At 43.7% G+C, this 64,411-nt stretch overlaps 2 protein-coding genes across 4 annotated transcripts in view; both read right to left on the bottom strand.

The window, feature by feature from the left end:
* LOC114665670 (protein Smaug homolog 2) overlaps positions 1-10,544 on the bottom strand; it is a 173,141-nt gene extending 162,597 nt beyond the window's left edge. Inside the window, exon 1 of the mRNA XM_051934022.1 lies at positions 10,051-10,544. The gene's annotated coding sequence lies outside the window, so the exon portion shown is untranslated. The remainder of the gene's footprint in view (positions 1-10,050) is intronic.
* A 20,002-nt stretch (positions 10,545-30,546) lies between these two features.
* On the bottom strand, positions 30,547-63,570 carry socs9 (suppressor of cytokine signaling 9). 3 transcript variants are annotated; one of them, XM_051934175.1, is made up of 3 exons: positions 63,350-63,570; positions 43,860-43,959; positions 30,547-34,663 (listed from the first exon to the last, which is right to left on the bottom strand). In XM_051934175.1, the coding sequence occupies exon 3, from the start codon at positions 34,488-34,490 to the stop codon at positions 32,931-32,933; it is 1,560 nt and encodes a 519-aa protein (XP_051790135.1). In that variant the 5' UTR covers positions 34,491-34,663; positions 43,860-43,959; positions 63,350-63,570; the 3' UTR covers positions 30,547-32,930. The 3 variants fall into 3 exon arrangements, with proteins under 3 accessions (XP_051790135.1, XP_028651282.1, XP_051790138.1); XM_028795449.2 differs by having other exon boundaries at positions 63,428-63,570; XM_051934178.1 differs by having other exon boundaries at positions 43,865-43,959; positions 63,428-63,570.
* Between the last annotated feature and the right edge of the window lie 841 nt (positions 63,571-64,411).

The following is a 64,411-nucleotide window of genomic DNA, read 5'->3' as shown; positions in this document are numbered from 1 at the left end:
GTTGGTGCAGCTGACAATAACTAGCTTTATTAAAAAAAAGGTTTGTTTAGTGTTTTAACTTGTGCTACTTACATTCTCACTCTGCATTTCTTTGCTCACGTAGCCTGGGAGACATTAGGCTGTGTAGCTACCGTGTGTGTATAGCCTGTGGAGTACGACCTCTCCCAGCAGTGTTTGTTTATTTATTTACACAGTACTCTTTTTATTAATCCTTATTTTTTAAAAAAGTATAGAAAAAAATACTTAAACTGAATGATATGCCATATTAGCAGTTAGTATGAGAAAATTAAGCTTTATAAAATATGGTATTTAAATAGTGAGAGTGAGATTCGGTTTGAGCACATGTGATTATTAACACAGCCAGCACCCTTGGTAGTATGGCACTCAGACTATGATGACCAGTCAATCACTGTGACTGAATAAAAGCTTGAAGATATTTTTGATTGCTTTGCCTAAACTATTTTCATTTAATAATACGGAGTACCATAGATTTACTTTGCTTTACTGCAAATATTGATGAGTGACATACAATGATACTGCCAAGGTTAGCAATCTGTACTCAGACAAACAGGAGCCCAAACAAATGTTACTTGCAGTTTCTTAATAATGCATCAAAATACAGAGGATTTTAATTTGCACTTGTGAAGAAAAACCTTGGGCACCAAGTCCTCCAAACTCTAAATCCTTGATTGCCTGCTTTTCTGATGGAGATGACTACTAACGCACTAACTGGGTCAGTTATTCACCATCACAATTGGATGGAATACTTTGAGAAGAGAACATTAGAACATCCAAACAATTTGACAAAAACAGGCCAGTCATACCAACACTTTCAATGGTTTGGGAGGAAATTGTTACTTTTTATTGCAACAATGTATGTGTTTATACTAACTGGAATACAAAACCAATACACATTGGTCAGACAATTGGATTTAAAAATAATTTTCTTTGGTTGCTTAACTTTTTGTAAAGTACTGCACATACATTTATGTAATAAACACATTCCATGGAAAAATAATTTGATTTGTATCACATCATGCCACAAGCACAACAGTGTCACTGTAAGACTAGAGTCATGTACAAAACATGATATGTGCATTTAAACTTATCCATCAACAAAAGTGAAAAGTCAAAATAAATTGATATTAAGGAGCATTTATGCTGCTATTGTGCATCTTCTGCGGGTGGGGAGATAGACATAAGCTCTGCATGGAAAGCCAACACTCCTACTTAACACTATGCTGCTATCAACTTGGATTTTCAGTGAGAGGTTTGGTAACTCAAATACTCCATAGTTAACTACCCTGAACAGAAAGACTGTATGCAAACGCCACACCATGTGGAATCAAACGAACGTCGGAGCCGAGTCTGCATGCTGCCAAGTGAAGGGCACTCTGTAGTTCACAGCGATTTGAATCAGCTGGCTCTCTTTCAGGTCACTGTCTCACCGATTCATCCATTTATTTTACCACAACCCTTACCCTCAACCACTCTCAAGATCAGTGAGGCCACAAAAAGCCACAGAATAAAAGGAGTTTCTTATTTAAAAAAGAATATGTGAATGTGATAAACATTTAACTGTGCAGAAACAAATCCAAATATGACAACTTACTGCCTTTTCTGTGATATGCATGCACATGTTGGAACAACAAAATACAAGGATTTGATGAACGCAACAAACCGAGGCAGCTGTTCATAAAAATTAGTGTATATTTAGTGAGCCGTTCTGCAGTCAGTTCACAAATACTGACGCTTCTTGCATTTTGTGTGCGCATGACCCTTTAAACATGTCATATAACACACTTCTCATATGTTGCCTTCTACATTCATAGTGTGAGCACACAAAGCCACTTCAGTGCTTGCAAAGTTTAAAATAAAATGGAAATACAGCTCAAGAAAGAATTAGACAATTTAAAGCTGGCGACTACCGTTCTGGAGAAAATACTTGTTTATGAAACGCAGTCAGAACCATAAGGGAACATTTGCTTCCAAAGGTATCCTGTCTCAAACACCCCAAAGAGAAATATGAAGACATATCATTATATCCCTCCTTACAAGCCTAAAAATATACACAGAAAATTGACACTGCACGCAGCAATTAATAATTATGTGTTGTAATATGGCTAGAAGAAATACCTGTGGACTGAGTATATAGGGGGGGGGGGGGGGGGGGGGGGGGGGGGGGATCACACTAGAGACTGAGCCGATTCAGAACAGGCAAATGATTCTGTGTGCCTTCTACCAACAAATACATTTTTACTTGTCTGTGAAAACTCCACATGATGTCCAACAGCAATGTGTATATTTTTTTTAACTTACTTAATTACTTATTTATTTATGCATTTACTTATTTAGAAAAAAGCTTCTGTAAAAAAGCCCAAATTTCCTCCGGAGACAAATAAAGTTCAGTCTCTCTCTGTCTACTCTGGCACGAGACTACTCATCGAAACTGCTCTTGGGGTTTTAAGCAAACTTTGACCATACGAACAAATGCAAATCTAGCAGCCTTAGTTGTTCTGTTGTCATTTTTTTTTTTTATTTTCAGCCTTACATTTTTATGAAAAAGATTTTCATAAAAGTTTAAAGTGAATTTTCCATCATGTAGGGTATTATGTTTTTAAATCAGAGCATACTGAAGTAAAGTACCTTTTTAGATAAGTATCTAAACAGAACAAAAAGAAACAACATTAATTTGAAAAAGTGGTAGGACAAAACATTTAGAAATTTTACTTTGGTTAAAAACCCTAAATGGTGTCAAGTCTTTGTAGTGTATTGAACAACAAGTATAACACAGTGGCTAAGTAAACATCTCATCATCACAGCCTCTTTTCATTAAGCTACAAAATCACATACAACTTTGGTATTTGTATATGCTGTTAAGTATTCTACCTGACACTACAAACTACTGAATATGTAAACCGTTAACTACAGTTATACTGTATTTATTAATTTTTTAATGTATTTCATTAGCCAACTCTTTCATTTAATACAAGTAACAAAACTCAAAAATAGCTGTTTACCAATTTCTACATTGTGAAGAAAGGCAGCAGGAAAATACCTATGGTCATTCAATGGTGTCCGTGACCGAGACCGACTCTGTAGCCTCACTGATCACCCTAAGTCATAAAACTTTGTTTGTATAACTGACTAACACAATACAAATCTCTGAGTATAGTACACTTTCTGTTATTGAAGGCCTGAAAGTGCAAAATCAAAGATTTGAAACTGGACAGAAAGAGAACACTGAGGAAATCACAAAAACAAGGAGTGAAGAGACCAAATACTTGGAAAAATGAAGTGTAATGAAGATATGTGCAAAACATGCCATGTAGATAAAAGCAACACTATTAACAAAGGAAAGTCAACTCTGAAAACATTTATGGTTTTATCAACATTGCTCCTCTCATTAAATAAGCAAAATACAGATGCCATTAGGAGAGCCAAAAATCAAATGATCATGTTGTACAGTAAGAATTATTGAATACAAATAATGCAATGTTAAGTTCAGACTTTATCAAATATGCACCAGTAAGGCTGCTTTTGGAATACTGCGTGCAATTCTGGTTATCATACCACAAACACAAAGTAGTTCAAGATAGCTTATATGATAAACATTTTTTAATAGCAGAATTTGATTTCTCATTTTAATACAATGGAAATTTCAGCAGAACATACAGCATAAAGTCAGATTATTACAAAATACAAGGTGTTAATTCTGTCTACCCAATTTTTAATTAACCTAGCTGTCAGGAATAGTGGTTTATAGTTAAAAGCTGATCCAAATAAAAGACTTACCACAGTTAAGGATTTAGCTGAGGACCATTCCTTGTAAGTAATTAAACAAATTATGATCAAATGTGTCTGATTCAAGTTCCTACTAATAATCTAAAATTGGCCTACAAGTAGAATTTTGAAAAAAGGTTTTTTTAGAATGCACTAAACAAGTAATATCTTTTGAAAGGCACTGGGCTATGCATTTGCCACTTGCCTTGTCCATTTTGCCATAAACCAAACCAAACAGTGAAGGCTTGGGTTGGTTTTAAAGATTGTGCGAGTCTACAAAGAAACACACAACACATCTAAACCTTGCATCTCTCAACCTCAACCCCTCAGTGAATTTAAAATGTGTCATACATATTTTCTAGAAGTTTTCGATCAACCTACAAATCCCTAATAAGGATATTCAGATATAACATTAACCTGAGGTGCACATCTTAACGATATAGTTATGTTGGAGGTGAGCTGTTCACTTGTTTAGTGATGTGCACTGCTCTACTTTAATGCTGTTTAGATAATCCCTGGCTTTGGTTCTGAAACTTCAGTAGTGTCCAATGGCATTGGAGGTTGAGTACAGCAGGTGCTCCAGCATCCCCTACAGAATCTTTCGTAAATATAACATTAGCTTCCACTGTTATGCTGATGACACCCAACTCTATCTCAAACCTACTGCTTCCTTTCCACCCTCCTCACTTATTGATTGCGTAGCAGAAATCAAATCCTGGTTTTCTTCAAATTTTCTTAAATTAAATAGTGACAAAACTGAGGTTCTCCTCATTGGTACAAAATCAACATTATCCAAAACTGATCATTTTTCATGTGTTATTGATAATTCCTCTATCTCCCCTTCACCACAGGTTAAGAGTCTGGGTGTCATCCTTGACAGTACTTTATCCTTTCAGTCCCACATCAATAACATCTCCCGGTCTGCGTATTTCCACTTGCGTAACATTAATCGTATTCTCCGCTCCCTCACTCCCACACCACCGTTATCCTTGTTCATAGCCTTGTCACTTCTCGTCCGGATTATTCCAATTCCCTTTTCTTTTGTCTTTCTCACAAATAAACTTCAATTGGTCCAGAATTCAGCTGCCCGCATCATTACTAGAACCTTCTCTATTCACCATATCACTCCCATTTTGCAGCAGCTTCATTGGCTTCCAGTTCAGTTCTGAATTCAATTCAAAATTCTCCTACTAACTTTTAAGGCTCTCCGTAACCTTGCCCCTCCGTATCTGTCTGACCTCCTCTATGTTGCCATTCCCTCCCGTACCCTTAGATCCTCTTCCTCCATCCACTTGACTGTCCCCTTCGTCCATCTTACCACTATGGGAAGCAGAGCATTCAGTTGCTCTGTTCCCCAGCTCTGGAACTCACTACCATCTGAGCTTAGAAATATTGAATCATTTCCACTTTTCAAATTTAAACTTAAAACTCATTTGTTTAAGACTGCTTTTTCTCTTTACTTACAATTGCTCTGTCTGATTTTAACTTTTGCATTTTACTTTTGTTTATAATCTGTGTTTTTGTCTATTGTTTGGTGTCCTTGAGTGTTTAGAAAGATGCCTTCAAATAAATAAAATGTATTATTAGAATGGCACGGGGATTGATGCTTATATTCCGTGTCGTTAGAAGGGTGATTTAAAATCATTCAAACAGGGATATAAAATTACTAATTGAACTGATAAAAAAATGGAACAGTGTTAACTTTTTAAATCATTTTTTTTAAAGAACAAATATGTTTAAACAGCAAATCGCATCCTTACATTGGCAGCAGACAGCAAGAGCTGAATTGCCTACACCTGCAAAATAACATTTTTTTTTTTTTTTTTAAATAATCTTATCCATTCATTCTCCTCTCCATTATCAAACCAGCTTAATGCACATCAAGACCGCAGGGAGTCTGAGCCTATCCAGAACCCATGGGATGGAAGACAAGAACAAACTGCATACAAATAGAGTAAAAAAAAGACAATAAACTAATCCAGAAAAGCAAACATTCAGTCCCACAAATCAAAGATTCAGGAAACTCTGCAGATGCCACTGACACACCAAGCACCGGCACAATGCTAGTAATACACTAAATGTTTCCATACTACTGCTCGATCCATAGACCCTTCTCACATAATGTAGTAATCAAACTGACAGGCAGTCATGAACAAACCATTACTTTGAAAAGTTTTCGATCAGGAAAGAATTTTTTTTTTCTTTCAATTGAAGACCACCTCTCCAGTGGTCAAGAGACCTTTCTTCAATTCAAAAGCTCAATTTCGTTTTTCTCAGCCATCACTAAAAGCAACATTTTGGTAAGTAACAGATTTAAAAAAAAAATGGGTGGGTGGAGCATTCCTTTAAATAAAGACAGCGTAATGGCATCTGGTGGCAACTGTCTTGAGACAGATGCTGACAAAATGATGTTGCTGTCATAACAATAAGATAAACAAAGCACAAACTAATTTTTTTTTTTTTTTTTTTTTTTAAAAAGAGTGTGTAAAACAAACCTAAAACACAAAAAATACCATTTGTGACAAGGAAAACAACGCTGATTTATTTTCTTCATACATATCAGTTTTTTTATATTGATGCCAGGGAATATTACAAACTCTGTTTATAATCCTGCCAAAATCGATGTGTATGTAAAACGTGACACTGTATACCCATTACATGGACATGATTTGTGGATGTGCTATGTAGCAGAAAATTAACGTAGGTGATGCATAAGTGTAACAACTTGTAATGACATTAGACATTTACTCTATCAGCAGCGTCCTCCCTTAAATCATGTTCCTGTGTCTCTGGTTGTTTCTTACTAATGAATGCAATTTCAAGTTGTCTTAACTAATTCTCTTAAGTACACACAGAAAGACCAGCTGATAAAGAAGTACTTTACAATAAAAAGCTAAAAACTCTCAGCATGAACTGCTTTTATTCTCTATATTGCTTCTAAGCGATTTCACAGACCAAAGAGTTTGACTTCCTCGGATAAGCTAAAAACACACAAAAAAATGAACCACTTTAGCCTAGAACACTACACAGGGACCTAATCCACATTTTCACCCCTTTCCGGGGTGCAAGTAAAGTTAATTCAGTGGAATTCTTTAAGTTAAAATATGAGTAACTTTCTTAATTCAATAGGTGGAAATTAGGATAAATTGATTAAAGAAACCAGGGAACACTTTTCCCCCCACTTACAGAGTTAAAAGAATCACATGCAGTCTACCAAGTTACATAGGATGAGAAGTAGACACTCAGGAAAAATCTTTCAAAGAAGATAATGGGAAAACTGAGTTATTAGTTATCAAAATAAAACTTGACAAACTGAATGGTCTTATTTAAGATTTCTTTAACTTTGTGACATTGATCATTTTGAGTTCCATATAAGATTATTAAAATATATATATATATATATATATATATATATATATATAAAAAAAACATGCGTGCACACACCAACACAGATAAATAGATACATACACGCACTCATTCACACACACAAGCCATTAATTCTAGGGCAACATTGTTTCAGTATTTAGGTTTTAAAGTCAGTACTGAATATAATCTTAAATTAAACAAGTTTAGTGTTACAAAAGTTTAAATCATATTTTCAATGTTATAACAAGAACAGCATTTCCTTGTGTGTTACTCTTCGGAACTATATTCTTAAGTCTAGTCAATTGAATGGCCGACTAAATTATAAGCAGCAGGATTATTCAAAAACCGCATTTATTTGAAGCTACACATACCAAGCACCTAAATAAATATGGCGTATATTTATTTTACTATAAAGTAAACACTGATTTCTTACTTCCATAACATTTCAACACCCAGGCATGTATTATTTAACATACTTATTCTCAAACTGAAATCCTCCAAAAAATCAGAAACACAAAAGCACACTAGCTTGAATATCTTGGAAATAACAACACAGGAAAATACACAAATAAGAGAAGGGCTTTCAGTCCATGAAAGCTGCCTTACAAGATAATAGCCACATTGGCCTACTAAGATGTTAACCAATATGGGTTTCATGACTCGGTAGTTTGTTTTTATATTTCCATGACCCTTTTTTTGGAGAAATGTTCCTGGTTATTGTCTCAATTGTGATTATTCTTAAATTTCAATCACTATCCTCAACTATGTGATTCACTATTACTCTGAGAAAAATTCTGGTGGAAAAGCTTTATCAGTGTCATTCAGAACTTTAAAAAGTCCTGAATGCATCACACACACACACACACAGACCCACCCATCCATTCCCTAAATTCTTTTCAGAACTTAAGAGGTTTACTTTTCCGGCTATCTTTTTTTTTTTTAAAATTAGCAACTGGAACCAGAATGAGTGTAATGGTTTAGTCTGAAAGCAAAAACTCTAAATTTGGCTTACTTGTAAACTGAATACTTTAAAAACACTCAGTAGATTAGTAGACTTTCCCCAGACAGCAGATATTTAGAAAATGACTACAGTGTCACCTTTCTTTTTGCTTTGTTTTATACTCTTGCTGCAGGTTTGTGTTTTTATTTTTCACCCACAGGACTATTGTCTGTTACTCACCTACATACTTTACTTTTTTATTAATCAAAAAGTTTCCAAGGTGCACTGAACACTGTCAGTAACAGTCAGTGATAAAGTAAATATGTTACCTTATATTACAAACAAATCCAAAATAATTAAAGCAAGTCTTTAAAAGTGTTTACAAATAAATGAAACACTGAGTTATCGGAACAACACAGGCTATAATCAGAAAGTGACCATGTCGTTAAGATTTTACCATATGTACCACACATAAAGTAGGTGTCAACCATCTTTAGAAAGAAAAAAAAAAACACACACTGTTGGGTCCAGAAATAAAATTTAAAAAGTAAACACTGAGCTTAACATTTTTATGTCCAATAAAGAAAAAAATGGCACAGATTGCTCACTTGCAAGAGTGGTGGCTCTGAGGTTAAGGATCTGTGCTGGTATCCAGAAGGTTGCCGGTTCAAATCCCTGTCACTGCCAAAAGAGATCCTACTCTGCTGGGCCCTTGAGCAAGACCCTTAACCTGTAATTGCTCCAGGGGCACTGTACAATGGCTGACCCTGCACTCTGACCCCCAAATTCCTAATACAAGAAATTGTATAAGGTGAAATAAAGAACAACAACAAAAAAAAAATCTAGTGTTGTTATGTCTCTTTAGAAGCAGAGTGACCAAAACTCCACACAGTACAAGGGTGGTCTCACAAGTGTGTCACACAGTCTGAACATACTGCTGTATCATATATTTTCAAATACATGTAGTAACCTAAAATTGAATTCAATGACAATCACAAAATCTTTTCAAAGTTTGCTTTTGGGCAGTATGACAGCCACACTTTCTGCAGTTGAACAGACTAGTATAGTACTGCATACAAAACTGCATATTAGAACATTAGAACACTCTAGACGAGAACAGGCTATTCAGCCCAACAAAGCTCGCCAGTCCTATCCACTTATTTCTTCCAAGAAAACATCAAGTCGAGTTTTGAAAGACCCTAACGTCTTACTGTCTACCACACTACTTGGTAGCTTATTCACACCAATGGACGTGAAATTCAATTATTAAATGCATTCTTTAATCACAAACCAGTGTTTCATTAATAAAGTGCATCTATAAACAATCAGAACACTTCACTTTGTGAATTTCCCCTTGGGATTAATAAAGTATCTATCTATCTTCACCATCTACCGTATATACCTGCTGGGCTTTCTTTTGACATTGTAACTGAACGTTAATGCTAAAAGCACAGTGCTCCTGATCATTCTGATTTTTCAGTACAGTACTCTCTTACTTTTAACAGTTCTCAGCTACAGAAATCTTCGCGTTACACACCACCCACCCACCAACTGGGCATCGAAGGGGTACACAGCCCCTAAAGGTTATTGGCTTCTGAGGGGACACACACACATACACACACACTTTAGAACTGAACTTAACTGTAAATCCTGCGCTCCAATAGCACGAAGACAACCTATTAAGTACACAGATGAGGCTCCAAAACGAAAAGTAGCAGAAATGATGAAGTACACGCCATAGATGACACAGGCTCCTGTGTAATTTTTTTTTTTTTTTTTGCCTTTCCCCAGCCCACACTGACGACCCCATCGCATTCCTCCTGCTCCGCTACCACCCCGCCCTTTAATCGACTCGTACTCTGCATGTTCCAATCGGTCAGTAAATGGAAGTAACAATATCTTGAGATGTGTGGGGGGGGGGAAGAAAACTACAAATGATAAATACAGAAATGCAGCGTTACCTCGTGCGTGCGCCGCCCAGCCAGCCGGGCAGGCAGCCGTGCCTGTGTGAAGAAATACTGGGCTCCGGAGTCTGGCTACCGCCGGAGTTGTAGGCCTCGCGGGGAGGGACAAGAGGGGCAGGGCTCTCCGTATGCGACTGGGGTCCCTCGACGCTCTTCACCTTTTCTTCTCCGTGTCAGTCTGTCTGTCTGTTTATATTTTTTTGATGTTTAGTCCGATAATAACATGAACTACTGGAGGGAATCCCGAGGGTTTTTCCATTGGCCGCGGATAGGAGGGTCGGACATTCTCAAATAAAAAAAAACACACACACGTGCACACAAGCAGTAACGGTGTAAAATTTAAAAGAAAAATCAAGTGCAGAAAAAAAAACAATGTGGCTTCGGAATTAAAACAAAAAAAAAAATTAACTCCACTCAAGACCTGACGCAGAAGACGCACAGCAAGTGCGACAGCGCGTAACGGCGTCGGCACTGTGAGGGGCGTGGCTTAAGGCGGGATAAAGCCCGCTCAGCTCTAAGCTTCACTTGCAGAGCGCCAAAACCCGCCTCCGCAGGCAAACACTTTAATTGACAAGGAAGGCAGTCAATGAATTGTCAAGAAGTACACGTGAGTGGATTAGGATTGGCTAGGACGTCGAGGAGGTGGGACTCGTTAGTGCAATTGGTTTACAGGCGAAAATGAAGCGCGCGATCGGTTCATCCCTGAGAAAATCTGGTAGCGATTTGGAAAGGCTGCTAGTTTTGTCAATCCGAAACGGTAAGAAATCGACTCAAAAAGTTCTCATGGCCTTTAATGTTAAGTGTCTAACTTAAATAAAACTTCAAAAGCCTAACATCGTTTCTCTCAAAAATTCATGAACTCTTTAAGATATTCGTTTGTAGTAGTTAGTACGGGCAAATTACGCCTTGCAGAAAATCTTCCCGACTAAACGAATGAGGAGTACATACAGTACAAACTAAGGTATTTTTTAAGTACAATAGCAGGGAACAGGTTTGCTAAAGTAACTTCCATACCTCATTCACCAAAACCTTTGTTAATTATAAGTAAATCCTTATGCGGAACCTTGCATAGCACGTCCTTACAAGATTCTTTAAAATTTCAAGTGGCCAGCCCCAGACTTTTTTACAGACTACATTTACAACATGACTACAATATACAGTGTGAATTTACCAAAATAGATATAAGATGCAATATCAGGCACATTTATTAAAGACGGATAGATAGACACTTTATTAATTCCAAAAGAATTTGCAGGGTCACAGCACCAAACCTAAAAAGGCATATATATATATATATATATATATATATATATATATAATGATAAGTACGTCCCCCTACTCGCACGTGTGTGACGCTTGCTGAGTTTTTGAGGCAGCAACTTCATTTTATCATATTTTATACCGTATGGAAACAGCAACATTTCAGTAGTGAAATATGTATTATTGGACAAACAGAACCAGTTTAATGTGCATTTAAACAAAAACAGGCAGGTGTATAAATTTGGGCGCCCCAAAGGAATAATCCCATCAGTATTTAGTAGAGGCTCCTTGTGCTGAAATCACAGCCTGTAGACGCCTCCCTCCTACAGCCACTGACAAGTCCCTGAATTCTGGCTGGTGGTATTTTGGACCTTCTTCCATACTAAATGCCTCCAGTTCAGTCAGGTTTGATGGCTTCTGACCATGGACAGCCTGCTTCAAATCAATCCATACATTTTTAATGCTGTTCAGGTCTGGGGACTGGGATGGCCATTCTAGAACATTGTACTTGTGCCTCTGCATGAATTCCCTGGCATAGCTTCAACTTTGTGACTGACTCTTGAACATTCTTATCAATAAGCTGCTGATACCGGAAGGAATTCATGCAGCCCTCAACTTTAGCAAGATTTCCAGCAGCTGTGCTAGCCACACAACCTCAAACATGATGGACCCTCCACCAAATTTTACAGTAGGCAGCAAGTTCTTCTCCTGGAATGCTCTGTTTTTTTCACCATGCCTAATGCCTCTGGTTGTGACCAAATAACTCTATGTTAGTCTAATCCAGCGTTTCTCAACCTTTAAGTGTTTGTGACCCGAGTTTTCATAACAGTTTTAATCGCGCCCCCCTAACGTTTTTTTTGAAACCCTAATAAAATTGATTCCTATATTTTTTGCTGCTGATACACCGCTACAAGTTTAAAATTTCCCTACGAATAGCGAAATTACGCCACATATGGCAACATTCGCGCCCCCTTTTTTGTTACTCCCCCACAGTTTGAGAACCGCTGGTCTAATCTGGCCACAGTATTTTTTCCAAAATGTTTTTGGCTTGTCCAGAAGAGCTTTTGCATACCTCATGCGACTCTTCTTGTGGTGAGTAGATACAGTAAGGCTTTTTTGTGCGTCACCCTTCTACAGAGTTGTTCCCGGTGCAAAGTGTGTTGAACTGTGGAACGACATACTATGACACCATCAGCGGCCAGATGTTCTTGTAGCTCTCTGGAGGTGGATTGTGGTTTGTCTGTGACCATTCTAACCAGCCTTCAGCTGTGCCTTTCAGATATTTTTCTTGGCCTAACACATCTTTCCTTCACAAGGACTGTTTCCTGTGGCCTTCCATTTCCTAACTACATTTCTGACTATGAAGACAAACAGTCCAAACCTTTGTGATAATTTCTTGTACCCTTCTCCTAACTCATAACAATAAATTATCTTAGTTTTTAGGTCAGTAGAGAGGTTCCCATGTTGCCAATCTCTAAGAGAGAACCAAGGACAAGCACAACTAGCAATTACCTATTTTGAATAACCTTTTTTTATGATTGGTTGCATCTGTCTTTGTAATTTAAGGTCTAATAATCTGATCAAAGCAATTGTGTGCTGCAGCCTGTCAGCATTAAATGACTACATGTCTTCAAATGAATGCTCATTCCATTTTTTTATTTTATGTCATACAACTCAATGAAGCTACACTAAGAATTTTGCTCTGACAAACATCCTCTTGTCCACATTTCTCTAGTAAAAAAAAATGGCATATTGCTGTGATCTTCTCTTATGAAGACAGAGCAAATTATCATGCAACCTCAGAGGAGTGCCCAAACTTTTGCATAGCAGTGTATCTATTGTGGCGGGCGGCTGGGGGCTGTGCCCAGGTGGGACGCCTGGAAGGATAGGGAGAGAGGGCAGCCCCCCTGGTTTGTATGGGGGCCACGGGAATTGAGCATGGAAGCTCAACGCTATAGAGGCCCGTGGTCACCGCCGGGGGCTCCCGGATGATTGTGGAGTCCTGGACGTCAGCACTTCCACCACACCCAGAGGTGCTGGCGGAAGGAATACCAGGGACATCTGGAGTGCTTCTGGGTGCTCATGCGGCACTTCTGCCACACCAGGAAGTGCTGCAGTAAGTTCATCAGAGGGCACCAGGAGCTGGGATAAAAGAGACCACCTCCCTCCAGTCAGGAGCCGGAGTCAGGAGGAAGAGGATGAACTTCGGAAGACAGGCAGTGAAGAAAGGACTATTGGAAGGCCCAAACATAGGGGTGTTTGGTGTAAGGACACTGGGTTGTGTGCGGGACTGTGTTCATTGTATATAGTGTAAATAAATACATGTGTGTTCTGGAACTGTTGGTGTCTGCCTATTGGTATTCGGGCTGATCTGTCACACTATGTATCATCTATTATGTTTCCACCAAGAGATGGAGCCACCTGCCCATCACCATCAAGGAACTGCCCTCCAACCTACACAAGCTGAGGAAAACCCACAGTCCCTTGCAGTGCATTAAATGTGCTAGATGGTGGGGGAGTACTCCTGTGGTTTTTGAGTATTTATGACTTTCTGGATTTTTGTAACCTTTTGCTCTGTCTTTCCACCAATCCCTTGGATTTCATATTGAGACTGTGAGTGAAGATTGGTTAAGGTATACCTGACCTGTCAGCCATTTGTTTGAGAAGTGACAACAGGTAGCCGAAAAACTGGCGAAAAACAAAGAAAAAAAGTTCTTCAGTGCAAATATGCAGCATTGGTCCTCTGAAAAGGGAAGTAAAACAGAGTCTGTACGTCACATTCACACACATTATAATAATGGCTCAGTGATATGAATTATTTGTCATTTCGTTGGTTTGGCTGAATTTCTCTACTTGGTCCAAGGTGTTGTCATTTCTTAGTTTCTCAAAGATGTTGTGTATGTACTGTATATATGTTGGGTGTGAGTTTGCTGTTCATATATGCAGGTTGTCCTCTCGAGTTTTCGTTTATAAATCTCCATTTTTGTGTGGGAAGTTGAGTACACACATTTTGGGCTTCTTTTTGTGCAGGCCCAAGTTTTATAAATCTCACCTCTGGTGACTTCAGCCTTCTTTTTTTGTTTGTTTTTGCTTTTCCTAGTGTACAATACAGTACAATACACTTTATTTTTGTATATCCCAAAATCACACAAGGAGTAGCACAATGAGCTTTAACAGCCCTCCAGCCTTGACTCTCTAAAGACGAGAAAAAACTCCCAAAAAAGACCTGTATAGGGGAAAAAATGGAAGAAATCTTGGGAAAAATAATTCGGAGACAGACCCTTTTCCAGGTAGGTTGGAGCGTCTAGTGGGTGTCAAAAAAAGGGGATAAATACAACATAATGCAAAGAACAGAACACAAGTAATCCTCAATACAATACAATAGTACAATAATAATATTACAAGCACAGAGCAAAATGCAAGAGTAGATGATATCACATAATAGGGTTCATTTTTGTTCAGAGTCCTAAGTGCTAGACAGTGCTAGAAGCTGCACCGCGATATTTCTCCCCGCTCTTGACACAATCTGCCATAGAGCTTTCCAATCAGCTGCTGTAGAGCTGCGATTCCACACTCTGATACAGTGGGTTAAAATGCTCCGAGTGGTGCGCTGAGAGTAACAACGCTAAAGTGGCCATGATATTTGGAATAGTTTGATGCTAGCATCTTCTCAAGTTTACCGTTTTGAGTAGAGAGCTGCTGTTATTGTTAATATTATATAATAAAAACATACATTTGATTTACATCTGTAACAACCGCTATAAATTTATAGTGCTTGTCAAAGTTAGCATTCACGCTCGCCCCGATCTGACACTGCTGTTTTCAAATAAAGACACACTATAACAGAGGTGAACTCAGATCGGAGAAAACAGAAGCCATCCCCGCAAGAAATGTCGACTCACATAAAAGAACAATGCAGTTGCACCAGGCGTAAAGGCGAAAGTCCGGCGTCATCCTGCCAATCACCTGTCCTTCAAAGAAACAGCACGGCTTACAGAGCTCGCCAATGCTACACCGTCCAGATCTAAACACTAGCGTGGTGTATGTGCCCAAAAAAAGTCTAACTGCATTCTCGTACCATTGCTCGCATACTAATGTGTCAGCATGTAATGGATGTCACATATTTTTATTTTTGTGTGTGCTTTTAACTGTTTCTGCCGCTTGCTTCCTTAGAGATTATGCCCAAAGGAATAATTGACTGTGGGATATTTCTTTAAGGGGAGTAGGGGTCCAAACAGCGCCTGTGGGTCCTTGCAAAAATAACTTTGGTGTGACGTAAGAGGAAGAATCTTCTTTAAAAGGCAAGGAGGCGCATATTTTAAAGGAGAGAGACAAAAGGAAAGAAGAGAGGAGGGAGGAGGAAGAAGAACGTTTGTTTAAAGAAGTATCTGGGAAGAAGTGATTGGTAAAAAACGTAAGGCTCCGTAAATACGGTTGGATGCAACGAAAAGGAGTGTGGGCTAATCGGAAAGGATCTTCAGAGTGCACGACTTTAAGTGGCATTTGTGATGCGGGCAGCGGCCATGGAAGGACGCTAATGCTTAGACTCCCGGGTGAGACGGATTTCAGCTTTTAACAAAGAATCATCGCCAAGCCGGTGAGATTACTCCTCTTACCTATAAATACAGTTTACTAGTCAGCGGAGCGTAGTTGACTGGATTGCTGGATTATTCACGGACTTCCCAGGCCGTGTGGCTAGAGACTTTAAATCAGATTAATATAAAAGGGACTGGAGGAACGTGTGGGGATTGTGTCTAATTTAGATTTGTATTTTTGTGTATATATGTGTATTCATACGGGTATTTACTGTGAATATATTGGGGTTGTTGATAAACAGGATATATCTCCATTTCTTTTCCTGGCTTTCTTTCTTGCTTTCTTTCTGTATATTATAGAAGGGTAAAAGGGGGTGGCCTATTACTTAGTTTTTATTTTGGATAAGGATTGATTTAAAGAGTGCTGTATGATTGGTTTGATTTATAATATATATTCTTTTGGTTTGGTTAAACAACTGTTGGATGATTATTTCTTTTTTGGTATAAATCCATAAACAACTCCATCTGGGGACATCAAAATTGGGTCTAAGGTTCTGTCGGTTTTTGGACATAATAGTATTATTTTTCCTAAGAGTAGGAGTTTTTTTGTGTGTTCCGGGCCCCTCATCCAACAATTAGGGGAGTTCGCTACAAGCAGGTATTTTTCGTGGCATTACACGTGTAATTTGTGAGCATGCCCTTGACGATCAAACAGAGGAAGCTCAACAGTTCACTTTTGACTTTATGCTGTAGGAAGATAAGTAAATAAATCAGCTCGCATGTTATTTATTTGGATCAAATAAAGACGCGCTATAGCTATTATTCTATTCCCTTAGCTGTTTTTATATACTGTATATTATATAATGACACTTGTTCATGTTAATTGCAGTCTCAATTGTTAAAAATAATATTTTAAAAGGAGCATCCCACATGAAAATACAACAATCTGACAGTGCATACCAGTTTATATGGTTAAAAAGAAAAAAAAAGTAACACTTTCTTTCCAGCGGGGAATCGAACTCGGGTCTCTAAGGTGCAACAGGCCTGCTGCGCACTGATTGGCTGAACAGTCTGTGTCAGCTATCCGCGACTTAGTATGTATTGTGATTGTGATTTAGAGAGAATAAAAGTGAAAAAAAACAGAAACTTTTACAAGTCCTATAAATGTGCACCGTGTGTTACAGACGCAAACCAAGTGTATGTGTGTACTGTATAATACTAACAATAAGAGGAGCTCACTACTGAAAACAGCAAATATAGGAGTGAGTCGGGAGCGAACCGGGGACTCTTGATTACAACTCAGCAAATCTTACCACTACTCTACGGAAACTGTTGTGTCTTCTTTAACCTTTTGTGAAAGTGTTTACTTGATCTTTGGACTTCAGGCTTCATATATTATATAGTTTATGCCTACATTTTGTCATTTACTACTAAAATATGAAAAATGTTTCTGTTTTAAAAATGTGTTTACACAGATTACTGTAGAAACGGAACACACATGAAATGCATGTGTTCCAAATAGCGATCTATTATTTCCACTCTACAACTCTAGCACTTCAGTCAGTCCCAGATAATCAAACAAGGCATGAGCTGGGAGAACTTAGTGAACGTTCTGCGACGGTGGGGGATGGAATAGCCGGCTGCTTGCTGGCTCGTCTTAATCTGCACATTTAGAAGACAAAAGAGAGGTGAGAACGGTTTTAAGGTGGGCCGGATCTACGAGTTTTTTCGTAGACTCTGGTAATTCTAGTGTTAAACGTGCCCGAGCACAGAAAACAGACATGACGTCAATGATGCGACAATTCAGATCAAATCTCATTTCATTTAATACAATTTGAGTTAAAAACAGGTTTTTATTCTCACATGTACATGAATTCTAGTTGGCAAGAAAGATGCAAATTCCTCCCTTAACGTCATTCGTCTCCATAAAATTATTCTCGTACATGCAGCACAATTAACAGGAAAATGCTGTGCTGCATACTTAATAAACCTGTAAGAGAGCAGAGTGTTATCCTGCCCTACACAACTCCAAAAAACCACAAAATAAGTAAAATCACTTTGTCATGCATGCTGTCACTCCGTGTTCCGATCTTGTTCTGGCTTTATACGAAGTTGCATGGTCATGACGAAACTGTACCCGGGCCCAGAATGTTAAAGTGCAGTGTGAGTGCAGGCCAGCAGGGGGAGTAGCGAGGTGGGACAATCGTGCTTGGGCACAAGACAGAACAAACAGGCCTAGTGAGAGTACCCCCTTAGGACACCATCACACTGCACGACTGTTTCAGCAAATTTTTGGTGGAAGCTGCCATTTACGTCATCTTAGCATGACTGTCATTTATGTAGCGTGTATGACAGCCCCAGGGCCTCAGTCCCCTTCCGCCATACTATGTTTTCATTTGAAAATATTGACATTTGTCTCCATTTTCACCTTTCATCCATGCTACACCAGCGTTTTCAACCCACAAAAACGAACCCCAGAGCCGTACACTTCTGAAAATGCCAGCACAGCGTTTCAATGTGGATGGGCGCAAATGAAGATTTCTGAAAACGCTGACTCAAATTGTGCTTGTGTTTATTACAGGACTTGTCCCTCTGCTCATTCCAACATCTCATTTCCAGGCTGGTCACCATTCATGGAAGAAAAACCAGACTGCAGACTATGCCTAGCGGGCATTGAAAAATGGCTTTCCATAGTGCTTGTTGTGTTGCTTACCTTAGTGCATTTGCATTGTGTGTTGCACAATTTGAATACGGCATACATACGCCAAAAAGCAAATGACTTACTGATTGCTACAGTTTCACGATAAATCAAGTAGTAGGTGGCATTTACATCTTTGCAAGGATTGCTGGCTTTGGGTAATGCTGTCATGTGCTGTGAACAGTTAAGCGACTATCCACACTGCGCACAAAGTCTCCAGACAAACAGTGCGTGTGTGTGTGTATGTATACTGTACATTGGGGTCCCAAACTCCGGTCCTGAGTAGTTTTCATTCTAACCCTTTTCACAATTAGTGACCTGTATTTGTTGCTAATTGACATCAATCATTCAATATCTGAAAATAAAAAGGAAGGAGGTCCCGGGAATGTTGATCTGCTCAGGTCCACAAAGCATTTGAACAGAAAAGAGAAAATCAACAATTTTGGAAATGCCTGCCATTGCACAAAGAGAGCAGCAACAACAGAACGGGTTTAATTAACGACGAGACTCGGCGCCTAATTGAGCAACTGGTTGGAGTGAAATTGGCTGGAGTTTCAGGCCCTGACTTAGTTGGTCTTCTGTTGTCTCACTCTCTTCACATTTCATTTGTGTTTGGGTGCCATTTAAGGAAAGAAATGAAGAAATTTGGGGCAACAAATCTTAAAAAACAAGTCAATTAAAATTAATTCAAAAGAAGTTAGTTAGCAAAAACAGGTCAATAATTAAGAAAAGGGTTAAAATGAAAACCTTCAGCCACTGGGACCCAGCAGGACCAGAGTAGGGGACCCCTGCTGTATCTGTGTGTGTATATATACTGTATATATGTGTGTGTGTGTGTGTGTTCACACCAAACGACTACCCTAAGCCATTCATCACACTCGCCTGCTCCATTTCTCTTCTCTGTACTCCAATGCGGCTCTTGTTGCCACTGCCCTGCTGCCAAGCTGTCTGCCTGCCGAAGCTAAACTCATCTCTGATAGAGGAGCACTAGAATTGTCCTTTCATCTGATTGGCTGGCCCAGCACTGACTCCACTGTGGAATGGCCAATAGGAGGAGGCGGCTTGATGGCTGAGGTCTCCAGGACTCTGAACAAATCCAAATCCTATTATATCATATCACCTACTCTTACATTTTGCTCTGCGTTTGTAATATTACTGTTGTACTATTGTATTGTATTGAGGATTACTTGTGTTCTGTTTTGGGTATTGTATTGACCCCTTTTTTTTTTTTGAGACTCACTGCACGCCCAACCTACCTGGAAAGAGATCTCTCTTCAAATTGCCTTTTTTGGGATTTCTTCCAGGGCCTGTTAAAAGCCCATTGTGGCACTCCTTGTGTGATTTTGGGCTTCACAAAAATAAATTGTATTGTAATCGTACATCCCACCATCTCTGATTTACACACATACGAGTTCGACCGGACACACGATTAAAATTCAAGACTAATACTAAGAGGCTCTCAAACGAAAACAGACACTTGGACGTGAGCCCAGCATATGCAGGCTTGAAAAGACGAATGAGCAAATAATAAATAAGACTTTATGACCAACACCCTTCAAACCCCACCTCATCAGTCCTCCCCTTCTTATTTGCTATAGAGTGCCTGGGGTTCCTGTACGTTTAATCATTTTCCTCTGATGATGATTCCTGGTAGGAATTGAAAGCTTGGGAATAAAAAAAACAAACTATTTTAAGATACGTGATTCAGTTGCTCCCTTTGTGGATTTCCAGCTAGATATTATATATATTGTGACAGACGCCCCTTCACCACATATACCAGGGGGACAAGGGTGGGAAACCCAGTATCTACCCTTGGACGCTAGATGGTAGCCTCCCTGGGTTGCAGCAGTGCCTCGGACTCCCCCAGGGCTTCATGGGGTTTGGAGTTCTGTGCAGCCCTGTTGGGTTCCCCAGGCACCGCCAGGGGGTGCTACAGCAGCAGCTGCTGGCCCCTTTTGGGCACTGGTCTCGCCACACCCGCAAGTGCAGCTGGATGTCAGCAATCAAGCACCTGGAGCACTTATGGGTACCCAAAAAAAGGAGCCAGCGACCGCCATTCAGCAACCAGAGTCGGGTGGAAGGAGGACAAAGCTGTGGAGGAGGAGGAGGAGTTGTGATGGAAGAAGAGAGGAGAAGAAGAGTGCTTGGTGGTACTGTACTGTGCTTGGGACTGTGTTGTGGCTGGAGGGATTATGGGGAAGACGTGCCCTCCAGGTGAAGAAATATAAAAGTTTCTTTATTTTTATACGTGCGTCCGTGTCCAGTCTGTGTTGGGTCGGGCGCCATATAGCGCCTTTCTTACAATTTATATTGCTCGATCAGCTGCTGGCTTGCTGCCTCTGCTGTGCTGCATGATCTGCACTTTGTTCACCTGGGGCTGAACTCCAAAGAGACGCAGTCGCTCCTCTGAAACGCCCTCTTAAACGCTGATACAACGGGAAACACGTTTTTATTTTTACCTCCTCTTTGCTCGATCAGCTGCTGGCTTGCTGCTCCTGCCGTACCGCGTGATCTGCGTTTCATGTGGCACTGCAATCCTTTAAAAGCCACTTGTCCCCCAGACGACTTCAAACACTAGGCGATCTCTTTTCGCTGTTCCATTATTTCACCGAGTAATAATTTCCGTTTGTTTGCGCTTATGCGATCTTTACTCTCATTTTATTGAGACGATCGAATTTTCCTACTTCTGTGATCTCTAACCTGCTCTGCATGTGTAGCAGGAGACTTGCTTCCAAAGGTTGTAAGTAGGACGTGACTTGTACATCTAGTGGGACGTGACAGTGTCTCTCTTCAAAAGATATTGTTCCAAGATTTTTTTTTATAATACATTTTTTTACCTGCTTTTTTATTACTCTTTAATATTGTTTTTTGTATCAGTATGCTGCTGCTGGAGTATGTGAATTTCCCCTTGGGGATTAGTAAAGTATCTATCTATGTATATATATACTGTATATACAGGGTGGTCCAGATCTAATTATGCAATTTTCATTACGCTTATTTAGTTTATTACATAGATAATTCACAGCACCTGCCCTGCACGTAGAGATTTCACTTAAAATTCTTTTTGTTGCCAATAGATGGCAGCACCTGCCGTGCATTCCAAAATGGCGGGGAGACGGTTGTCAGTTGAACAGTCACATAATTAGATCTAGACCACCCTGTATATACTGTATATATATATATATATATATATATATATATATATATATATATTGTAGAAGACCAGCCTGACTACAGACAGACACCAAGGACACACAATGTTCAAATGCACACTCCATTTATTTACAGTTCTTTTAGCACCAACTCTCAATTATGCTTTGTTTTCTTCCTCAAGTCTTCTGCCACCTCTACTCCTCTCCTCCACCTGACTCCGACTCTCCCTGCCTGAAGTGCTCCAGGTGCTTCCCAGTTAACCTCCAGCAGCACTTCCGGGTGTGGCAGAAGTGCTACAGATCTTGTTTCCGATTTGAGCTTCTAAGACCCCAATGCAACCCAGAAGGGGCTACCCTGTCATGTCCCAGGGTATAAATTACCCATCTCCTGGTCCCCTGCTCTTCCAGGTCTCCCATTAGGGCCCAATCCTGGGCCATCCATCACTATATACGTGTGTGTGTGTGTGTGTGTGTGCTCCAACTGCATGAGCCCATTCAGCCCGATCAACACGTCACAACATGGGTGCTCAGACTATGTGTTGTGATTACCTGGCTGCGACACCAATGGAATGGAAGGACCAGGGGAGATATGATTTCTGAGGCAACATCTCCCCTGGGACTCTATAGAGGGCAGCCCTCCTGGGTGGCTATGGCACCACGGATTCCCGCAGGGCACGCTGGGACCTGGAGTTTGGTGCAGCCCTGTTGGGATCCGTGGGTGGCTGCCAGCAGGAGCTGCAGAGCCCTATAGTGGACTTCCAACAAACCTGGGAGTGATTCCAGGTAATCCTGATGAGCCACCTGAATAAATGGAGGCGCCTCACTCCATTCGGAAAGCCAGGGTCAGGAGTTGGAGGACGAAGCCTGGTGTGGAGAGGAGTGAAGATGGCACGGAAAGAAAAATGGACTGAGCATCACTGCTGGTGCTTTTCATACTGTGCTCTGTAGTTGGGAGCGGAGAAACCCGCTGCCCAATGAGAAATAAACGTGTGTGTTGCCTTGGACTTGTGTCTCTGTGCCCGTCTGGATCCGGGTTTGGGGAGCTGTATGCCACCGGATTTACACAGCGTGTACAATGCACACTCGTTGCTGTAAATGTATGCTGAATTTCAGGAAATTTGATGGCAACATCAGAAAATTGTCTCATTTGAGCTGCTCACACTACAACACAGCTGACTGGAACTTCTAGAAGGACAGGAGTCCTTCTGATCATGCGGCAGCCCAGTCGTAACATGCAACACGTGAAGCTGAAATTTGGGCTGAAAATCAGTTGGCGACTTCAAATCGCCCAGCCTGTACCCGCTTTAGGACGTCTCTGCTGTGCGCATGCCCGGTGCAGGTGGATGGCTAGGACTATGCATTGCAAGGCAAAGTGGCTACTGCCCCCCTTCTGCTGATAAGACTATTCAGTGGCACACAAGCCGTGTGAAGACGGCAAAGTTAACACGGATGAAGAAATTCAGCTGCCACACTCCTGACTGAATGGCTGAACTGTAGCTGCACACTTTGGTCAGCTCTGCACTTCACTGGATGACAAAGGTGTAGATCAGAGGTGAGCGGACACAAAGGCGTCCACGTGGACATTCACAAACAACAGGCCTATAAGCGGGGCCTGGATCCAATCACGAGAGGGCACCCCTCCTTCTAAACCAGCTGCATTCATCCCTTCTTGCTTTTCAGGGAGCTAAACAGAGAGTGACAATCCCAATTAACTTCAGCTGCGGACCTCCATTGAGGAGGTTGTTGCTTTTTGTTATATGTCAGTGATAACCCCCAGATCAGACTCAAGTCAAGTAAACCACATGACAAAAACCTGCAATCCAATTGGCTTCTGAATCATAGCGTTGTGGAGGTCTTCAGCTGGACACATCTCCACAATCCCCCTCTCCTTGGGGACCTGAAAATGCAGGAGTTGCTCTCTTTGGTGTAAAATGCCACCTCCTGTGGAGCAGAAAACTGACAAACTTTGATTGGCCTGGAAGCCTGAAGCCTTGGAGCAGACACCCTGACGTAGCTCCGAGATCCACTGTGCCAGGGACTGAGCCCATTCTGACGGGCAGCCATTACTTCAAAAAGCCAAGTACACAACACTCCACATTTTTAGCTATGAAGTACAGAGGTGGCACGGTGGCGCAGTGGTAGCGCTGCTGCCTCACAGTAAGGAGACCTGGGTTCGCTTCCCGGGTCGTCCATGTGTGGAGTCTGCATGTTCTCCTGGTGTCTGCGTAGGTTTCCTCCCACAATCCAAAGACATGCAGGTTAGGTGCATTGGCGATCCTAAAAATTGTGCCTATTGTGTGACCTGTGGTGGGCTGGCACCCTGCCCAGGGTTTGTTTCCTGCCTTGTGTTGGCTGGGATTGGCTCCAGCAGACCTCCGTGACCCTGTAATGGATGGATGGATGGAAGTTACAGAAGGCACAGCAAGGAGCCAAACATCACAAAGGACACGCAGTGAACACCAACTTGAACTCTGAGCAACAACACGCAATTCCACACAACATCGGACATCATCCTTAAAGACTTGGCATCTGTGCCAAGAGAAATGAGAATGTCTGCTGCGTTAGATGTCTGTCTGTCTGCCTGCCTTCTATGTCAGCATACGTACAGCACATACCGTATATACTCGTGTTTAAGTTCTCCCGCAGATTAGTCGTGGCTTGATTTTACCGTATCATTTCTGGTATTTTATAATGTCACTCGTGTAAGTCAAATGCAGAAAACTCCTGCTATTGGTGCAAGAGATTATGAGATGCTGACTCCACCTGAGAGAGGAAACACGGAGCACACGGCCCATTTTTTTGAATGTATTGTGCCTGATTTAGTAGCTCATCTACACACAACGTGGGGATACAGAACTGTCTGCTTCCTTGGAAAATTAACGAGTTCTGGGGACATTGGTGTCTAATCAATTACTCAATGTAAACGTGTTTACACTAATTATTATGCAGAGGAAATTGGCTTGCACCACTGTGTTCACTGATTGCCATGTTGATCTATACAGAAAATGAAGCATTTATATACTTCTGGGTAAAGTGCGCATGGGAAAGGTGCTATATAAATAAAATGTGTTATTATTATTACCATTACATGATCACACGGTCAAACCCAAAGTATTCCGAATCGACGTTTGCAGTGATTTGTGTTTTTTTGTATCTCACACCTTCATGCACCTTTGTCATAAGAGCATCCCTTATCTACGATGGAGCGTTCGATCAGAAGGATAGATAGATAGATAGATAGATAGATAGATAGATAGATAGATAGATAGATAGATAGATAGATAGAGTGCATCCAGAAAGTATTCACAGCACATCACTTTTTCCACATTTTGTTATGTTACAGCCTTATTCCACAATGGATTATATTCATTTTTTTCCTCAGAATTCTACACACAACACCCCATAATGACAACGTGAAAAAAGTTTACTTGAGGTTTTTGCAAATTTATTAAAAATAAAAAAACTGAGAAATCCCATGTACATAAGTATTCACAGCCTTTGCTCAATACTTTGTTGATGCCCCTTTGGCAGCAATTCCAGCCTCAAGTCTTGTTGAATATGATGCCACAAGCTTGGCACACCTATCCTTGGCCAGTTTCGCCCATTCCTCTTTGCAGCACCTCTCAAGCTCCATCAGGTTGGATGGGAAGCGTCGGTGCACAGCCATTTTAAGATCTCTCCAGAGATGTTCAATCAGATTCAAGTCTGGGCTCTGGCTGGGCCACTCAAGGACATTCACAGAGTTGTCCTGAAGCCACTCCTTTGATATCTTGGCTGTGTGCTTAGGGTCGTTGTCCTGCTGAAAGATGAACCGTCGCCCCAGTCTGAGGTCAAGAGCACTCTGGAGCAGGTTGTCATCCAGGATGTCTCTGTACATTGCTGCAGTCATCTTTCCCTTTATCCTGACTAGTCTCCCAGTTCCAGCCGCTCCCATGGTCTGAGAGTCCTTCAGGTGCCTTTTGGCAAACTCCAGGCGGGCTGCCATGTGCCTTTTACTAAGGAGTGGCCTCCGTCTGGCCACTCTACCATACAGACCTGATTGGAGGATTGCTGCAGAGATGGTTGTCCTTCTGGAAGGTTCTCCTCTCTCCACAGAGGACCTCTGGAGCTCTGACAGAGTGATCATTGGGTTCTTGGTCACCTCCCTGACTAAGGCCCTTCTCCCCCGATCGCTCAGTTTAGATGGCCGGCCAGCTCTCGGAAGAGTCCTGGTGGTTTCGAACTTCTTCCACTTATGGATGATGGAGGCCACTGTGCTCATTGGGACCTTCAAAGCAGCAGAAATTTTTCTGTAACCTTCCCCAGATTTGTGCCTCGAGACAATCCTGTCTCGGAGGTCTACAGACAATTCCTTTGACTTCATGCTTGGTTTGTGCTCTGACATGAACTGTCAACTGTGGGACCTTCTATAGACAGGTGTGTGCCTTTCCAAATCATGTCCAGTCAACTGAATTTACCACAGGTGGACTCCAATGAAGCTGCAGAAACATCTCAAGGATGATCAGGGGAAACAGGATGCACCTGAGCTCAATGGCAAAGGCTGTGAATACTTATGGACATGTGATTTCTCAGTTTTTTTTTATTTTTAATAAATTTGCAAAAACCTCAAGTAAACTTTTTTCATGTTGTCATTATGGGGTGTTGTGTGTAGAATTCGGAGGGAAAAAAACGAATTTAATCCATTTTGGAATAAGGCTGTAACATAACAAAATTTGGAAAAAGTGATGCGCTGGGAATACTTTCTGGATGCACGATAGATAGATAGATAGATAGATAGATAGATAGATAGATAGATAGATAGATAGATAGATAGATAGATAGATAGATAGATAGATAGATAGATAGATAGATAGATTTTATTAATCCCAAGGGGAAATTCACATACTCCAGCAGCAGATCCTGTTCAGTGGATGCAGTGGATTCTCCATGATTGACTGGAGTCTGCTCAGCGCCCGTCGCTCCACCACAAATGTCACACTGTCCAGCTCCGTGCCTACAATAGAGCCTACCTTCCTTACCAGTTTGTCCAGGCGTGAGGTGTCCCTCATCTTTATGCTTCCTCCCCATCACACCACGGCGTAGAAGAGGGCACTCGCCACAACCATCTGATAGAACATCTGCAGCTTCTTATTGCAGATGTTGAAGGAATATGAAGCTGGTTTTAAATTAAATGTCATTGAGGTGGCAAAAGAAATTGGTAAGTGCGATGCTGCAACAAAATTCAATGTGTCTGAGAAACTGATTCAAGATTGGAGGAGGCGAGAAGATGTAACAAAAAAAATATAAGTGTCGCATTTTTGAAGGGGTGTATAAGTTGGGGTCTGATTTTATGTTCAATTTTTCTGACTTATACGTGAGTATATACGGTAATCCTTCTGTTTATAATTAAATTGTATCATTCCGTTTCTTAAAATGAGTGGGCTTCAGTTAACCTCATAGAAGGCTACTGTGTGGAAACCCCTCCTACAGAGTAAGGGGAGCCTCACCCAATGATTTATTTACAGTAATTACGTTTCTGTCATCACCAAATCAATCAATCAACCAACTCCTTGTCTGACATCCATACACCATTTCCTACATTTAATTAGCGTCCCAGGGTGGGCATGAAACAGAGATCCCACCAATCATTTTCCTACATTAATTTGGCATCCCTGGGTGGGCATCTTACTCATCGTCTCTTTTGCTTCGTGCTTTATCATCGATGGGGGAGGAGCGATAAGCTTGAAATTCATCAAAAATTTCGACCTGTGGTTTTCTTGTCCCCTGACACTGAAAACATTGCTATCTCAATGATGGGTGTGTGTGTGTGTGTCTCTCTGTATGCGTGTCACAGTTTCTCAAGGATGGCCTAGAGCTAAAACGGCTGGACGGAAAAATACCAAACTGTTATGAGATGTCAATATGCGGATTAGTTTTTGAGCCAAATCACATTAGAGAAAGAGGAACTCACAAATACGTAACTCTACAATGAACTCTGAATTCTTCTCGTCAATTGCTATCATACTTTATAATCAGAAAGATCAGCCTCGGAGCGGTAAATAATTACTGAAATGTTAGAGAAGAGGTCGGGTAACTTGGGCGCAAGTGCAATTTGTGTTTTTTTTTTGCTTTGTGCCCTCCCCCCACCATAAAGGTCATCTATGGGGGAGGAGCAAACACTTTAAATTTGTCAAATATTGCGATCTCCCGTTTTTCCATGGATTGACGTTTTAGGGTCCCCCGATCCTGAAAACATCGACATGTTGGTGATGAGGATTGTGTGTCTGTGTGTGTATCACAGTTTCTTGATGGCGGTGTAATCCAGCGTTTCTCAACCTTTAAGTATTTGCAACCCGAATTTTTATAACAGTTTTAATCATGCCCCCCTAATGTTTTTTGAAACCCTAATAAAATGTATTATTCCTATATTTGTTTCTGCCGATACACAGCTACAAATTTTCCTACGAATAGCGAAATTACCCCACATATTGCTACATTCGCACCCCCTTTTTTGTTACTTTGCCCCACAGTTTGAGAACCGCTGGTCTAGAGCTAAAACTGCTGGACGGAAAAATACCAAACTCGAAACATACGACTGTTACGAGAGGACGATGTGCCGATTAATTTTTGAACCAAGTTGTGTAAGAGAAAGAGACCCTCTAGACGGACCGTCAAGTACCGTAATTCTGCAATGAATTCTGAAATCTTCTCGTCAGTTGCGATCATAATGACCTCCTTTATCACAGTGAGGCCGATCTTTCTGATCATCAACAGTTACGGAAATGTTAGAGAAGACTTCGGGTAACTCGGGCGCAAAGCCAACGGACGCGCAAGTCCACGTTTTTTTTGCTTTGTGCCCTCCCCCACCATGAACGATCGTCTAAAGCAGGGGTAGGCAATGTCGGTCCTGGTGAGCCGCAGTGGCTACAGGTTTTCATTCCAACCCAATTGCTTAATTAGAAACCAATCCTTGCCAATCTCAGACCTTATTTAATTTTATGGCTTGTTAGTCTGTGCAATGTAAGGCTTTTATATCGTAGATTTTTTTCCTTTCCAAGGATATCATCCAAATGATTTGAAGCCTAAAACAGATCATTTTCAGTCTGTCACATTTTTCTATTAAGTGTTTTATTAAATCAAACCGTGCATGATGAACACACGCAGATGTAATTGGAAAAAAGCTAGCTGGAGAACTGCTGGCTGCTTTGTCTTTTACATCTTATTGCTAATAAGGAGCAATTAAAACACTGAATGCAGCAGTTTAAGATTGAAATAAGCAATTAAGGTTGGAGAACCTTAACAAGCGAGACCACTAAAATGAAGCATTAAAATGTCACTTAAGCAATATGTGCTTCATCAGCAATAATTGAGTTCTCGTTAAGGAACTGGGTTGGAACAAAAACCTGCACATACTGTGGCACTCCAGGACCGACATTGCCTACCCCTGGTCTAAAGCTTTAAATTTGTCAAGAATTGCCATCTCCATTTTTCCATAGATCTCGATGTTTTAGGGTCCCCTGATACCGATGATGGGTGTGTGTCACAGTTTCTCGAGGACGGTTTAGAGCTAAAAGAGCAGGGTAGAAAAATACCAACCTCTAAACATACGCCCGTTATGAGATGACGATTCGTTTTTGAGCCAAATCGTGTAAGACAGACCCTCAAATAGCGGAACTCTACAATGAACTGTGAATTCCTCTTGTCAATTGCTATCGTAATGACCTGTTTTATGATCAGAAAGATCAGCCCTAAGAGTGGTAAATAATTGCTGAAATGTTACCGAATAGTTTAGGTAATTTGGTTCAGAGGGTGCAAAGCCTACTGATGCGAACGTCTAAATTATTTCGTTATTTACTGCCATTGTCAAACGCAGCACCGATAATTAAGTGATTCTTCTCACAGTACACAGCACTTCCCAACACGTTTTTGGCCATTTTAATGTGGACAGACATACTTTTGTAAATGATGAGAAGATACTAGTGTGGACGGAGTTCGTTTTTGCTTAAATACGCCATTTTGAATGAAAACTTCTTCTTCAGTCATGGCACTTAGCGCTAATCCACGACAACATGAAATTGGAAAAACCTGCATGAGAGCGGACGACCAATACATACGACAGCAGTTCTCAATCTGTGGGACGGGCGCAAAGATGTGAAAACAAGAATCGAAAATATGAACAATCCATCTATTGAAACCAAAACAAATGAACTTAAACTACATCCTGATACTAGAAAAATAAATCTAGAGTTAGGTAAACGTCGATAAAAGTTAAGTAGGTATAATAAAATATGCATCTATGATATATCATTAATTAAAGAACAAATTTGTATTAGTGGGCTCCTTTCAAAAAAAACGTTAGGGGGGGCGCAATTAAAACTGTTATGAAAACTCGGGGCGCAAATACTGAAAGGATGAGAAACGCTGGCATACAACGTGGCCATCAAGGAAAAGCAGGTGTTTAGGACGATGTGAGCAGATCGGAGGCTCATCAGTTATTAGACGTCTCGCGTTTCTTTATCTCACAACATAACAGAAAAAGGACAAGTGCAGCCGAACCCGCCATACCTGAAACGCACTCATACGACCGCCGGCACTGAACGCTGTAAGCTTCCAAGAAAATGTGCCGTCGTGAGGCGGTGGTGTAACCCGCCACCCACTGCAGCTTCCAGTCCCGTGATGTGTGATCCTCCACAGCGGTCATAGAGTGTGACATCCCACCCACCCACCCCAAACTCCAACTCCAAGTCCTGTAGGGTCCCGCCAGCCCACACAGCCTCCACAAGTCTCGCTTTCTGAAGTGGATTCACCCAATCAGCACTCGTGCCAACAGCTGCCAAGAGGCTAAAGGACACCAGCCGACATCTGCAGCCACATTGATACACATTTTCTTTTTTTTTTTTTATTCGTATTAACATCAAATAAAGACACTTAACAGCAAGAAAAGACGGACGGGCCCCGACTCAAACGCCAGCCTAGGGTTTGGGCAAACAGGAGGGCGAGACAAAGGGCAGTGTGCTCATCATTGGTAGCTGCTCAAACGTCACAGTGAACTGCGCCAACTTAAAACGGGCCACTGAGCAAAGCTGCTGGAAATGCAAGTGGAGTCCCCATTCCCTCAATCTACACCCATCTGTGGCACTTTGTTTTTGGGTGGGTGGGGATTGGGCACATCCTTCACTCAGCTGGCAACAGGAATGGGTCAATGTGCCAATTGGAAGCTTGGAAAAAAACTTCAACGCCACCAAACTATCCCATGAAAATAAAATAAAAAAAACTCAGGTGGTGCATGAAAATCTGCCCGGGCCGCCACCCATCGTTAAAGTGTCACTGGCCCCGGCATTGGTCATTGGCATCAAATGGATGTCGGCCCGCAGCATATAAAACAAAGTGATGGACTTGTTTGTGTTTAAAGCCAACAGGACAGAAATATTTTGTCACAATAGTGCAGTCCTCTTCAACCCAACCCCCCCCCCCCCCCCAAAAGGCAGGCCATGGCGAGTCCTAAATGTTCACAAGCGAAGCTGGCATCGCCAGCAGGGCCACAGGCGCCCTTTGATCTGTGCTATCTAACCAGTCTTGACTTTGTCAGCAGTGCTTTTTTTTTTTTGGAAGGTCGACCTCAAACACCTCAACCCACAGCATCCCCATGAAGCTCGGCTCTCAACGATAAAATGCCCAACGGCGACTGGCACGAGGCCGACTAGTGGGAGTTGAAACAGATGGCCGGAGTTCAGGAGAATAAAAAACGGAATAAAAGAAAAATCCAAATTCTGTTCATGCAGGTCAAGCGTCGACTCGGACATTCAGTGCACTTCAACCCAGGAATATTCGGAATAAAGACCACCATCTGACGGCGGTAGCGAGCACGTGAAATCTTAAGACGATTCTTTGGACACAGCGCCCCCTTTCTGTCACGCCATTGTCAGCGGTCTCCTTGCGTCAAGCCTGAGGTTTTGTTATTGTGCTTTAACAACATTAAGTCTAGGATTTCACCCCATGGTGGTGCCAACTTGGCACAAACAGGTGACCTTTGGGTTGTAATGATAGGCCAAAATCTTTCATGTTGTGTTAACCCCCCCCCCCCCACGACTTTTGGTGCACTTCGGTGCCATCCCTATGCCCCCCCCCAACCCGGACCACTAAATGGTTACTAAAAGCCAGCGTATTTCCAATGCCGGACTGGTCAGTCCCATCGTGTAGATGGACCACCGGCACAGCACCTACTAGTGGTAGTTCCAATGTGTCCAACATTCACGTCTGGCGCCGCACAAGCCACGTTACGAAAACGACACACGAAACACACGCCAAGAAGACACGAGCGTGCGATTCTTTTGATGCTCCACTATGGCCGGTGTGCCTCGGACATTTGTATCTCAAGATAATCTCATTTGGTATTGAAAGGAGCGCCAACAGACAGAGAACATGGAGACCAGCAAGCTCACGTCACCGACAAACGTTAATAATTTAACAAACAGAATAATGGAGAAAGACGAGACACTCGGTGCTACGAGGGATCAAGTCGGTCCCACGTGTGGCTGGATAACTTTGTTCAATTCTTTGGTCTTGTAAGCCTTTCCAAATCGCCTTCAGTGTTAGAGGTGGGCTGTGGTGCCACCACCTCCCCATCTTCACCCGAAGCGAATTGTCCAATCATGTTGTTTGTTTCCTTTTTTATTTATGAAGAGTAACTCATAAGTGAACGCCTCTCGATGCCCTAACTTAGAGCAGGGTGGGCAACCTACGGTGGGCTTTGTTACTAAAGGGTGCCACCCATCACAAGTCCGGCTATCAAGAAATGTGTGCGACTCTCGAGGACTAATGTGCGGTCCCATTTGAAGGCTTGTGACTTGCGGCATGGGCGGCCAAATCGGTCACTGGCTGAACAGAAGAACTTCCCGGATTTGCATCTCACCCCTGCTGACTAAGTGAGAGTGAGAGTGAGAGTGAGACCCTAAGCGAACTTCACTCCGCCGACAACGTAATACGAAAATCAATGATAAACACAGATCTGTCCAGACTGTGGGCACCGAGGAGAACCGCAAGCTTGACGTGTGACACAGTGGCTGGCACGCCACACCCGACACTACCTGGTAGCTCAGTTGGTATGGACCTACTTGGGAGGGCAGGGTCGACTGATAAACAACGACTTTTAGGAGCGGAGGGCCAGACACCGACTCCATGCCATCTTTTCACAGTAGACCAAACAAATGAGCCAAGCAACACGAAGGAACTGTGGGTAACTGGTCAGAAAGGCTACTCCCACCAAGTGTCCAGCCTCCGGACGCGGACCTTCTGCTTGTAGTGGTACTCCTTCAGGTACTCCTTCAGGGAGCTGGGAATGGGCAGCATATTGATGCCGTCGTAAGTGGCACAGCTGGCAATGACGGCACGACAGATATGCTGCAAGCTGAATGGAACTGTGCGGTGAATAGGGTTCGAGAGCAAGGGTTCAAAGAACATACAGGAGTTGGGGTCTTTGTAGTGCTCAAGAAGACCCGTGACCGTGGAGGCATGAAAGACACTAGGATCGTGGACATCGAAACTGAAGTTGTGATTCCACTGCTCAATGCGCGCATGCAAGGAGCGGCCATAGCGGCGGAAGCTCACTGAAAACAGATAGTCCTCCTGGGCAGAGTCCCGCAACAAGAAGGTGCCCTCGGGTTTTCCCTCCAGGAGGGCCTCCGCTTCATAGCGGTCCATCACGCCCCAGTAGCAGGGCAAGTTGGTGATTTTGAGGAGATCTGGGACAAGACAGTGGATGTAATCGATCTGGGTATGGACGCGGTAGCTCTCGCGGCCTTTCAGCCGTTCACCTTGGATGGCAGGGATTGCCACAGTAGACGGGTTGGCCGGAGAAACGCCAGGCGAGGAGGACGTCGGGCCTGCGGTCTCCTCCAGGGTGTCCAGACAGTTCTGTAAGAGTAACTGCTGTTGCTGTTGCCGCAGCTGCTGCTGTATGGTGGCCCGGTCGTCCCCCGCCAGTTCATTCATCCCATGAGCCAATTTTGGTCCCAGTTTGTACAGCGGGTTGATCTGCGCCGTAACTTCAAAAGTGTGGATCTGGGCATTGGGTGGCGGCTCCACCCCTTGCTCAATGCTAATCCGTCGTCTTTCACGAAGACGGTCATCCTCATCCTCGATGACTGCAGCACCCGTGTTGAGCGGGCAGCTGATCATGCATGTGCTGCTGCCTCCGCTGCTGCCCAAGGTGTCCAGCAAGGCAGGCTGGGAAATGGGCGCCGTGTGCTGCTTAATAAGGTACCATTTCTGAGCCAAGTCTGTGCCAGCTGGAAACGGGCACTTATCCAGCATTAGTTCGCTCAGATGGATTTTCCGACGTGAAGAGGCTAGAGGGGGGGACTGGGTGCTGCTGCCACTGCTGCTGCCACTGCCACTGCTGCTAGGGTGGCTTTTAATGGGAAAGCACTGCCCCACTGCATCCTGGATCTTCTGCCGCAGGGAACGTCCACTTGACCACTTGGTCCCACAGTCCTCCTCCTCTTCCTCCACTAGCACCAAGTTCTCGGAGTCAAGTTCTTGAAGCGAAGCCCCCCCCACAGAAGCCCAGCCCTGGCGTTTCCGCTTCTCCTGTGAGAGCAAACCTTTGCCGGAGGACACCTGCACCCGAATCTCCTCGCACAGGTCATTCTCGGACGGCTGCGTCGCCTGGGGCTGCCGACTCTTCTTCTTTCCTCTTCCATTTCTCCTCGTACTGCCTTCTCGCTTTTCCTCTGACCGGCTCAGCCTGATTTTGGGACGGGCACCCCGACTGTTCTCTTTATCCTGCTCTTCGCTCTCTCTGGTTTGGGACATTAAGGCTTCCGGGATGAATCTTTAATTAGAGAAGAGGAAGAAGGTACAACACCTGTGTGTCCCTGCTGTGGTGTGGACAAGGTGGGTGGCACGTCACAAATCAGGGGGGGCAACAACAAATGCCAACTGGCTCTTCAGCAGGTTCTTCTGCTCCTCTGGCTCTGCTCATGTTCCTACAAGACGAAAAAAATAGGTAGAGTTTAATTTGGAGTAATGTCCCTCCTAGTGACCACCCCAACCCGATTGTAATGAGAGGAAGATGCTGACAAACAAATCTATTCGAGTTGTGATCAGACTGACGGAGTCATTGGCAGAATCAAAACATACAACAGAATGGACTTGAGAACATCACAAAGCCTCCGACAGGGACCCACACTGAAGATTCACTCTGAAACTACAAGCTGTTGACCATTATTGATGAGAACAGATAATGAAGCCAAACAAGCTTGTCAATCCTATCCATTGAATTTCTCCATAAAACCTTCGAGTCGAGATTTGAGTGTGCCTAAAAATCCCTCTCTCTCAAGATTTGGCACTGTGTCCAATGATCTCCTTCTTTCGGCTGATCCCGTTAGCGGTCGCCACAGCAGATCATCTTCTTCCATATCTTCCTGTCCTCGTCATCTTGCTCTGTCACACCCGTCACCTGCATGTCCTCTCTCACCACATCCATAAACCTTTACTTAGGTCTTCCTCTTTTCCTCTTGACTCACAGCTCTATCCTTAGCACCCTTCTCCCAATATACCCCTCATCTCTCCTCTGCACATGTCCAAACCAACGCAATGTCGCCTCTCTGACTTTGACTCCCAACCGTCCAACCTGAGCTGACCCTCTAATGTCCTCATTTCTAATCCTGTCCATCCTCGTCACACCCAATGCAAATCTTAGCATCTTTATCTCTGTCACCTTCAGCTCTGTCTCCTGTGCCACCATCCCCAGCCCATATAACATAGCTGGTCTCACTACCGTCCTGTAGACCTTCCCTTTCACTCTTGCTGATATTCATCTGTCACAAATCACTCCTGACACTCTTCTCCACCCTGCCTGAACTCTCTTCTTCACTTCTCTTCCACAATCCCCGTTACTCTGTCCTGTTGATTGCAAGTATTTAAACTCATCCACCATCGCCAGCTCTACACTCTGCATCCTCACCATTCCACTGACCTCCCTCTCATTCACACACATGTATTCTGTCCTGGTGGTCCTACTACCCTTCATTCCTCTCCTCTCTAGAGCATATCTCCACCTCTCCAGGGTCTCCTCCACCTGCAGATCACAATGTCATCAGCAAACATCACAGTCCACGGGGACTCCTGTCTAATCTCGTCTGTCAGCCTGTCCATCACCATTGCCAATAAGAAAGGTCTCTGAGCCGATCCCTGATGTAATCCCACCTCCGTCACTCCTACCGCAGACCTCACCACTGTCACACTCCCCTCATTTATGTCCTGTACCACTCTTACGTACTTCTCTGCCACTCCTGACTTCCTCTTAGAATACCACAGCTCCTCTCGAGACACCCTGTCATATGCTTTCTCCAGGTTATAATAATATTATTATTAATAATAATTGATAATGATAATAACTCGTTACATTTATCTAGAGCTTTTCTCACTATTCAAAGCACCTTACACTTACACTTACACTGCAGCCACCATTAATGTGCAGAACCCACCTGGGTCATGCAACGGCAGCCATTTTGCTCCAGTAAGCTCATTGGAAATGAGCTGTTAGGTGGTGAAGTGGTGAGAGACGGAGAGAAAGATGATAAAAGAAAGAGAATGATTAGGGGGGGGCAGAATGACCAGGCCATGGTGGGCAATTTAGCCTGGACATCAGGATACAATACACCCGACTCTTTACAAAGGATTCCTAGGGATATTTTATGATCAGAGAGAGTCAGGACTTGGATATTATGTCTCATCTGATGGATTTCTCCATTTTTACAGCACAGTGTGCCCATCACTGAACTGGGGCATTGGGATCCAAATTCAGACCACAGGGTACCTTTCCCTGCCTGGTTGGTCTCCCGTCCAAGTACCTGGTTGGGCCCAAACATGCTTCGTCAACTTCAGGTGGATGACCTGCTCTGAAGTGAGGCGGTATGGCCGCTGGTCATGTCTGTGGTTGTCCGTTTGCATTTGTGTGTAATTAACCCTTTATAAGCTTCCATCCGTTCTTTCCAAACTCAAGTTAAAGTAACAGCTAGGATGTACTGTACTAATTCTGTTGAGAATTGTAAACTATAATGTCACCTCGGAGTCTCCTGTTGCTTAAACTAAGAAGGTCCAACTTTCTCCAATCTTCCCTCATAGCTCGCACCATACAGGCCTGGAATCAGCCAAGTCATTCTACCCCGGATGTCTTTTTTGTAATCTGGAGACCACAACAGTGCCCGGTACTCCAGCTGTGGCATCACTAATGCACCATAAAGCATAACCATCACCTCCTCCAACTTCACACTGTGGAACCCAACGTCCTGTTAGCTTCCTTGATGGCTTCTTAACACCATCCTGATGCAGACAGTGATGATCAAACCGACTCCCGCGTGCTTTCAAGTTTCAGTCCTCCCAATGTGCATTCAAATCTCACATTTTGACTTTGCATATCTCAGTGGTTACCTAACTTACTGGTCTTGGGATGAACCTTAATCCATTTTTGCTCAGTGGTGACCCTTTATTAGCCATAATTTTAATGTACGCTGGCCACTCTTTTCCCCTGAATGGCACACATTAACAAATAACACATTTTTAACATTTAAATACAGGGTGAGATTCGCCCGCTATCCATCCCAAAATAGCTCGACACATGGTGCTTGAATTCAAATTTAGTGTCTATTTGTCCTTAATAAGTGTCATGGGCTTGTCTGATTTTCACAACATTGTCGAAATCAGGGCAGAGTGAAGGGAGTGCAAAGACAGACGTACATTAGAGTTTGCTGGTGGCCAACTCGTCCAGAATTTCAATAAAAGTGTTGGCTCTGAGGCTAAGGATCTGCACTGATATCCCGAAGGTTGCTGGTTTAAATCCCTGTTAATACCAAAAAAGAGAGATCCTACTCTGCTGGGCCCTTGAGCAAGGCCCTTAACCTTCAATTGCTCCAGGGGAGCTGGCTGTACAATGGCTGACCCTGTGCTCTGACCCCAAGGGGTATGTGAAAATGAACAAATTCCTAATACGAGAAATTATATAAGAACAAAAAAAAGGTGGGCTATATTAATAAACATTCCTGTATCAGCTGGTAGCACTGCAATCACTAGCGCCAAAGGAGCTATCTCACACCACATCAGAGGAACAGCTCATGCAAGGACGATAAGGGTGAAGATCCGGAGTGAGAACAAATGCAAAGTCAAAACGATTTAAAACTGGCTGACCTTGGCCGCTTTCTAAAATGAAAGAACCGTCATGTCTCACGCTCCAGTATTGTGGGGAACCTCCCAATTCAGATGCTCTTTAATGCTGCATGGGTTACATCTCATATGATCAGACAGAGCGGAAATGGGCCAGGAAACGCCTGTGAAGAGGAAACACCAAAAAAGTGGGGAATGGGGAATTTGGGCAGGGAGTTTAGAACAGGTCAGGTTTAGAACTGTACATGGTGGAACAAACGATAGTGTCAAAATAAAAATGCACAGTAATGCAACTTCTAACCCAAGAAGAATCAAAAATAAAACAAGTGACTTGCAGGTGCATTTAGTGGAGCATAATTAGGATATTATAGAAATAACAGAAACCTGGCTAAATAACAAAGATGGGGATGAGTGTAACAGAGGGATAAACATTTTTTAAAGAAGGACAGGCAGAACAGGAAAGGAAAGGCGGTGGGGTTGATGTTTATGCCAAACAGAATTTAAATACAAGTCCTCTTCAGTGGCACAATGAGCCCCATCTTAGTGAGGACGTCTGGCTTCACCTGGAAAGCATTAGAGAAAGAGGCCTTATTTTAGGAGTGTGTTATAGACCACCCAATCCAGACAGTAATTTCAACACACATCTTTTTAGTGATATCAGAAAGGCAAGTGTACAGGGGGATATTATAGTCATGGGGGACTTTAACTATCCGAACATCCAACGGAGATAACCTTGCAAATAGCGGACCACAAGAGCAGGAGTTTTTAGAAGTAATCGGCGAGTGTTTTTTAACACAGCATGTTAAAGCACCAACACGGGGTGAAGCCTGTCTGGATTTAGTATTTTGTAATAATCAAGATAGAATTGAGGGTGCCGAGGTGATTGGACCACTAGGGTCAAGTGACTGTAATATAATACAATTCTCAGTATTTTGTAAGAGTGCAGATGCAAAGACTAAAATTGTTAAGTTGAACTTTGGTAGGGCTAATTTTGAGCAGATGTGACAAAGTCTAAGGAGGATACACTGGGATAAGCTGTTATGTGTGGAGACAGTCGAGGAGCAGTGGAACAGGTTTAAAAATGTAATGCAGGACAGATACAGACCTAAAATTGGAATTATTAGGAAACTTAAAAAAAAAACTGTTCAGTGGGTTAATAAAGAGTTAAAAAAAGAAAATACACATAAATAAGGTTTATAAGACTAATAACTTCAATGTGAACAGTAGGGCATATGAGGACAGGAGGGCAAAAATTAAGAAAGACATCTTGGGGGCTAAAAGACAGTTAGAGAAGAACATGGCAGATAAGGCAAAGGAAGACCCCAAGAGATTCTCTTCAGTATTTTAGTAGTAAAAAAACAAAGAAGGAGGAGGTGAAGTGCATCAGGAATAGCAAAGGAGAATTAAAAAACACAGACAGTGAAATAGCAGACACTCTAAACTCACATCTTTGTGAGGTCTTCATAAGTGAGCAAGTGGATAACCTCCCAGAGGTATCAGGGACTACTAAGGAGGTACTGAGGGACTTGGAAATTGTAGAGAGAGAAGTGCTGCTCAGATTAAATATGCTGAAATCAAACAAATCACCAGGACGAGATGACATTTACCCTCCAGTTCTTAAGGACGCTAGTGAGTACAGATAGAAACCCTTGACACATATTTTTAGGAAGTCACTGCGCACTGGAGAGATTCAGAAGGACTGGAAAATGGCAAATATCATCTTATTATATAAAAGGATGACAGGGCAGATCCAAGCGACTACAGGCCAGTAAGCTTAACGTACATCACAGGAAAATTAACAGAAGTTCATGTTAAGGATAAGATTGAGCAACACCTGGCAAGTAGAGGAATAGTCAAGCATGGGCTCAGAAGAAGGAGGTCGTGTTTCACCAACATGATGAAAGAACAAAAGGATATGATCAAAGTGGAGTGTATGATATTATCTATCTGGACTTTCAGAAAGCATTTGATAAGGTGACACAAGAGAGGGTGGGCATCAAACTAAAAGAGGTGGCAGTTCAGGGTGTGGTGTGCAGATGGGTGCAGAATTGGCTCAGACACAGGAAGCAGAGGGTGATGGTGCGAGGAACCTCGTCAGAACTGGATGATGTTAAGAGTGGTGTCCACAGGGGTCAGTGCTGGGGCCACTGCTAGATATATATATATATATATATATATATATATTTTTTTTTTTTTACAAATAAATGATTAGATTAGGAATACAAGTAACAAGCTGGTTAAGTTGGCAGATGATACCAAGATAGGTGGATTGGGAGATAATCTGGAATCCATTAAAATCATTACAGAAGGACAGGCTTGGGCACATTTGTGGCAGATGAAGTTTAATGTCAGTAAATGTAAAGAATTACACATAGGAAGTAAAAATGTGAGGTTTGAATACACAATGGGAGATATGAAAACTGAAAACACACCTTATGAGAAGGATTTAGGAGTCATAGTGGACTGTACGCTAATCGACTTCCAGACACTATTCAGAAGGCTAAGAGAATGTCAGGTTATATAGCGCCTTGATGTGTGAAGTACAAGTCCCAGGAGCTTCTGCTCAAGCTTTATAACACACTGGTGAGGCCTCATCTGGAGTCCTGGGTGCAGTTTGTTCTCCAGGCTACAAAAAGGACATAGTAGCGCAAGAAAAGGTCCAGAGAAGAGCGACTAGGATGATTCAGGGGCTACAGGGGACGAGTTAAGAGGAAAGATTAAAAGAGCTGAGCCTTTACAGTTTAATACTAGAATTACCAGAGCCAACGAAAAAACTCGTAAATCCGGTCCACCTTAAATCCCTTCACACCTCTCTGTCAGTGTCTTTTGTCTTGTAAATGTGTCGAGAAGCAGCCTGCTACTCCATCTCCCCCCACAGAACGGGCAACAAGTTCTCCCAGTTCCTACATGGATTGATTATCTGGGAGTGAGCTACCCAGAATTGTAAGGGGAAATCATTGTGTGTTTTGTATCTGTAACAATCTGCGTAAACACATTGTTAAAACAGAAACGTTTTTCATGTTTTATTAATAAATGACAAAATGTAGGCATGAACTGTGTAATGTGTGAAGGCTGATGGCCAAATATCAAATAAACACTTTCACAAAAGGCGCAAGTACAACACGCCAGCTTCTGTGGTGCAGCAGTTAGATCTGCTGACTTATAATAGTTTGAAACTGGCTCCCTGGCAAATTTACCGTTTTGAGTAGTGAGCTGCTCTTATTGTTAATATTATACAATAAAAACATACATTAGACTTGTGTCTGTAACAGATGGCGTACATTTATAGGACTTGTAAAAGTACTCTCAGTTGAGATCACCATACATATCCCAGATCTGACTCTGTTCGTTTTTATCTGAAACTGGGAATAACTGAGATGTGAGACAATGGAACTGGACATTCTCTGATCTGGAGGGTTAAAAGCCGACACACAAACGCTGGCGAATCTGCCATCTTCGTATCTCACCGTCACTTCAGTTTTATTGAGTGTTCCTGCTCACGCTGAATTAGTATGCGCCTTCTGGTGTATGATGTCAAGGCCACACTGACAAAAAAAAAGAAAGAGACAAATACTGTATATGGGACAATTTGAAGAAATCATTTTATAACCCGAATAGTACCAATCAGAAAACATTGTCGCACTAATGCAATATTATTGGATAACGAACAGCGTCAGATTGGGTGTGAATTTAAGCTGCCGCTGTTAGAGTCAGATCAGAAGGGGGGCGCGAGGGAGAGCATGAACGTGACCGAGACAATAAAACTGAAAAAAGTGAACTTTTAGAAATGCCATAAATTCATAAATTCCAAGACGGCCGCTTCCCCAACCCCTTCAGTGTAATAGTAACACAGCATAGAGAGAAGTGTGCGCATTGCAACAGGTACACATGTCGTAAACCTAAAAAGGACGACCCTTGTGTGTGTGTGTGTGTGTGTGTGTGTGTGTGTGTGTGTGAACAGTTAACATTTGAATGTGATGATTGTATATAGCGCTGAACTTACCGCTCTGTACTATTCTGTCCTCTGCATGTCCTGGAGTACAAAAGAAATACCAACATGTGGGACCGGCAAGATCAGGGAAAAAAAACACGCAGTTATGGATTACAACCACAAGATTTTATGTGAATGAATATGAGCAATATGAATAACGTTTTCCAAAATATACTATACAGGTCATGAAATGAATAATTCCACATATCATATATTCCTATGTCTCTCTCTTTTTTTTTTTGACATCATGGACCATAAGGCGCACACTAATTCAGCGTGAGCAGGAACACTCAATAAAACGGAATAAAAAGAAATCAAGTGATGGTGAGATACGAAGAAGGCAGATTCACCAGTGTTTGTGTGTCAGCTTTTATTCCTCCTGATCAGAGAATGTCTCAAAAACACCAACCACATCTCCAGTTACTCCCAGTTTCAAATAAAAAATAACAGTGTCAGATCACTGGGCGGGGGGTGGCTGTTGTATCGTGATTGCGACTGAGAGAATAAAAGTGAAAAAAAAATAAAAACACTAACTTTTACAAGTCTTATAAATGTACACCAGCTGTTACAGACACAAATCTAATGTATGTTTTTATTATATAATATTAACAATAAGAGCAGCTCACTACTCAAATGGTAAATTTGCAGGGGAGCTGGTTTTGAAGTCACGACCTCCGGATTATAAGTCGGCAGATCTAACCGCTGCACCACAGAAGCTGGCGTGTTGTACTTGCGCCTTTTGTGAAAGTGTTTATTTGATATTTGACCATTAGCCTTCACACATTACACAGTTCATGTCTACATTTTGTCATTTATTACCAAAACATGAAAAACGTTTCTGTTTTAACGATGTGTTTACACAGATTGTTGTAGATACAAACACACATCAAATGACTTCCCCTTCCAATTCTGGGTAGCTCACTCCCAGATAACCAAGGCAGGAACTGGGAGAACTTCTTACCCATTCTGAGGCGGTGGGGGGGATGGAATAGCAGGCTGCTTGGGCTTATCAACACATTTACAAGACAAAAGACGCTAATGGAGCGGTGTGAAGGGATTTAAGGAGGGCCCGATTTACGAGTTTTTTTCATTGGCTCTGGTAATTCTATCCATCCATCCATTTTCCAACCCGCTGAATCCGAACACAGGGTCATGGGGGTCTGCTGGAGCCAATCCCAGCCAAGACAGGGCACAAGGCAGGAACCAATCCCGGGCAGGGTGCCAACCCACCGCAGTCTGGTAATTCTAGCGTTAAGTAAAAGAAGATGAAGAGGAGACCTGAGTGGAGTGTTTGAGAAATTGTTTGGAAACTTGTGAAGAGTAAATTTCGCACATACATTAGGAAGTTTTTCTTTACAGAAAGAATGATAGACATTTGGAATAAGCGACCAGGTAGTGCGGTGGACAGTAAGATTTTAGGGACTTTCAGAACTCGTCTTGATGATTTTTTGGAAGAAATAAGTGGACAGGATTGGCGAGCTTCCTGGGGCTGAATGGCCCGTTCACGTCCAGATCATTCCAATAATAAAAAAAAAATGATGCAATTTACAATTCAAGCTGAAAGGAAATGCAGTCTGGATTTATCCATGTGGCCTACTAGAAGGGAGTTTGGACCACCCAATTGATGCCCATGTTAATTCAGTATGAATCTCAGAACTGATAAAAAACAGCTGAAAACAAAAAATGTCCACAATCTGATGGAGAGACTGAAGATGTGTGACAACTCAAAGAAGTCCTGCAGTCAGGAGCAGGTCTGGATACCCTAAAAGCACAAGACACACGACATGACAGGCCACCCCGGCAAAGAGGACCCCCTACTGGTAACATGAAAGCAGACGGCCGAGGGCTGATGCAGCCAACGCCACCACCTACTCTTGCTCATTTAGAATATTTTGCCCATTTCCCCAAAGTTTTAAAAGTTAACCGTTATGATTTATGTTTGTATTCACTTTATAAATTTATTCCTTAAAACATAGAGTTAATATAGAGAAACAAATCCACAATATTAAAAATGTCAAAGATTGTACCTCACATTAACTTGTCAACTGGAATGGATTGGTGCCCCATCCGGGGTCGGTTCCTGAACGGTGCCCATTTCTGCGCGGGTCGACTCCATCTCTTAGAAACCTAAAGGATTAAAAGCGAGAGGCGTCAGGTACTTGGAGGACGAGTTAACGGTGGGGGGCTGGAAGGGGTGCAGTGTGCAAAGCAGGTCACATGAGCTTTGACAGACGTGTGTACATGACTGTGAGAAAGTATGTGCCCCTTCTCGATACCCCGCTTTGTGTATCTGTCACAATCTACAGCTTCACGTCTCACATTAGATAAAGAGAACCCAAGGAAACGTTGAATGCCATTTCTAAATTGCTGCTTCATATAAAGGGAGGCACAGGGAAAAGGGACATTTTGGAACGAGGTGCTGGCGACGTCACCAGTTGTTTGGGACCGATGTGACCTCATTTAGAACCCCTTGCCATTAGTTATAACGGAGCAGTGGAGAGGTGTGCATCGAGCGTTCGCCGTGAAAGCCTTTTATAAGAATAGTGGCTGTGGTGCAAAGAGAATTTGGGCGTCATTAGGATGTCACAATCGTGTCCCATCTGCTCAGGTGATTACAACAAAGAAACGGGTTCAGCCTTAAAAAAAGAAGAAGTCGTCCCCAGGTGGAGCCACTTCGCGTAATGCCCGACAGTCAATGGCAGCTTTTCAATTGTTTGGAAGGCGCGTCATTTCATGTAAAGGTGACATTCCATGGCCTCCGAGATCCCCAGATCTCACTGTTTGTGTATTTGTTTTTCAGTGGGGACATCTTAAAAGCCTGAGGTGGGCTGGCGCCCTGCCTGGGGTTTGCTTCCTGCCTTGCGTCCTATGTTAGCTAGGATTTGCTCCAGCGGACCCCCGTGACCCTGTGTTAGGATACAGTGGGTTGGATAATGGATGGATGGATGGATGGATGGACATCTTAAAAGCAAAGTGTACCGCACACGTCCTGCAGCCATCGCTGAACTGAAAAGGCAGATTGTAGAGGAAATCGCAGGCCTTCCTCTTGATGTGTTACGTCCAGCAATGCAGAATTTCCACAACAGGCCGTCAGAATGTGTACGGAGAAATAGACAACATCCATCCATCCATTATCCAACCCGCTATATCCTTCCTAGATAGATAGATAGATAGATAGATAGATAGATAGATAGATAGATAGATAGATAGATAGATAGATAGATAGATAGATAGATAGATAGATAGATAGATAGATAGATAGATAGATAGATAGATAGATAGATAGATAGATAGATAGATAGATAGATAGATAGATAGATAGATAGATAGATAGATAGATAGATAGATAGATAGATAGATAGATAGATAGATAGATAGATAGATAGATAGATAGATACAGGGTCACGGGGGTCTGTTGGAGCCAACACGGGGCACAAGGCAGGAAACAAACACCGGGCAGGGTGTCAGCCCACCTCAGGAAACAGACAACACCTTCATGATATTACCTTCAAAACATGAAATGAATATTCCTTAACATCATTAATTAACTGCATATATCCTGTACAATACATTTCATCCTTAAATGTATTTTGTACTGTGTTTATTCGTGCATTGAACGTCAATTGTAAACTTCCCATTTCCCTGCGCCCCTCTGTACTATTTATGAAGTAAACGTACCCAACACCCTCATCGCCCGAGTGAAAACATCTTAGTTTGTTTCTCACTTATAACTGACCAATGCTGACTGATAATGCGATGAAACACACACACACACACACACACACACACACACACACACACACACAGAGCTCTTTTGCCCCCCACACCATGAGAGTCAAGTTGCCACCACAAGCTTATTAGAAGAACAGTAGGCCTCAATCAAAGAAATCCCAAAAGACACAACGAATAAAAAAGAAAAAAAAAAAAAAAAGCTGTTGTAGGCTCAGGGACCCCAGCACGTCACAGCAAGAGTCATTTGGGACAACAGGGAATCTTCCAGAATAATCCTTTAGGAATATCCCAGAAGAACATCCAAGGACCTCCAGGCCTCTGTAGACTTTGATCCAAGTTTATGACTCCACAATGAGGAAAAATGGCAGAGTAGGAAGGTCGGAAACCTCAGCTCTCTGAGAGGAACGTCGGTGCAACAGAAACACCTGGATGATCCCCAAGGCTCTGGAATAGAGTCAAATGTCAAACTCTCTCGATCACGCAGGACCCAACTATTGAAAAGGCAGACTTACCGAATTCAGCCGCAGTACCAGAAGACATGATTGGCAAACACCAAAGTCAGCATCTGACCAGAAGAATCTGCTCTGCCAGTCAAACCCTTGTGACAACAAAGAGCCTCAGCTTGACAGTAAGAACATCAAGACCTACAACAAAATGTGTGTGTGTGTGTGTGTGTGTGTGTGTGTGTGAATGAGTGAGTCGAGGAGCCTATTGAAGGACCCACTTTACCAGAATATTCTTAAGGACACTCCAGTCTTTCTGTGACCTGAAGCTGAATAACTTAACTGGGTCATGCAGCCTGGCACAGGGTCGAAACATAAAATTCAGATCTATGGCTGAATGGCTCACGAGTTGCGGAGAGTCCTAGTAAAGGCCTCACTTGAATCCAATAGGTAGAACGATCTTCAAACGAGCAATTCATGCTCACCAACCTACCAAGGTGTCTGAATTAACAGTAGAATCCCTGAAGCCTACGAAAAAACTCGTAATGCCAGGCCACCGTAAATCCCTTCGCACCTCCTCATCAGCGTCTTTTGTGTTGTAAATGTGTCGATCAGCACAAGCAGCCTGCTATCCCATTAACCACCTTAATGGAGCTCAACTCGGGCAAAAAGCTCTCCCAGCTCAGGTCTTGTTAATCTGCATGTGATGTGCCTGGAGTTGTAGAGGGTGAATAATATGAAGAATATAGTTAGTTATTTTGGAAAGTTCATAACTTTTATGGACAGAATTTCTAGGCGCAGCCAGGGTGTTGAGGGGGTCCGGCTTGGTGGACTCAGGATTGGGTCACTGCTTTTTACAGATGATGTTGTCCTGTTTGCTTCATCAGGCCGTGATCTTCAGCTCTCTCTGGATCGGTTTACAGCCGAGTGTGAAGCGGCTGGGATGGGAATCAGCACCTCCAAATCCAAGACTATGGTCCTCAGCTGGAAAAGGGTGGAGTGCCCTCTCAGGGTTGGGAGCGAGATTCTGCCTCAAGTGGAGGAGTTCAAGTATCTCAGGGTCTTGTTCACAAGTGAGGGAAGAATGGAGCGTGAGATCGACAGGCGGATCGGTGTGGCATCCGCAGTGATGTGGGCTCTGCATCGGTCTGTCGTGGTGAAAAAGGAGCTGAGCCGTAAGACAAAGCTCTCAATTTACCAGTCGATCTATGTTCCTACCCTCACCTATGGTCATGAGCTATGGGTAGTGACCGAAAGAACGAGATCGCGAATACAAGCGGCTGAAAGGAGTTTCCACCGCAGGGTGTCTGGGCTCTCCCTTAAAGATAGGGTGAGAAGCTCAGTCATCCGGGAGGGGCTCAGAGTAGAGCCGCTGCTCCTCCGCATCGAGAGGAGTCAGATGAGGTGGCTCGGGCATCTGATCAGGATGCCTCCTGGATGCCTCCCTGGTGAGGTGTTCCGGGCACGTCTAACCGGGAGGAGGCCCCGGGGAAGACCCAGGACACGTTGGAGGGACTATGTCTCTCGGCTGGCCTGGGAACGCCTCGGGATTCCCCTGGAAGAGCTAGAAGAAGTGGCCGGGGAGAGAGAAGTCTGGGCATCTCTGCTCAAGCTGCTGCCCCCGCGACCCGACCTCAGATAAGCGGAAGAGGATGGGTGGTTGGATGGATGGATATTTTGGAAAACATGCACTTCATGTGTGTTTACAACGATCTGTGTAAGTGTAGGATGACAGGAAATGTGAGAAACAGAACTAAAGCAGAAACTTCTTCTATGTTATACTAATAATGACGTGAAGTTATACACCGTCAGCACGGTGCCATCAGATCTAAACACTAGTGTGGTGAGTTACTCGCATACTGAAGTGACTTGAGCCACAGGTCAAAGTCCCATTTTACTTTATGGTGCCAAGCAGAGTGCAGCAGTCTACTAGCCAGCAAAAGAGCTGTGAAGAAGCTGTCTGTCATTACGGTCCTGCCTTTGTCCAGAAACGGCTCCATAAGCTTTATGACCACAGACTCAGAGAGTCTTTGCCCCGAGTTGTAACTCAAAACACAACTCTCAACAAAACGTTGCCAGATGTCAGAAATAGCAGCAAATCTGTCGTTTTTCAGACTATGCACGTGGGTCTTTATTGTCACAGCGTAAATGTCACATGATAGTCCAATAACGGTCCCAGGACATCGTATCTATGATTGCTGGTACAACAAATAATTCTGAGCAGACATCGGCCACAGTGCTGCTCTTGTGAAAAGAATGGAGATAAACGACATCAACTCACAGAGGGAGAGGTAAGTTCATCGTACTGCGTGAACGTCATGGAGAGAATAAAACTGAATAATAATAAAAAAACAAGAGCTAACTTTTACAAGAAGTCAAAATTTACAGCGGGTGTCACAGACTCAAATCAAATGTGTGTTTTTATTATATTGTAGTAATAACAGCAGCTCACTACTCAAAACGTGGAGCGCCCAAACTCAAACCCAGGACCTTCAGGTTATAAGGCAGCAGTTCTTACCTCTGCACCATCCAAGAACACGTGTCACCTCACTGTCGATTGACATTTGAGCTTGAGTTTGTAACTCAGTGACAGCCACATGTAAACTGAATGATTTTCTTTGGTTATATTCTTGAATAAAAGCGCACGTCTTTATTTGATATTTGAACTAAAGTCTTCACGGTAACATTTTGTCATTATTATAACATAAAAAAAGTTTCCATTTAAGTTATGTATTCAACATCCTGCACTTCCCCAGATCTTTGTAGACACTGAACTCCCATGAAGTGCACGTGTTCCCAAGAACGATATTCCGTATTATTGACCCTAAACAACTCCAGGCACCTCACACCCTGATAAACACACGAGCTCTGGGAATTTGGTGAATGATTTCAGTTCCATCTGGGAATGGGATAGCAGGCTGCTTGTGCCGATCGACGCATTTACAAAACAAAAGACGCTGATGGTAGAGGAGTGAAGGTGGGATTTAAGGTGGGCCGGGATGACAAGTTTTTTCGTAGGCTTCAGGGATTCTAGTGTTAAAGCAAAGCAGAGTGGGCTGAAGATCCTCGGCTATTGACTTCTTGGAAGCTTTTTAGTTTGTGATTATGGCGGCTAAAGGGGGCTGCAAACCAAGTGCTGAAACTGCGTCACACAGGTGACGACGGGGGTGTTGAGGGAAATTCGTTTCTTGAACCAACCTACAGATGTTTTGTGTTCACACGGCTCCACTTTCACTATTAATGGGATTTGTCCAAAGTTCTGAGGCCATTCATTGTGTAAAAAAATGCAGAAAAACAATAAAAACTAGGAGATTAGGAACAAGACCATCTAACAACACTCTGTGTGTGTGTGTGTGTGTGGGGGGGGGGGGGGGTACACCCACAAATCAGGCCTACATATCAGACTAAATTAAACACAGGGGCACTCACATCTTACAGGAGATGCTGCAGTCTGCTGTGACGCCAGGGTTGCCCACAGCTGGCATTACCTCCTTGAACCCGAGACATTGCTAGTCATGAAATCGAGACGGACGCAGGTGAATGTTGACACATTACAACAAGGGACTGCGTGTAAAATGTGCAAAGGGCTTTTATTGCTAATAAATATTCCACAACAATAAAGAGAACCCAAGAAAAAGTTGAATGCCATTTCTAAATTGCTACTTCATATAAAGGGTGGCACAGGGAAAAGGAACATTTTGGAACGAGCTGCTGGTGACATCGCCAGTTGTTTGGGACCAATGTGACCTCAGAGCATATCAATCAATCAATAAGCCATAAAATGGCTGCTCTTCAGTGGGAGATAAAAAAAATCAATCATCAATAAATCAATCAATCAATCGATGATCCAAATCTAAATGATATAATCGGGTGTTTCTCCAACTCCTCGGCCTCAATGTCTTCCTTCATTTTCTCTCAGCCTCAGCCCACTTATCAGATCATCTCAGCTGGGAGTGGAGACCCCAGCATACACAGTCAGCCTTTTAAATGGCTCATGGCCCGGCTGATCACTGTTGGGGTCCCCAAGCCCCCCCACCATCCCTAGCACTGATGACTGAAGCCCTTTGGCTGCTCCTGCACCCTGACACTCCTGTCCTTGAAGCGTTAGCATCTCGCACATGTGGGGTCCCCCCAAAGCCAATAAGAAGCCCCCCCACCTGACCACCTGTCCACCCCAGCCACTCTCACTTTCCTCACACACACCTGTCTCTTCTTCCATTCCTTTATTTTCCTTTTCTTTGTGTTCTACTCACACTGTTTTTATGCGCCAGTGGGCACAGGTGAGTTAGTTATGAGTGCCAAGGAGGAAATCAGCCAAACCGCACGGGTCTACGTATGAATGCAGCCTCTGACGACTCTCCCATCAACACCCTGTGGCGCCTGCCCGCACTACTGTGTCCACCCAGAGTGCACCATTAATAATAAATAAAAAACTCCTGCTCTGCCACAGACTCCAAATGCACTGCAGCACATCAGGCCGAAATATCTGTAAGAAGACACGACATCCAGTCACGTGAGAAAGTAAGTACACCCCACGAAATGTGCACAACGTGGAAATACCAAGATCTGAATCTTTAGATCACATGTCAGTAAACACGAATGCACATGGCAGACGAGAAAGCGCAGCCCTCCATTCATCACCACCTCTGAGCTCTCAAATTAGAGTCGGGTGCCCAAGTTCAGGTGTGAGTTGGCATAAGAATGAGCCACGTGAAGGTTCAAAACTCACAAAACTGAACTGCCCTTCAGTCAATACATAAAAGAAGAAAACTCCGAAGGCGAGCCAACCCTGAATCAGCTGCCAGCGATAAGTGAACTACCGGCTCCTTGGACCTCAGTGGGAAGGAGTCTCCTTAAACTCTCTACTTCAAAGTTAAACACCCTGGGTAGATTTTTTTTAAACGATGTTTATGGACCAATTTTAAATTCGATATCTTTACTGTCTTGGGTCTTTCAGAATCTTGTTCATTTGTGAGATCTGCGGTAATTAGGACAAACAGTCTGAGAAAGGCCAACGCTGGTTGGTTATTCTTCTCAGTCCCAGCAAGTCTGTGGTATAGCGGGTTCACGGCTCAGAAGAAAAGGCCAGCGTTTAAAATAAATAATCGGCGCACTCGCGGCTTACAGAGGGGACGTGGCAGTGTGGCGACACGTGGAGCGGGCATTTCCTCGCTTAACTGCACAGGTCAGGAATTGTCTGTATCCATAATCAATGCCAGGAGCTGCTAATCGCCACACCTGTGCCACGTCCCCATTATACAGTGGGTATAGGAAAGAACCCCCCCTTCGAAATATTCCCTTTTTTTTTTTGCTTTACACCTTTACGTGTAAACACACACACTAATATTTCTTCCCAGCTTTACTTACTCAATGCCACCTCCAACATCCAAGTGAAAGAAATCACAGCTACAGTTCAGAGGGAATTATAAAAAACAAGAAATCCTGAGATTAATAAAGGACCCCCCCCCCCAAACTCAATGAGGTGTCAGTGCCCCCCATTCCCATTGCAGTTACTGGTTTCCTTCTACCTGTGATCAGTTGTAATGAGTGTGATCAGTGAAGCTGTTCCTGGAGCGTTCATTCCCTTCCACGACTGACTGTAGGTGGCAAGTCACTTTCAGAAGATCTCAGGGACAGAGTTGTAGATGGACATAAGGCAGGACATCTCAAAGGCTTGATCAGTCCCAAGGAGCCCAGTAAAGTCCATGTTTGGTACCACTAGGACCTTCCCTGGATCCTCCAAAGTGGACTGGTAAGTGAGGCCACCAAGAAGCCAATGGGCACTTTGAAGGAGTTACAGGATTTGATGGCACAGATTGGTCATTAATGGTGTGCAGGTGACAACAATTTCACAAGCGCTCCACCATTGCGGCTTGTTTGGGAGGGTCACACTTCTCAAGAAAGGCCACATTGAGGCTCGTTTGAGCTTTCCCAGAATGCACCTTGAAGATTCTGATGTCAAGTGGAAAAAGGTCTTCTGGTCAGATGAGACCAAAATCAAACTATTTGGCCTCAATACTAAATGGTCCACCAATGCAGCTCACCATCCACAACACACCATACTGACAGTGAAGCATGGAGGGGGCAGCATTCTGTCATGGGGGGCCTGGGGCTCTCGTTAGGGTAGAAGGAAAAAATGGATGGGGCAAAATCCCATCAAATTCTTGAAGAAAACCTGCTACCCTCTGCCAGAAAGTTGAAGATGGGCAGAATGTTCACCATTCAATACGACAACAACCCGAAGCACATCGCAAAAGGGACCACACAGAAGTGAATGTCCTGGTGTGGCCAATCAGAGCCCAGACCTCAATCACTGAAAATCTGTGGAAAGATCTGAAGATAGCAGACCACCAACATCACCATCCAATGTGACCGAACTTGAACAGTTAATCTGTAAAGAAGAGTGGGGGGCAAATATTGAGTGGGCTCAATCTAGGAGTGCAAAGCTGATAGAGAAGAATCAACAGACTCAGGGCTGTCATTAAAGCAAAAGGGGGGTCAACAAAATGACACTGACATTGGGGGGGGGGTCCTTTTATTAATCTCAGTAGGTCTTGTTTTTGATTTTTTATAAATTCTTCTGAACTGTAGCTGTGATGTCTTTCACTTGGATGTTAGAGGTGGCATTGAGTAAGTAAAGCTGGGCAGAAATATCAGTGTGTGTGTTTACAGTTAGGGCTGTAAAGCAAATAAAATGGGAATATTTCAAGGGGGGGTCTTTTCTGTACCCACTGTAAGTAGGAGAGCGCGAGTGTGGAGGGGAAAAAACAGAACGGAGGTCAAGGGAGATGAAGGGAAGAAGTGAAGGAGAGAGAGCAGCTGGGAGAAGTGAGCCCTAGCGGGGTGTCTGGGTGACACCCGGGGGGTAGATGGATTGGGTCACTCCTGCCGGGTTTTGCAGAGGACCAGGAGTGACCACGATCGAGGACGGCTTGTCACGGAAGGCAGCAGGAGTCGGAGGCTCGGGAGGTTGAAGCCCCAGAGTGAGCACCCTGGTCGCTGGGGAACCCGAGTCCCAGTCTGGTGACAGCCGTACGGAGGCAGGGGACTGAAAGGCGACCGGACCAGAAGGAGAAGGTCAGCTGTAGGGCGAGAGTGTGAAACAGAAGCTGCATCATCACACAGTGTTGATCTACTGGACGATAGTGGAGGACACTGGGGCTGATGGGAAGAAGATCGGGCCGTTTAAAGGGGGGACCGTCAGGTGAGAATTTGACCCCCCCCCCCCCCCCATTTCAAGTAGTTAAGAACATCAATCCAACGACCAATCGTCGTATTCATTACTACTGTGCCCCCTCATCTTTAACACATTTCATCATGAAAATGTTATCAAGTACACCTTCTAAAAGGAGCTGTAATATCTCGAATGTAACGTACGTATTGTGTGTGGCGATCACCGCCTGTGCGCTCCTGTCAGCGTAACACAAAGTCCGTTTAAGGAGCTCGTAGTGATTAATGATTTGGTCCGGGAACACACGGAATACAAAGCATTCAACGTGATACTTTAATTACGATGGGCTTTGAGGAACTCTAGGAAATTAAACGTCGATATTAATATTAAGGTTAGGACATTCTACTTTAATGACACCAAATATGTTTTTCATGGCCTACACTTTCCTGAGCACGACCTAAATTTCACATTCGCTTAAATTCTTCTCTTCTCCATGTGCTACGCCATTGTCTTTTAACAACTGAAGTGGCATCTTTGCTGATTTGCATATTCAAGTATGTAAAATTCTGGGAGGAGTCGGGGTGGGGCTGCAGGCGTGTGCGTTACAATTCACGTTGACTGGGATTCATAAAGGTGAAGTGTGTCGTACTTTGCTTACGCGGTTTTATGCACCTTCATTTTTTTGCCCATACGCCACGTTTTAGTGTCAATTCTACGCAGAGCGTTGTTCACGAGACCCCAGGACTTGCTCCGGACAGACGAGGCAGAGGCCAAGTTATTTAGCCACAGTACCAGAAGGCATGCTGGGCAAAAACAAGCAAGCTGGCATTTGACCAGAAGAGTCCACTCTCTGCCATTTGGGAATGTTCTGGCCTGGGACCGTTCTGAGCATCAGGGCCTGAGCAGATGATCACCACAGAATCCGCTAAGAACTCTCTGTTGTACCCGTGAGGACAACGTGACAGCGACTACCAGAAGACGGCGTGAGGCCATCTGTTAGAAAATTGAAGCTGAATTGGACCTTTCAACATGAGAATGAACCAAAGTACACCAGCAAATGCACCTCAACGAACGGCGGAAAAGAAATTATAAAAATGGAGGTTTCTGGAGTGGCCTTGTTAGAGCCCCGATTTGAAATCCACCGTTGTTGAAACGGGCAGGACACGTGAGAAAACCCACAAACCACCTCGCCACCGAAGGAACCGTGCATGGAGGAGTCGTCACAAATGTCCCCGTGTCGATGTGAGAGACTGGCAGGCAGTTATGCAGAATACTTACAAGTCATTTCTGCATAAAGTTACATGATGCCAGCTTCTGAGGCCGTGGGGGGGCTTACTCTTTAAGCCAGCAGACCATCACATTATATAAATACAGGCAGTCCCCGGGTTAGGTACGAGAGCGGGACTGTAGGTTTGTACTTAAGTTGTTCTTACGTTATTTTAATAAATGTTATTGTTGACCGACTGTAACCAAGTGCTCTGCCAATGAATGATGGAGTGTCACATCTCTCTCTGACCTTTTCATTATTTCTACTTTATTTTCCATGGTGACACTTTTTCTCTTCTTTACTGTATCATCAGATTTGTGTTTCAGAGACATTCTTGAAGATAGATGGTTAAGATGAGCTCTTCTGCACAGCACTGTCTACGTTATCACAGCAGGATGGCGCCCGTCGTCAACACGTCTGGTGTACTGACGAGAGACAACTTCCTGCTATGTGTGTGACAGTACAAGCAGGGTAGGTATTGAGAATGAATGGGGGGGTTCACCACCCGCCGCCCACCACACAGTCACCTCCACTAGTGTGCTGCTTGCAGCGTCCGCCCACCAACGACGAACACGGTGCGGCCAAAGGCGGGTAGTGAATCGCCAACCACCGCACCCATTCAACAGGCAGCCACCTGAGGTACACTACAATGCTAACCGACCCGCCGCCCCATTCAATCACAACTGGGTCACCGCTTGCAGCATTACCAGCCGCCCACTGGGAACGAACGGGGCAGCCGTATGTGATGGGTGGGCAGTGAAATGCCCCCTGTGGCGGTGTAGTGGGCGGGCAGTGAACCGCCCCATCAAGCCTCTGTCCTGCACACGAGCGATAGCTGTGGCCCCGGTGACTATGGACCACGGGTCACCGCTTGCCACCAGAGGGACACTACACTGCGCAAGCAGCACAATCGACCCCCTCCAGTCACCGCTTGCAACGTCCCCAGGCCGAAGATGACAGAGTGGCAGTTACTGAGGCGCATGCGTCACAGCTGTGGCCCCGTTCGTAGGTTGGATGTCCGTAACCTGGGGACTCCCTGTAACTAGAAATGCTAAAGTGGCTGAGGTTTCTACTTTATCTGTAGGCTCCGTCTGCCTCTTCAAATACGCTGAAAAGACAACAAATTCCTTGAGGTTTCTTGCTTTTTCACATCTGCTCCTATAAATTGCCTTGATGTAGTTCTTGAAAAAGAAAGGCGCTATATGAAGTCATACGCTCAAAGGTTTGGTCGCCTCCGCTGACTTTAGGGGGGTCATTTATCTTAGCTGAGCTGCAGTGCAATTATTAAAAAATAAAAATGATACTTACACTGGTGTAAGCCGTAATAATTCTGGGTGAGATGTAAGGATTTATGAATCATAAACAAGAAAACATCACGTCAGATATTGGAAACATTCAAATGTCTGCAACAATTGTGAATTTCTCCTTGGGATTAATAAAGTATCTGTTATATAGCGCCTTTCACATTTATCTATCAATTGAAATGTTTAACATCGGAATACTCTCCATATGTCATTCTTCACCTGCTGCCAGAGGTCCATAGTGAGCTGGAAAAGATCAACCACGGACCTTGAAAGGGTCTCCAAACAGACACCCCACCTGCTTAATGGTCACGTTTAAGAGGTGCTTTGTGGGCTTGGACCACCAGTGAAAAAAAATCAAACATCACTAATGTCTCGATGCATGCTCAATAATCCAGGTAAGGAAATTCCAGAAAGTTCATTCAGTTCATCTGGACGTACGTAGTTCTTCTCCAGGGAGATACGTCACATCACTCATCCAAGTGACTTCCTCAGTCTCAGTTCACTGCTGGTTTCTCCAACCTTCTAAACAGTACCTTGACCTAATGACCCAAACTAGCAGCATTGATGTAACAATGGGCCGTGTGATCAATGGAGCTGGAACTATGTCCAGATGAACTGAATCAACTTTCTAGAATTTCCTCACCTGGATTACTGAGCATGCATCAAGACATTTTGACAAGAACGGCCTAAAGCTTGTGCAGTGGAACCTCGGTTTGTGAGTAACTTGGTTTACGAGTGTTTTGCAAGATGAGCTAAAATGAATACATTTTGACTTGATAAACGAGCGAGGTCCTGCAATACGAGTAGTATGTATATGCGTCATGTGATCACAACTGAGCTGATGGTTCGTCTCTCTCTCTCTCTCGCTGTGGGATTGTGGGTAATCGTCTCCTATTCTCTGTCCGAGTTGGTGTGCCTCACTCATATAGTCAACATCCGTATGAGTGTATACTGTTTACTACAGCATTGTGACTCTGTGTGTGTGTGTGTGTGCTGTGACACGTGAGTCTCCATCTTGCACCCCAAAACACGAAGCTGAGTCTCAGTACTTTAGCAACGCCAGCTTGACGCAGCAACACTGCGGTTATTTATTGGAGCGTGATCGGCCGCTGTCCTATACACAGACACAGCAGTCAGGCAGGGCGGCGAACTGCTACAGCGCTGGGAGACTGCGATTACTTTGGGACGCTCTTCTGTATGTCGTCCCGTTGGGTGGAATCCCACAAGAGTTTAGAAACTCACTCACACCAGCCATGATTCTGTTTAAAGGTAAAGTGCAGGTTACTTTGTATTTTATATTTTCTATGAATCACTTTTATTTGAATAGTTTTGGGTTGTGGAACGAATCATCTGAGTTTCCACGATTTCTTATGGGGAAACTCACTTTGCATTACGAGTGCTTTGGACTGCGGGAACGTTTCTGGAATGACTTCTGCTCACAAACTGAGGTTCCACTGTACGCGAGTGTGAGAAAACAGCAACGCAAGATGGCAGACTACAGGAACCACCTGAGATTTTAGCATCAGAGCGGAATTACGCCTACAAGTCTACAGATGAAATCGTCAGTGAAGGGTCTCCGAGCTCCAAGGATCCTACAGAAGGCACAGAGCCAGCTGCTAAATGAACGGGCGAGACTAACTAACTTTACTTTTGATGTTTTGAACTCTGAAGAGGAGCAGATCTGACAGAACTTCATCGCTGATTCACTGAGGAGGCTTGTCTAGCACGGCGTGTAAAGTCTAAGAGCAGGCAGCAGAGGAAGTGTGAAGTACTTGTGATGCGCCACAAACATCAGATACGACAGGACAGGGAGTGTCCTCTACAGCCGACAGACAGAAGGATGGCTGACACAAACCGAGGATGTGGACAAGCAGGTGAAGAACCTGTCCGACAGACGACTCACCCAAGCAGAGAAAATCGTCCTTGCTAAAGGGTTCAACTTTGCTGTCACACCGAAACAAATCCCACTAGTGGGACAGAACAGAGTCACAGAGTGACAATCAGAAACAACACGGAGCGACTGCGGATCAAAGTCTCATCATGTCTAAGATCAGTATGGAGGAGAGGAAGGCTCTCATGGCACTCAGCAAGGACGACATCATCATCATCATCATCATCAGCAGACAAGGGGAGGTTCCCAGTGGTGCTAAACCAGACGGACTCTCTGCTGAGTGATAAAAACACTCATGAACCCCTAAAACGAGATCCAGGTGGTGGTTACAGGAAAAAGGTGACAGATTGTCTCAAGTTAGTGCATGACCAGGCTCTTCACCGCACCTCATACCTGGAGAAGCTGCACCAGGTCTGTGTGGTTTACTGAAGATACATAAAGAGGATGCACCGCTAAGACCCATCGTCTTCACAATCAATTTGGTTACATATAACATCTCAAAGTTCCTGGCCGCTCTCCTCCACCCATTGGTAGGCAGCTCCAAACATCACATTCAGAACACTTTGGATTTTGTGGAGAAGGTGAGAGATGTCATTATGGAGGCAGATGACACTATAGTCTCGTATGATGTTACTTCTCTATGCACTTGCGTTCCAGTTACAGAAGCAGTGGAGGCGGTCCGTAAGAGATTACACTCAGTAAAAGGACCACTCTCAGCACTGACCAAGTGTGTCTGCTCTTGGAACTGTGTCTTCAATCCACATATTTCATATACAAAGGCCAGTACTACAGGCAGAAACATGGGTGCGCCATGGGGTCCCCCAGTTTCAACTATTGTGGGCAATCTGTATATGGAAGAAGTGGAAAAGAGGGCACTGCTATCCTATCCTGGAACACCACCGAGCCATCAGTTCAGGAATGTGGACGACACCTGGGTGAAGATCAAATCTCAGGAGGTACCACAATTCACTGACCACATCAACTTGGTGGACAAACACATCCAGTTCACCAGGGAGGACATGAAACGTGACAGGCTTGTGAAATTGCCATCAGCAATGGGGGACATTTGAACATTGATGTGTACCGTAAACCAACGCACCACGGATCAGCATTCAAGGTTCGACTCTCACCATCCGCTAGAGGGCTCTACAACTTGGAGCAAACACCAAACCCACAGACACAGCGGCCAGGGAAGCAGAAGAACATCACATCAAAAAGGTCCTGAGAAAATGTGGTTATCCCAGCTGGACTTTTGTCAAAGCAGGTGTCACACATGTGTGCATGGGAGGCAGCTGAGGGGCTTGAGGAAGGGCAGTTCTGAGTCAGACTGGGATGTGGCCGAGTGCACCAACTCTTTTTCTCCATTTCCTGCAGACCATTCACAGGAGATCCCACCTGACCCTCTTGACATCACTTCTGGGACCGAGCCTATGGAAGGAGACCTTGCCAACTCTGGCCCCTGTGATGTCACGTCCAGGCTTGAACCAATGGCTGAAGACCTTCATGAGCCCGGCCCCTTTGACCTCACTTCCCGTCTTCCCCTTTAAAGGCCTCCACCTTTTCCCAGTTCCCTCAGTTCTGTCATTTAAACAACAATTTGCAGCCAGGAAACCAAATATACGGGTGGTGGCCACAAATCTTGCTATGGCTCTTTGTGGCTTTTGTGACACGGGGAAGACACCTAAAGAAGGCTCTAAGCAATCCAGGAGAGAGAGGAAGGACAACCGCTGCCTAAGTGAAAACCTTTGGTGATCCCTTATGTGTCAGGAGTATCACAACAGCGGAGGGCCTCATGTATAAACGGTGCGTACACACAGAAATGTTGCATATGAATGTTTCCACGCTCAAATCGTGATGTATAAAACCTAAACTTGGCGTAAAGCCACGCACATTTCCACGGTACCTCATACCCTGACGTACGCAATTTCTCCGCTCGGTTTTGCAGACTGGCGGCACCCAGCGTCAAAGCAGTGCTACTGTTCCTGTGTGGTTACCCTTTCTTTCTTAGACCCACATTCCTGACGCGGCTTTATAAATACACTGAAACTAACTGCATATTGTTTATTAGTGTAATGCATCTGATTGTAATTAACCTGCAGCAATATAATGGTCCAGGTAAAAGCCATAGTATTCCAAATACCATAACTGCTTTAGTATTGTTACTCTCACTGCATCTTGTTCTTCTTTCAACTGCTCCCGTTAAGGGTTGCCACAGCGGATCATCTTTTTCCATATTACTCTCACTGCACCACTCGGAGTATTTATATCACTGTATCTGAGTGGGGAATCACAGCAGCAGCTGATCGGAAAGAGAATTATCGGTATACAGTTTCAAGCATACATTACCTCAGCCACAATGCATCAATGCCTTTCCTGTACGGACCTCGCGATTCACAAACAGTTTCATCTTAAGAACTCTAAACGCACTCAATCAGTCCATCAAGTGCTCCTTGTAGAACTGTTTACTTATAAGTACAATTACCTCACTGTAAACTTACACTACAGTTATAATATTGAACAACCTGCGCCACTTTATAAAGCGCGTATGATGACGATACCATTTTTAAGATGAAATGCAGCAAAATATATTGCTTATAGCATACAGAAAAAACTTTAACTTCATTTAAATAATCTGTATTGTTAATAATTAAACGTGAGGACACGGTGCCGCAGCACTAGCTAGTTCACTGATAGCTCCTGCCTTGCGCTGTATTACTGCTGGTGCTGACGCAACACTGGAAGGATAGACGGATAGAATAATTAAACATGTACTACGAAGATATTTCAATGTTCCTTAAAAGTTTTGAAGAATCTGCGTTCTAAACTTACAGATGGCTTAACGTCTATTACAGAGCTGATTGTGTGGCGATTGGAGAAAGAAAAGTAAGGACAGGAATTGGAGGTTAGTACGTTTGAAAGAGACAGTACTGCTGTGATAAATTATTTCATTGAAGGTCGCACATGGCGCAGCAAGCCTCTTGCGTGAGACATGAACAATCACTGTGCCACTGTGTTCCCATGTTTAATAACATGCTTTCATTCCTATCATCATGAAAATGATATCACGTATACATCTCAGTATTTTAATTATTCAGAGAGCTGTAATATCACAAATGTAATGGATTCTGTGTCCTGTTGGAGAAAGAGAAAGAACAGAAGCACGTAGTGATTCACACACATAGAGCACATAGAAGATCAAACACAGAACAAAGCATTTAACGTGCTACTTTAGAAACTAGTAAAATAAACGATTTTAAGATGAAGTTTATGATGTTCTACTTTAATGACAAAATAAACTACGTGATTAAAGTGGAAATTTCGTGCTTTTTTCCCACTGTGTGCCTATTTTTTTTGTCTGTACCCTAATAAGCTTTCATATGACACTCAGACGGTGGGCTACGACTCGCCTTTTCACGCTGACTTTGATATGTGATTTCTTTTTTATTTCGGGCACTGTGCGACTTTGTGAACTTGAGCTTTCAAGTTTTTCCGACACTCTGTCACTCGATCAACTTTCTTTTGTTGATTATCCCACTGTTTAAACCAACAAACAGTACGTTTTTCCTTTGCCTCCACTTGGTATTCGCTGAAATTCTTATATTTCCCCCCGTGCTTTTCCCATTGTCTTTTCACAGAAGGCTATTTATATTGATTTGCATATTCAAAGCGGCGTAATTCTGGGAGGAGTTGGGGCGGGACAGAAGGCGCGAGCACGTGTGTTACTTGTCACGCTGATTGGGATTTATGTAGTGGAAGAACGTGAAAGTTTGCGTGCGCACAGATTCCTGCATCTGGATTTTTCTGTGTGTACACACATTCCCACTTCTGTGCTTACGCCATGTTATAGTGTGAGTTCTACGCACGGCGTTATACATGAGGCCCCAGGTGTCGGTGGCTTTCAAACCCCAAAACACACTACGGCAAAAATTGGTCCACCCCAAGGACCGGGTGCCCTGGCACTGACAGAGTAATACAGTTTATGCAGTTTAGTGCCAAGTGGATTGCCGTGAATTATACATCAGGGTAACCAAACAACCACTGGCAAAGCAGATGGCACAACACAGAAGAGCTGTCTTGTCAGGCCAGGACTCTGCAGTCTATGCACACCTACAGGACAGTGCTCACTCCTTCAGTAATAATAATAATTATAATTCTTTGCATTTCTATAGCACTTTTCTCACTACTCAAAGCACTCAACAATTGCAGATTGAGGGCCCAACAGAGCAGAGTCCCTACTGGCATTTTTATGGGATTCAAACCAGCAACCTTCTGATTGCCAGTGCAGATCCCTGTCCTCAGAGCCACCACTCCACCTGAAGATGATGAAGATGTGCACATCCTGGTCAGGGAGGAACGCTGGCTTGAGCGAGGAGTCGTGAAAAAGGAACGACCATCTCTGAACCGAGGAGGGGGCCGAAGGGTACATCTCTCACCATCTTACAATGCGGCGATTGCAGCCAACTCTCTGTGAGTGGAACTCATGGACAATTTGAATGTCATTGATCACACGGCCCATTGTTAGTCAAGGCTGCTAGTTTGAGTCATTAGGCCAAGGTACTGTTTATAAGGATGAGACTGAGGCAGCCACTTGGACGAGTGATGTAACGTATCTCCCTGGAGAAGAACTACGTACGTCCAGATGAACTGAATCAACCTTCTGGAAACATCACCAACATGATCACAGTCGTGATCAGCAACCTCCAAATATCAGCACATGGATATTACTGATGTTTTTGTGAGAAGGAGCAACTTCAGCCCCTCGTGCACCCCTGGGGTCCTGCACAACTTCAAGTCCTTCTGATTGTGTTTTGTTAAAGACGCCTGACGCTTTATTTAATTTTTTTTTATCATAGGGGTGTCACTTACTGCACCAAGAAGGGTCCAAACATGGACTAAAATGTAAGGTTTTTTGATTTTTTAGTGTGGTGGGCTAATAATTTTCATATCTTGCATAACTTGACAGCAAGACGAGTTGGATGGAATATCACATTATGGCGGGTTTCCTCCTACCAGTAAGTCAGGAGCAGCAGGACAAACAAACACTGAAGTCAACTCACAGCATTCAGCGTTTTTCTCTGATAAACACAAAAGGTGTGAATACGGCGCCGTAAAACACCTCAGGACAGCATCCACCATGAAAGGCGCTATACAGCGGCCAGCTCTGATGACCGCCACTGACTAATGAACCTTCGACCCCCTGCTTTCTTTGCTTCCCCCGCCTCGGTTTTGAACCCGTGCTCCGCAGATCTGCCGACTAACAGGCGGACGGTAAAGCGCACACTCGGGGAGTCCCCGGCCGCCTCTCCTCCGGACGGATCATCCCGTGAGGGACTCCACAGTCCCGCTGGATACTGGAGGCGCCTGCACGCGATGCTCACGCCACTTCAATAAAAGCGGAGCGCTTCACGTTCGGTTCCAAATCTCCGGCCCAGCTGTTCGTAAAATGCCGACGTGCTGGAGCATTCGGATCGTCACGTTGGGTGACTTCGTATAAAATAAAGAGGACCTGAAAGTGGATTTTCTTTCGCATCCCGTCTGTCAGTTTTCTATCTGAAACCGCGCCGGCGCTCGTGGAGATGTCCGATCGAACCGCGCGGCTGTTCAGAAAGAACGCCGCGGCTCACAGCAGTCCGAGCGGCTCCCTGCCCGCCTCACAAAACATTCGTGCCGAAGACAATAGACGCTTGAACGCGATGGCGCGGTGGGTACCTGCAGGAGCACTGGGCTCTCTGAGGAGGTCAAAAAGAAGACAATCCGCAGCCCGTCGGGCTAATCCGCGCTGCTCACCTGCGTCAGATTGCCGTCCTCCGCACATCGAATCCGGCCTCTCTTCGGTACCGCCGCGGCTTCCTGGTTACCGGTGGGCGAGCAAGAACGGCTACAAACTGCAGCGAGACGGACGCCCGGCTAGATGGGCAAAGCAAGCGCGAAGGTACGGCTCGGTCGCCATCTGCCGACGGGAGGACGGAACCGTTGGCTCGTGAAACTCGACGTTTATTGAATGATTGGATGTCACGACGACTGATTAGCATGAGCCCCGCCCACACTGGCGCGCCGGGCTGCCCTGCTGACGGCTCGTTTCTTCAGATCACGGCTGTCAAACTCCGGGCCTTGAGCGCCGCAGTGGCTGCTAGTTTTCATTCTAACCATCTTCTTCAATAATCATCAGTTTTTACTGCTAATTAACTTCTTTTACCGTAGTTTGAATAAACTTGACTCAGGCCCCTTAGTTCTCTTTTTCCTTAATGAGCAGCCAAACAAAAACGAGACACAAAACGAGCCGCCACGTGACCAGCTGCCCTGTGCCCATCACACAATACCTGAAAATAAAGAAAGGAGAAGGTCTCAGTGAGGGTGATCTCTCAGGTCACCAAAACATTTTGATTGTTCTTAGAAAAAACAGAAGAATCAACAGATTTGGAAAATGTCTGCTGTGGCAGAATGAGAGCAGCAACAAGCCATGGAGTTAAATAACGGCTTTAATTAGCAGCAAGAATCGGCTCCCCATTAAGAGACTGGTTGGAGTTTGAAATCCCAGTTTAGCTGGTCACCTGTTGGCTCATTTCACATCTCATTTCTGTTTGGCTGTCATTTAATGAAGAAAGGAATTAATTCAGAGGACTGAATCCTTCAAATCAGGGCTATTAAAACGAAGGGAATAAAAGTAATTAGCAGTGAAAACTGATTGAGAAAAGGGTGAGAATGAAAACCTGCAGCCACTGCGGCCCACCAGGACTGGAGTTCGACACCCCTGCTTTATCTCTTGGCGGA

Source organism: Erpetoichthys calabaricus, chromosome 1 (genome assembly GCF_900747795.2).
Source record: "Erpetoichthys calabaricus chromosome 1, fErpCal1.3, whole genome shotgun sequence".
Lineage (NCBI taxonomy): Eukaryota > Metazoa > Chordata > Cladistia > Polypteriformes > Polypteridae > Erpetoichthys > Erpetoichthys calabaricus.
This window is presented reverse-complemented; position numbering and strand designations above follow the sequence as displayed.

Bases quoted from the DNA above. Each gene is read 5' to 3' on its own strand.
- socs9 (XM_051934175.1), bottom strand. From the start codon at position 34,490: ATGTCCCAAACCAGAGAGAGCGAAGAGCAGGATAAAGAGAACAGTCGG.